Consider the following 72,089-nt stretch of genomic DNA (forward strand, 5'->3'; position numbering starts at 1 on the left):
AGGGCTTTCTCCACAGGGTGGGGCCTGCTCTGCCTGTGAGCAGGACATCCCACACGTACTGGGGATTGAATGTCCCTCCCACAAGTAACAACCAGTCAGAGGCTGGAGTCTGTGGATAAAAATCCCATCTTGACACACGCCTTGGCGGAACGCTTCCGAGGCACGCTGCACGGCTCCTCTAATGGGCCCCTGTGGGAACAAGCTCCGCTGCCCAGAGGCAAACTCCCTCACCAGCCCCCCTTTCTGGAGCTCCTCCCCTCTCTGTGTCAGTCTCCTGCTCTCTTACTGCATTCCATCGAATTCTGGTTTTAAGTGCATGGAACCCGGGGACACTAAGGTATTCCCTCTTGGCATCAATGAATGTAGGAAGTAATGTTAATAATTAAATTAATATTACTAATTATTTACACTAAATATTAAAGTAAACACGTGATTTTTTGAGGATTACTATGAGCCAAATGCTTCATTCTGGAATGCATTAGGGAAATAGAACCTCACTTGGTTTCCACTGGGAGAGCTGGGGGATCAAAGGTCAGGGAGCTACAGCTAGAGCCTGTGAGTCCAGGAATGCAACCGGAAATACTCCGAACCTTATCAGTCATCTGCCCAGAAATCAGCTTGCAAGTGCAGCTAGTGAATAAAAGCTTCTGTTTTATTCCCACCTTTCAAATTTTATGCAGATTCAAATTTAGAACTGTAAGCAGAAAAGGGTTCTGGAAAGTTGGATTCCAGCTCTGAGGCCTAAACTGCAGATGGGCATATAGAAAAGGAGGCAGCCACGCACAGATTGTAGCAGAGGATTCAGCCCATGCAGACACGTGCTCTCCAGAATGCCCTGAGAGGTCAGAGCCGAGGGTGGGCAATGCGGGACGCACGCTGACAAGCTATTGCTACCCAATTTCTTCTTCTCCGGACTCCATGAGGACCACCACACACATCATTTGACATAACAGAATTAAGGAGAGAAGTTGCAGTCAACCAGTTAAATCAGAGACTTTTATAACAACAGGCCAGTGCCAAACATGCATACCAGTCACCTTGACTTCTCCAATGTCCCTACCAAGGGTTCTCGACCAAGTATCGACAAAACATCTTTGCATTTACAACACACCTACTAATTCTTAAACCCTTTGCACTCCACTGCCCCACTGTGGCACCATCACCACTAATGCCTGCGTTCTGCTCCTTCTCCGGGTTCTCTATTTAAGTTAAACCAGGATAATATTAAACACTTATGCATCTAGTTTAAAGGCTGGCTGGACAAGCTTTATGCCAAGGAGCCCAACTTCAATGAGAGGAAACAGCAACTTTCTGTATTACTAGAGAAACAGATCATTGCTTCTGACCGTGTAAAACCTCTGACTTCCTCTTAGTTTCATCCTTGAGACACACGCCACCACAGGTCACCCTCTGTTCATGCCCTCTTCTCTCCCTGTGGTTTTCCTTCCATGCACTTTCTTGGTTCCCCTCCCAGCCCTGGCCTTTCTCTCTGCCTTCGCTGGCCCCTTTTTCTTCTCATTTGGCTGCTTTTTTGAAAGCTTCACTCAAACTTTTCTGCTTTTATCTCTGTGGTGGTTCTTAGCACTTGAGGGCACAGCAGATCACCTTGAGAGTCTAGTAACCCAGGAACATGCACATAATATGTATGGGGACAGTTGTTAATTTTTTCCTTTGGCCTCACTGAGTTTACAACTTTGCCTTAGTCTTCCCTGGCCTGAATAGTAAGCGTCCTCCAATCAGAGCTTAGATTTCTTGCCTCTGTCAGTTTTTTTTTTTTTTGATCTGGACACTGGGTGGAGAACAAGACAACTGCCAGTGGCCAGACCCAGCAGAGTGAGGTAAGAGCATGGAGGCCGTGATGGATGGTGGGCTCAGAGGCCGGATGGAGGCTGAGAGGGTAGAAACAATAAGAAACCAGAAGTCAAGTCAGCAAGGACAGAATGGGCACTGCTCCCTGGGCTCGTGCCTGGGCCAGAAGATAGGACCCTGAGGCAGGCAGATAGTCACCTCCCTCCGAATTCAGCATCCATGGCCATCATAAGACACGGCACATAGCCCAGTAGGCATAACCCTGCCTAACAGTAGATGCCTGCTGGAACAATTCGAGTGCCCACCTGAGGCCTCAACCCCTTTCCTCACCCCCTACACACACTGGCAGGCATCCCTACACTAAGGCCCGCGGGCCGCATGTGGCCCCCTGAGGCCATTTACCCGGCCCCCTGCTGCACTTCCAGAAGGGCCACCTCTTTCATTGGTGGTCAGTGAGAGGAGCACTGTATGTGGCGGCCCTCCAACGGTCTGAGGGACAGTGAACTGGCCCCTTGTGTAAAAAGTTTGGGGACCCTTGCGTGTAGAGAAACAGGAGGAGAAGGAGTCTCACAGAAAGCCTGAGTTTTGTATTCCAAGGGAGCCAGGAGAATTCTGGAAGTAACTCTTTACATTGGTTTAAACTAAATTGGACATTTAAACAGTATTTTTTTCCCACACTTCCTTGCATATGAATATTCAGGAGAGATAAACTAATTAGTAATGGACTACTTTAATTTATTACATTTCTTTTTTTGGCACAACCAATTTAGAATGTGAGTTGCATTTTTTTTTTCACCAGAATACATGCATTTGCATTGCTTTCCAAGAACTTTTAGCATCTCTGAGGGTGAAGAATTTTACTCTATATTCCTGCCTTTCAAAATACAATTCACTTGTGGTTCTGCTTCTTTGAAAATCTGTATTTTCAGCCTGTGTGTATAATGTATATATGTCAACCACTAGCAAGACATGTTAACGTAGAGGTTCCATAAGCAATCTGAAGCTCAGTGACTGTCCGGGGCAACTAGCTTGTCCCCTGAAGTCAGCTCCCATCTCACTGTCATGACCACAGCATTTCTGTGTCCCAGCATTTCCTGCTCACAGAATCAAAGGTACCTTTATCTTCTCCCTTTCACATTTATTTCCAAGAGTATTAGATATTCTTGCTTTGAAGTGATCTGTGTTGTACCCCTATCTCTCCATTCCCCTTTTTACGTTATTATTGCACGTCAAGACACTCGAAATCAAGATATAAGCTTTTCCTTGTGACCTAGCCTCTGGGCCCTTTAGTACATTGTCAATACTCTCGATGATTCTTTTAAAAAAAAAATTAAGTCTTTATTTATTTCATTAGAGATAAGAGAGATAAAAGGGGAGAGGAACAGAAAGCATCAACTCCCATATGTGCCTTGATCAGGGAAGCCACAGTTTCGAATTGACGACCTCAACATTCCAGGTCAATGCTTTATCCACTGCACCACCACAGGTCAAGACTTCATGATTTTTTTATTTTTTATTTATTTTTATTTTTTTTTATTTTTTTATTTTATTTTTTTAATTTTTTTTATATTTCTGAAGCTGGAAACAGGGAGAGACAGACAGACTCCCGCATGCGCCCGACCGGGATCCACCCGGTACGCCCACCATGGGGCGACGCTCTGCCCACCAGGGGGCGATGCTCTGCCCATCCTGGGCGTCGCCATGTTGCGACCAGAGCCACTCTAGCGCCTGGGGCGGAGGCCACAGAGCCATCCCCAGCGCCCGGGCCATCTTTGCTCCAATGGAGCCTTGGCTGCGGGAGGGGAAGAGAGAGACAGAGAGGAAGGCGCGGCGGAGGGGTGGAGAAGCAAATGGGTGCTTCTCCTGTGTGCCCTGGCCGGGAATCGAACCCGGGTCCTCCGCACGCTAGGCCGACGCTCTACCGCTGTTCATGATTTTTTTAAAAGGTGTAATTTCTTCTTCTTTTTTCCCCCCAGTTAGAGGAGGGGAGGCAGTCACAGACTCCTGCATCCTCCCTGACCAAGATCTACCCGGCAAACCCACTAGGGGGTGATATTCTGCCCATCTGGGGTGTTGCTCTGTTGCTTAGCAACTGAGCTCTTCTTAGTGCCTGAGGTGAGGCCATCCTCAGCACCCAGGGCCAACTCACTCCAATCGAATCATGGCAGCAGGAGGGGGGGAGAGAGAGAGAAAGAAAGAGAAGAGTGAGGAGGAAGTGGAGCAGCAGATGGGTGTTTCTTCTGTGGGCCCTGACCAGGAATTGAACCCAAGGCATCCACATAACCAGGTCAATGCTCTACCACTAAGCCAACTGGCCAGGGCCTAAGTCTTTTCTTGACCTGGATCATTCTTGAACTTCAGGTCTACATGACCAATTGCTTGCTGAATCCTCTATGTGAGGAGACTGAGATTTGATAAGGAAAGAGAAATTGGATCCCAGGAAACAGGGAAGGATAGGGCACCTGAAGAAAGAACAGTGTGAGGGGGGAGTTAGAGGAAGACAGTTAGAGCCTGGGAGTCTTGCTGAAGGCCTAGGATGACCCTGATTTGGGTCCAAATTTCTCCCTACTGGTTCTTAGCTTGAATAGTTTAGAAACAATTCCTGAAATCTTTCCAGAGATGAAATGGGTACACTACTGAGGTGTCCAGTGAAGTTTCATTTTTAGGAAAAGTAGGGGAGTCAGTATCTGAACCAAGAAGAGATGACTATCGCCTATCTCCTGGTCACACCTGATGGGCCATCTCTTTAAGGTGGGTTACTGAGGTTACTAGGAGCATCCCCACATGGACAGTGACTCAGAGGAAAAAGGGTTAGTTTAATCTCAGCCTGGACTTTGGAATGTCTTTTCATGAAGACTTGTTTATAACATCCCACTCATTCCTCCAGGCCTAGATAAATACCATCTCTTCTGAGAAGTCCTCCCTAACTCCTTCAATCCCTAGTCCATATTAGCAATGTTTTATTTATACATGTTAACGGTTATCTTTTCTACTATAGAACAAAATTCTTGGGGACCCAGACGGAGTCTAGTTAATTCTTTTATACTGAGTTCCTGGCACTATATACTATGGCTATAGTCATGCCGAATATGTATTGGATGAAGGAATGAATTTATGGCGTTTTTGTTAGCTATTGTGTAATATGTCTTTTATCTTACTTGAAAACATTCACTGTCTTTTGTTTTTCTCTCTCCCTCCTTGTACTTTCAACATTTTTGTATCTGTGCTCATTGTCAGCTTTTGGAAATATTTAATCGGTTGAGTTAGAATCTGAAGGTAGTTTATAAAAAAGACGAGTTTTGATTTTAAGTATGTAACTGATATCACATGAGGTGATGATATTACCATGAAAAAGAAAGATGCTGCTATTCAAGTGTAATTTTTAATGGATTGGAAAGGTTTATGATGTTGATATATCTCCCATGATTTAAAAGAAATACTATTTCTTAGTTATCAGGAAGGCAAACATGTGCTCAGTTGATGCCTGAATGGTAACAAATCCTAGGTCGGTGGAAATTATGTTAATGTAGTTCTATCAAATTCAAGGGACTCAAGCAGTGTGTAGTTAATTCTGGTTATCAGAAAAATATTTTTAAAATGACATTAATTTGTATTAACTTCACTATTTGTAAAAGCTTCAGGAATAGCCAAACTGTCACCTCTTTATATTCTTTGTGTTTTGAAACATTATTTTGATTTCAACAAGTTAAATACTCTTCAACAAGAGCATGATATTAAGCTGGTGTGCATGCCATATTGTTCAATCTGTATGTTTTAGTCAGGGTCCTTTTCTCCTATTTTTCAGAGATTGTAATTTAAGAAACAATAGGTAGCCCTATTAAGTCTGACTGAAAAGTTGAATTTTAAAAACAAGCAAACAGACAAAACACTAAATTAGCTGGTTGCTACAGAATCCTCTCTTTTTTATTCATGTTCAGTTTTTTACTTTTTAAAATGTTCCACCACTTTGTGAACCACATAGTCTTAGCAATCACTTATTTAGCCAATAGTATGACTCCAGAACAACCTATTTCTGTTTCTTTCTATTTGAAAAGTGAATGATTTCAGTGCACTTTTATTTCAAAGTCTGAAATAACAAAATTAAGAGGCAGACGACAATGCTTTACTAGTAATTTGATGTGTCAGGGTATTTAAGCTTCTGAGCCTTAGGTTTATCATTGAGTAAGTGGGTGTAATAATGCGTACTGTGCAAGCACGTTGTGGATAACAGATATGGGAGGCTGTGCCTAGTTTCTGGCCTAGGCTATTTTTAATACAACCAATGATGTTGAGTCTACAAATAGTGAAGTTAACTCTACCTCCAAAATTAGCTAACATTTCAGCATAATTTAAAAATGATTAGGCCTTTAATTATTTTCAATAGCAATGTAATAATTTTTCCTTAATTATTATTATTTTTTACAGGAACAGAGAGAAAGAGAGTCAGAGGGAGAGATAGATAGAGACAGACAGACAGGAACGGAGAGAGATGAGAAGCATCAGTCATCAGTTTCTCGTTGCGACACCTTAGTTGTTCATTGACTGCTTTCTCATATGTGCCTTGACCACGGGCCTTCAGCAGACTGAGTGACCAGCAACTTTGGGTCCAAGCTGGTGAGCTTTTTGCTCCAGCCAGATAAGCCCGTGCTCAAGCTGGCAACCTCGGGGTCTTGAACCTGGGTCCTCTGCATCCCAGTCCAATGTTCTATCCACTGCGCCACCACCTGGTCAGGCCTTAATTTTCTCACGGAGTATTTTCAAGGGAGGTTGGGAATTGAGGTAGGAATAATATAGGGAGAGAAATGAGGCAATTATACAGAGCCTGTCACTCAGTTGGAATTCTGCACCTAACCATGGCTCATTCAGATAAGAGTTGGAAGACATTCTTTCAAAAAGGATCATGAATTCTTAAAAATACAGTAAATTTTTACTGTAACAGTGTTGTGATTTAACTTAGAAATTAACTTTGTGTTCTCTATGAGACTGATTAGAGAGCATCACGATTGTCATCATCATCATCATCGCCATCACCATCATCTTCATCATCACCATCATCTTCATCATCACTCTTATTGCTCTTACTACTTATAACTAATATTAATTGAAACCTTACCTAGAGAGTGCTTAAAGTATCCCAGGTGCTGGCTAAGCATTTTGCTGGCATTATCTCATCTAATCCACTCAGCCCATGCTATTATTATTTATTTTCTCTTATTGACGAGGACAGGAGGGGGCTTAAGTAATTTGCCCAGGGCCTCACCATGAGTGACAGACAGACCCTGGACTGAAGCCTAGAATTGTCTGAATAAAGATTGTGTGCTCACTTAGACTTTGTGTTAAAATAGTTCAGCAACAAGTATCCCCATCCCTGTGCCATTTATGGATTGATCAGGAGCTCTGGTTCGGTTAACAGCTCCGATGCTTTGACATGCAGCTGAAGATAGGATGCAGATGGGGGCTGGTAGTACAGCCCACAGCTAGATTAACGTTAGGAATAAAACCACCCAACAAACAAAACACACTGGGCCCTGGCCAGTTGGCTCAGTGGTAGAGCGTCGGCCTGGCGTGTGGAGGACCTGGGTTCGATTCCCAGCCAGGGCACACAGGAGAAGCGCCCATTTGCTTCTCCACTCCCCCCTTCCTCTCTGTCTCTCTCTTCCCCTCCTGCAGCCAAGGCTCCATTGGAGCAAAGATGGCCCGAGCACTGGGGATGGCTCCTTGGCCTCTGCCCCAGGCACTAGAGTGGCTCTGGTCGAGGCAGAGCGACGCCCCGGAGGGGCAGAGCATCGCCCCCTGGTGGGCAGAGCGTCGTGCTGGGTGGATCCCGGTTGGGCGCATGTGGGAGTCTGACTGTCTCTCCCCGTTTCTAGCTTCAGAAAAAAAGAAGAAAAAAACAAAACAAAACACACTGGGTGAGTGATTTTTATTTCACAATTACTAGTTCCATTTTATTGAGTAAACAAATGTTTCTAGGTTGTTACAAGAAAAAAAAAGAATATTCTAGATGTAGGTTGATTGAAATTAGTTGATATATTGCAGTATTTCAAAATGGCTTTTCAAAGCAAGTCAACTGAAGACTCTCAGTTCTCATTAAATGAGCATATGACAAATTGCTGTCTAGTTGAAATCACAGTTTTAAAATATTTTATTATTCTGCATATATCTTATAAGAATAACTATATGTCACAAAAAGCAACTTTAAGAAGTTCTATGTTTGTAAAGAGTTTTGTTTGCCTTCTTTTAAACTGAAAGAATGAAGAAAACACATCTTGAAGTACTCCTGTTGCACATTTTTTGGTAACTTTAACTTGAGTAAGAATTATAAAACATGGAGAAAAAAGTCTTTAAAAACACATGTTTGATGAACATTTCTTTGATAATATTAACTGTAATTATAAATTACATATATCTAGATACCCACATTTTTATATTTCTAACAGCAAGTATATTTCTTGAATATAATTGATGATGTTGTTTTTGGAGTTATATCATTTATTTAGTTTCTTAATATAGAAATTCAGATGGTTTCAAACACCAGTGGCTGACAGATCGTAGGAAAGAATTAGTTTACTAGAATGTTAACTAGATGTTATTATAAGACACACATTCTCAGGAACGGTAACATTAGCAGACAGTCAAGAATAGTCTGTTGCACGTTATGTTCCGGCATTTAACACTCCACTGCCAAAGACGATCACATGGAGCAGGTTCCTCTGCAGAAAAATGCCTTGAAGCATGAATAATTTTTTGAAGAGTAGACTCCCTAATGCAGCAACCATAGCAAAAAACACACAAAAACCCAAAACTATAAACCAAGATTTTTACACCAAACAAACACAGCTGTACTTTTGTTGCTCTTCAGAGTCATTTTTAAATCAAGTAAGTTATTTTGTTTCAGGGAAACTCCGCTGACCCCGCCATATACGGAATTTTTCGGTGAGTGCCCATCTTGAGTTCTGCTCTCCAAGACAGTGAGACAGGTTAAAAGTCTGAAGACAAAGCCTCCAGGGTAACTAACTTTCTGAATAAGCTTTGTTTAAATTTCTTTTTTATGAAAGACTGTATCCACTAGAATGACGTGACAGCTTTTTAAAAGAATTTTGTTCACTGGTGTAGTGCCCGAACCTAAGGTACTCAACACTTAGTAGGTTCTTACAATTTTTTTTTAAGTACAAGTAGAATATATTAAAATGGAGGTTTCGTTAAGGAAAGAGCTTGGTCTTAAGGCCATGGGCGTAAAAACACGTCCTGAACATTTTTCCTAGAACTTTGTACAAACCAGGGCCTTATCCACGTAGCAAGTTATCTGACCCAGAACATCTCACTCCACTCTCTATGTGACTTGCTTACATCATGAGCAATGATATCAGGTGGAAAATGTGAAAGACCCAATTAATCCACTTCAGGAAAGAAATAAAAAGCTTTTCCCATCTCAATCCGTCACTTAGTAAAGTAACATCACTGGGACCAGGAACATCTCACCTCACAGCTCCCGTGCACGTAAACCTTATCCCGCCACGTCTGGTGTATTCTGGGACAGGGTATGAAACCTTGCTTTGTAATAACATCTGCTGAATACACTGCTAGAATTTAAGAGAAATTCTGTAGAATTTGACAAAGATCCAAGAAACATCTACCCTAACCCAGGATTTGAGGCAGAGACCTCCTTTTACCAGAGCCAGTCCAGTTCAGAGGTAACTTCCTTCAAGAGCTTTCTCTGATTCTTTTTTATTTTTTTAATTTGTGTGTGTGTGTGTGTGTGTGTGTGTGTGTGTGTGTGTGTGTGTGTGAGACAGAGACAGAGAGAGAGAGACAGGTAGGGACAGACAGACAGGAAGGGAGAGAGATGAGAAGTATCAATTCTTCATTGTGGCACCTTAGTTGTTCATTGATTGCTTTCTCATATATGCTTTGACCGGGGGGCTACAGCAGAGTGAGTGACCCCTTGCTCCAGCCAGTGACCTTGGGTTCAAGCTGGTGAGTTTTGCTCAAACCAGATGAGCCTGTGCTCAAGCCGACAACCTCAGGGCTTTGAATCTGGGTCCTTCACGTCCCAGTCCAATGCTCTAGCCACTGCGCCACTGCCTGGTCAGGTTCCCTGATTCTTCAAAGCTGGCTTAGTCACCTTCCTCTCTGATCCTGTAATACCTTCAGCCTCTTTTAGAGCACCAAATTGAACTGAAATGATGAATGAAAAACTGTCTCTCCCACTAAAGCTTCCTAAGGGATCATGTCTTACTCCTCCTTAGTATTTGTCATTGTGAGAGGCACAGTGCCCGGAATATAGTAGGTGCCCATCAATGCTTGCTGTCTCCCTCCTCCCGCTGCATGCTCTGCAATCATAATCTTGAATGGCTGTATGTGAAAGTGGGTACTGTTGCTAGAAATGTCCCTCTAATACAAGCGAAGGCACTATGTGAAAACTGTAATTGGATATTCTATCTAATAGCGGACGTCATTTCTGCTCTAAGAAACCGTTGTTTACAATATCATGATGCACTAAAATTAGGATCTTCGTTCCAGGTTACAAAAACCCAAGTAGGACTAGCTTAAGCCAAATGAGGAGTTTATTATAGAGATAACATGTCTCGGAGACCACAGACAAAAACAGCATGAGGCTAACCATTGAAAATACATGTACAAGGGACACAGACTGTCAGGAAGCTGGAGTCTCATCTCTGTTTTCTCTGATCAGCTGTCTCTGACTTTTTGATCTACCCAGGGAAAAACATGATTGCCCATAGCTTTAACATGCACTTTTTCATACTCCAAAACCCAAAGGAGACTGACTTCAGTTCAAGTTCCCAATCCTCCGGAGAATGACTCCAATTGGCCCAATTTCATTAAGTACTCACCTTAGACCAGCTAAATGCAATGGAAAGTCAGGCTCAAAAACATGGCTAGGCTGCTGGGCAGACAATCCAATAGGCATGTCCACCACACTTCTAAATTCTTTTGTTTCTAAGGAAAACATCTGTTGGTCAGAACGGACTATTTTAAATGTATTAATGGCAGTCCCTATAAAATACAAAGTTTTTTCAAAGCACTAATATTCGAATATATTTCTTTTTAATAATACATAGTAGTAATAGAAAATTCCCAGGTAGGTATGTGTTTGCTTTATTTTAAAAATAAATTAATTTTATTATTTGATAATATTGACAGTTTATTTATCCAAGGTCATTTACTATATGCAAAATACTTGTAAAGACATTTTTGAAAAGATATAAAAATCCTTGGAGTTCTTTCTCGACATCCAATTTTCAAGAGGCATCATTAACATTTAGAACCAAAACAAAATTCCCCAGCCTGAATTCTCTTGAGAGATTCCATTGGTCAACCAACATCAGTTCAGGAAAAAAGAAACATTTACACCTTGTTTTTGTTTTTAAATGCTCAACAAGCATTTCTTTCAAGCATTCTTAGTATCAAAGAAAACTGAGAAAGAGAAAGGCTAGAAAATGAGTCCAGGCCCTGGCTGGTTGGCTCAGTGGTAGAGTGTCGGCCTGGCGTGCGGAAGTCCTGGGTTCGATTCCCGGCCAGGGCACACAGGAGAGGTGCCCATCTGCTTCTCCACCCCTCCCCCTCTACTTCCTCTCTGTCTCTCTCTTCCCCTCCCGCAGCGAGGCTCCATTGGAGCAAAATGGCCCGGGCGCTGGGGATGGCTCCATGGCCTCTACCTCAGGCAGTAGAGTGGCTCTGGTTGCAATAGAGCGACGCCCCGGATGGGCATAGCATCTCCCCCTGGTGGGCGTGCCAGGTGGATCCCGGTAGGGCGCATGCAGGAGTCTGTCTGACTGCCTCCCAGTTTCTGGCTTCAGAAGAATACAAAAAAAAAAAAAAAAAAAAAGAAAGAAAGAAAGAAAATGAGTCCAGGGGGAGACTTGAAATGAAAACATATGAATTAGTTGTATATAATCCTATTGTCAGAATGGCTACTAAGTCAGGTGAAAAAAAAAAGATTTAGAAAATTATCAGTTGTTTTACTTAGCTCTCCTTGAGATGGGAGCTATATCTGTTACATAGGTGGCCAGCCTCAGTCTCACTCAAAACATGACGCATGATAAAAGGTGATATACAACTTCACCTCTTGTCCAAATACTTTGCTTTGTGTATGGAGTCTGCACTGTAAGGTAAAATTGACAATCCTGGAAAAGAAGCTGCTTGGCTGAGAGCTGCAATATCCGAAGTGCAGCACTTTGGAGACATCTCCATCTGCTTTTGTAGAAGGTCTACCCAGTCACTGTGAAAAGTTCCATATCTTACGGATATTGGCTAAGTGTAGATTTTGCCTTGTCAGTTTTTAAAGAGTCCTTATTATACATATATACTAAGGAGTTAAAGGAGCATTTGGCAAGATGGTCTCAAAAAATAGACATATAGACATGATTTTATTGCAACAATATTCTCTTGAGAGCAACCACAGGTACTGCTTAGCAGAAGAACAAAACTGAGGATATGGTCACAATCAGTTTCTGCCTGGGCTCTGCTATGCTGTCGCCGACCATTATGCTGGGATCAACAGCACCTTCCAGTGTTACTGCTGATACTTTAATGAGCATGAACAATTACTGGGGCTTAAAGACTGGCAGGATGCAGGGCAAATCTGTTTGCTTTACTAATATAAAAATGTATGTGTGTCTCTGAACATTTATAAAAAAGCAAAGAAACATAATAAAAGTCAATGTACAGAGAACATGGTAGTAACAGAAATATATATACATTCATGACTCTGCATTCTGAGTTTTTTGCAGGAAAATGGGCCCAGTATCTAGAGCCATGGCAAAACTCAGTTCAGCAGAAAGACATTGGGTTATAAAAATGAGTTACATTGTACCAACTCTGTTGAACAAAAATAATTGTTCAGAGCATATATGTTGAATTGGGTAAATCCTGGTTCCAGTTTAAGCTCTGACAATTCTTAACTCAGGAAGTCGAGGATTGATTATTTAACTTCTTTAAGTCTGTTTCTATAAATGGGAAGTGAGGATCATAATTGATATTACAGAAGTTCTTGAAAAGGTTAAAGGAAATAATATATCCAACACATGGTAACTGTTGGATAAATGGTAGATGGTATCATTAATGCAATTTCTAAGATCTAAACTCCTTCCTACTGTTCTTTTTTGTTTAATAATCCTGGTGATGAAAATTCAGTGGAAGTTTATTAATATTTCCCTTCTTAACTGGGTGCTTCCCCCCCCCATTTACTAAACAATAATAAAATTTATTATCATTATTGTTATATTATTATAAAAACAATAGTAAACAACACAAACTGTTACAAACAAAAGTAAATACATTATTTAAAATTCATTTTGTAAGCTGTTTTCCTGAGACACATTCTGTTCATTTTCAATTAGGCAAGGCATTTTGTAGCTTGCCACCACCAGCCTGGAGTTACCTTCATAGACTGTAAGAAAAAGAAAAAAAAAAGACCAAGTTATTATTTAAAAGAAATGTACTATGTATATATTTAAAAAAAAAATCTAGAGCCAATATTTTTAGTTTCAATTTATTAGCGTTAACCTGGTGATAAGTGAAGAAAACATTATAATTTTTTTCTTTGTTTTTTTGTTTGTTTGTTTTTAGTGAGAAGAGGGGAGGCAGAGACAGACTCCCACATGCACCCCTACTGGGATTCACCCATCAAGCCCACTAGAGAGTGATGCTCTTCCCATTTGGGGCCATTGTTGCTGAAGCCATTTTTTAGTGCCTGAGGCAGAGGCCATGGAGCCATCCTCAGTACCTGGGGCCAACTTGCTCGAGCTAATGGAGCCATAGCTGTAGGAGGGGAAGAGACAGAGAGAAAGGAGAGAGAGAGAGAGAGAGAGAGAGAGAGAGAGAGAGAGAGAGAGAGAGAAGGGAATGGGTGGAGAAACAGATGGCCGCTTTTCCTGTGTGTCCTGACTGGGAATTGAACCCGGGACATCCACATGCTGGGCCAATGCTCTACCACTGAGACAACTGACCATGGCCCTATAAGTTCTTGAGAAGCATTTATTGATCTTCTGGGAGTTTCTGGGAAAGTAAGTTCTTTGCAATGCTGGGAGAGTTATGGAAAGTCACTGTGTCTCTCTTGCTGAATATGAGAATGAGGAACCATATGACCTTGATTGCTACTAACTTTAGAGTCAAACAGTGAGTAGAAAGACAGAAATGTTTCCCTGCACGGGAGCCTCTGATTCAACCAAGGGTACAGACTGCCTTCCTTCTGGCTTGCCAGTTCATGTGCACCATACGTTCCCTTCCTTTCAAACCTGTTTGATTGTGTTCGATGCTATCACAGCCAAACTGACTCTGCTGACTACTGGATATGTTCAGTTTGCCCTTTTCTGCCCTGCTGTGCTCTCCAAGGGGCTGCCTCTATAGATTGCATCACAAGGGTTCCCTTGCCTTCCTGGTTCTTCTTGGGTTTGGTTAATAGAAGGTACCTGCTGAAGATCTGAAGGCAGAAGGACAGAAGGTTTGGGGTATTTTTCTCCATTTCTTGCTTCCCTCCTTGTTTAGGTTCTAGCAGTAGTTATTTCCTTCCACAGAAACAGCTCCTGCATGATGGGTCTGCCAGCAGCGCACAAGGGAACACAGCCCCAGCCCTCATGGATATGAGTGGGACACACTCTCTTGCCATGGTTAGACTCCAAGAGCCTCCACATTCAACCCCACTCCACCCCTGCCCCAGTCCCTTCATCAAAATCTCTGTATTGGATTATCTCAGAAGATTTGTGATTCCTGCTGTGATACTAACTGATACAGCATTCAAAGAGCATAGAACAGTGTTGGCATATGGTAAATGCTTGATAAATGAAGCCATTAATAAAACATTACTATTGTTATTTTCTTTCGATGAGAGACGTCTAAATTCAAATACCTGTTCCTTATGCCCAAAACTTAGGAGAAAAAATATAAAATAACTACATAACCATGCATATTTAGAAAACCAGATATAGATCTGGCTATACTAGGAAAAGGATCTAAAAGTCCTCTATTCCACATGAGTGTATCTCTGTGATAACATGCCAAAGAAAGATATAAAAAAAATTTTTATTTGACTTTGGAGTCTATGAAAAAAAGTCTATTTATTTTTAGATATTCTTAAACATAATCAAACTCCAATTAATGATTTACTAGATGCAATTAAACCCCATTTCCCAGGTAAATGTCACCTGCATGGTTTCCCATCAACCAAACTTATCACACTCACCATTAAGCAATGCTAGTCTCTTGAATATCTTCGTTTACAGGAGTTATGTCTTTACCAAGATTTGCCATATCTTCTTTCTTTTTCCTTCGAAGAGGACTTTGAAAATGGTGTTAGAAATTAGCATGGGCCTGTTAGTTCATGCGAAGACAAAATTAATCATCAAAAGAGCAGCCTATGATTTTATTTCTAGACTATTAAGAGTGCATAGGTTCTTTCTTTCTTAAATATTTGAGGCTTTCTCTTAAACTCTCTCTTTCTCTTGATTCCTTTGATAGCCACAATAAGCAACAGTGGGATAAGGCAGAGCTATGTCTAAATAGAAAGAATATGGTATCTGAGTGTTGATGGAAGTTGGTTAGCACAAGAGCATTTTCCAGAACTAGTCATCTTACAAACTAGACTGATAGAATGTTACTTAGTGTGTAAACGAGATTTAGTACACAGTGGAAACAGACATAAGAAAACCGAGAGCACTTCTGGACACGTTAATCAAGCTGCCAAATATAATAAGAAAGCTGGATTTTAGCCCTATTTTCTTAAAGTATAATTCAAAATTACTGTAATAAAATAGGCCATTTCCCAGCTCTGTCTAACTGTTGTTTTGCCCCAAACCTGGCTTTATAAAAATTCCTTTATGCATAAATTAGGTATAAATTTCAATTTTATAGCTAACAGTAATCCTACAGATTATTTAATTTAATCTTTTCATTTTACATAAAATAAAATTAAAGAGAATGAAAATGTTAAGAGACTTGTTCAAGGTCTCAAAGATAGACAGTGGCCGAGTGGGAACAGAAATCAAAGGCTCCCAGGAACACTGCTTGTGTTTTTCATCCCTGAGGGCTGTAAAGGAAAGAGTCACGGGAGACCCTCATGGTCTGTCCCACAGACCAGAAGTAACAGCATCAGTTTGGGAGGCTGCACTAGCTCCTCAAGACAGGAAGACAGCCCGGGACGACTCTTTAGCATACTCCTGGGCGTTCTAGTCTCATGTGCTCTTGGATGGGTTTCCAAAGTTGCTACCTTAAGTTTTGTACCAAGCCACTCTCTCTTGCAGACAAAAAGCAAGGTGTTTTCTTGAGTCTCAAAATTGTGGTATATAATGAATAGTAGAAGAGAAGAACAAAAGTATACTATCTTTTGTAAATTAAATTCATTATTTTGATGTGGCCACAAAAAAAATGTTTTATTTGTTCATTTTTACCTTTCAAAATTAGTTTGGCATGGGACAGCTTGAGATAAGTTTTATTTAGCCCTCTAACAGGCTCACATAAAATATGACCAACTTTAGGACTAAATGATGGTTTTCTTTAAATTGGGAGATTTATACAAATTTGATTTTTCAATTCTAATAATTCTACTTAGTCATATGATCAATATTATGTGTCATGTGTTTATATATAAATAAATAACTTCAATATAAATGGCTGCAAACCTGGAAAAGTGATTTATTCAAATCAAAGCATAAAAGAAAAGAGAGAAGTTAGGAAGGCGGGAAGGAAGGAAAGGAGAAAGGAGTTAGGCAGTAAGATACAGTTTCTCAGATTAACTGAAAATTAAATGAAAAAATACTTACTGACAGCATGCGCAGACACCAATCACCAAAATGATCAATGTCACCATAACTGCGGTCAGACAAATCACCAACACCTGCCCCGTGTCCCCTCTTAGGTAGAAGAAGTCAACTCTCTCACATCTTGCCCCAGCATAGCCGTCTTCACAGCTATAAAAATAAAACATACAAGGTAAAAAACACAGGACTTTTAGGAATCTCTACTATTTTTTTTATGAAGAAACTAACACTGATTTCATTACCTCCTTTTGTTTTCTTTTGTTTGATTTGATTTTTTTTTTTTTTTAGTTTTGTAAGAAAAGTTTAATTGCCAGGTTGTACTATAGTTTGTGTCTGACATGAGCCAATGCAGTTAATTTTCTTGAGGCATATAGTTTAGTAAGGAGATCCCTTAACAATAATATTGCATAGGACACAATGCTACAAAATTAAACAAACAAACATACGAAAACAAGCTCAGTCACAACCATGAATTGAAAGAGGAAGCTTGATGCTAGCACAGGAGAAAGACACCTAATGCCATCTATTGTAAAAGGAGCCCAGAACCTATGAAAGAAACTGCTTCTTGCAAGAGAGCTAGGTTTCTTCACTGAGAGGATAAAATAATGGAAAGAAAGCTTTGAAATATCTTGAAATATAAAAAATCTCTTGTCATAGGCCAGGAACACAGGGAAAAAAATTGCTTTTAATTGCATCTGTGGGATAAAGTATTTTTAAAGAGTCTGTTTTTTAAGGTCATAATTCAAATCTTACAAATATAGTCTCTTCTAATTAGCTTAAAAGTTTCTCTAACAAATTTATTAAGTGTGATATTTTTAAACAATAACTTTGTCCATAAAACATACAGCATTTACTTGAGCTCTTTTAGAATGTTTTCTTAATTATAAGGTCTGGGTTCCATGGCTTAACCACAGTTCAGTCGAATTTCTCAGTAATCAGCTCTTCTCGCAAGTTATAACCCAATGAGCCATTGTGAGAAGGTGAAACCTAAATCAGTTATAATGGCCATCATGTTATTTCATTTCTCATCAAGCCAATAATAACCAACATGTTGATGGTCATTTCAGTGGAAGAGAATGAGGCAAAGGGGACAAGTTCCTGTTAGATGTATGTTAAATGCTGAATAAGTGAGTTTTTATTTAATAATTAAAAATCACATAGAGTTTAAAATAAATTTTAAAGATGTCCATGACCATTGAAGACTCTGCAACATCAGATTTGAAATCACTGTTCTGAAATAATCAACAGACACCTATCTAAGAGGTTTATAAGTGTTAATTCAATTGATTTTTAAAACAACCACTGAGGCAGGCCCAGTGATTAACCCATTTTACAGATGGAGAAACTGAGCTATAGAGAAATTGAGTGAACGGGGCTGGGATACAAAGGCAGGAGATTGCCTCCCAAGTTCAAACCCCAACCCATATGTAACTCCACTTAAATGAAGTGTGCTGTATAAATCAATAAAAAGTATGTGTCTGGAAACAAGTCATCGCCATTCCAAGAAAATACCCCAGAGCCTAATAGAGGACTGGGGTTATTTGAAACACATTCTGGTATTTACACAAAGACAGGAATCCACAAACGCCTGTGATCCCAAGCAAAGGACATGTTTCTGGTTCCCAGGTAGCGTGGCCGTCACAGACTGGGAGGACAGTGCTGCCTGAATCCTTGCTGCACCAGGTCACCTAAAAGGTCAGGCCTAAGTTCAGTGTCTCCCACTCATTTCATGGTGCAATTTAAGGACCATTTACTCTCTGCCTAGTACCATAATTAGTATTTTTACTTAAAGTTTTATTTTGCTTAATTTTCAATACTTCAGAAGAAGAGATTATTATCCTGTTTTACAGATGACAAAACTGAAGCTCAGGAAAGGTGACTGACCCTCTGGGGAAAAAACAACCTGCTTATTCTTGGTGGAAACAAAATCTTAACTTAGGGCTATCTGACTCCCAGACCAGTCCTGTGCCTGCACTTGCCCACTTCCCACTGACTCAGTCTCATTCCACCACGAAGAGGGCAGCTCTAGCTCAGAGTAAGGCCTTGGCTTGGACACTGAGCACTGCATTAGATTCTGGACCGGGATAGGGGGACTCAGCCATTTACTCACCAGTCGTTTCATGAGCTCCTAGTGAATTCTAGACATGGGGGCTGGCACAGGAACACAAAACGAATAGGCCACGAACCCTGACTTCTAGATGCTAACAGTCACAGAAGTGACACTTAGAGAAACCCACATTTATGTTCCAGGAGAAAAGAGTTTTCATAGAGTGAGACTAGATGGCAAATAAAGGATGTCTGGCCCACACCTGAATGTGTGTCTGAGAAAAAGGATATTCATGCAGGTGTCCAGGGAGAGCTGGTGTTTGAGTTGCATGTAAATCACCAGTGAGAATAAAGTTTGTTGACCATGAGAAGAGCTTGTGTGGTAAACCAGGCAAAGGAGTGTAGAATTGTAGAGGAACATTGACTCCATAATGGAGATGTGGTTAGAAAGTTAATCTAGGATCAGAGGACGTGGAGGCCAAGGAAAGGAGTTTTCACTCAGACAGAAGTGGGCAGGTGTGTACTGATGTTGGGGAGGTAGATTACACACTGCGCTTTTCTTTTTAGAAGGAAGCAATATTAAAGAACAATAAATATACAGATACAGGGATCAGTTAGAAATACGAACTTGGGTTAAGGGGATTTATATTCTTGAAACTCAATATATTCTTTTAAACCAGTGAGCAATTAAATAAAAAAAAAAAATTAGCTCTATTTTTCCCAACATAGAGGCACATTTTCCTTATTTCCTTACATTAACAATGATTATTCCCCTCTAACTATAATTCTTGCATATTAATTTTTTAATTAAATTGAAATAGAATTAAATGTTAAGAAGTTCATGAATCAAACATTTCACAAAATTAGGGACTGGAAACACTGTTCAGAGGTTGTTATTTAATAAACTGCATGCTGGGGAAAATGCAAAGCATATAAATATTCTATGAAATTTAGGTTAAAATTATACTTAAATGAATCACGTTGTTCCTCTTATAAGGTCTCAGAGCACTTTAGAGGGACATCTCTTTACAGAAAACTGAATATTTAATTTATGCAAACAATGTTACTTGTGCCTGAGTAAAATTAATCTTGGACTCTTGATCTACTAATAGTTGAAAAGCTAATTTTTCTGCCAATTCCTTATCATACTAACCAAGCCTTGAAAATCTCTACTTATAAGTAAGACTGGTTTCCTTGAACTTATTTGACACTTGCAATATTAACTTTTAATTTGGCCAAAATTCTTTTACATTTAAAGAATTACAAACCATATAAAAATGCCAAAAAAATTTGTTTCCATTCAAAATATATGGGAGATAAATTGAGCTTTTAAAAGTACCCTCGTGTGAAGCTAATGTAACCACTCTACCATGGAAACAAGATGGGTTAAGAGTAAAGGTTTAAGCTCTGGTCGATTGGCTCAGTACTAGAGCATCAGCCCAGTGAGTGGAAGTCCCGGGTTCGATTCTTTGCCAGGGCACACAGGAGAAGTGCCCATCTGCTTCTGTACCCTTCCCCCTCTCCTTTCTCTCTATCTCTCTCTCTTCCCCTCCTGCAGCTGAGGCTCCATTGGAACAATGTTGGCCTGGGCCCTGAGTATAGCTCTATAGCCTCTGCCTCAGGTGCTAGAATGGCTCCGGTTGTTACTGAGCAACATCCCAAGACAGGCAGAGCATCACCCCCTGGTGGGCATGCAGTGTGGATCCTAGTCAGGTTCATGTGAGAATCTGTCTCTCTGCCTCCCCACTTCTCACTTCAGAAAAATACAAAAAAAGAAAAGAGTAAAGGTTTACATGATGATGACAGCACCATAGAAAGGTTATGTGCATATCACGATGTACTAGCAATTGAAGAGAAGCACGCAGGAGGGTGTCACCAAAACGGAGGCAAATTCAACAGAGATCTAAACTTGGATTGCTGGATTCAAAGTCCCTAGTGCCAAGCATTACAACATGGAGCCACAAAAGCAACCAAATGCCCATCAGTAGACAAGTGGATAAAAAAGTGTGGTACATATCTACAATGGAATATTACTTGAGCATAAAAAGAATGAAATTTTACCATTTCCAACAGCATGGATGAATCTAGAAATGATTATTCTAAGTGAAATAAGTCAGTCAGAGAAAGACAAGTACCATATGATTTCACTTGTTTGTGAAACTAAAGAACAATGTAAGCGACCAAACAAAACAGAAATAGACTCATAGAATCAGAAAACAAACTAATGGTTGCCAGAGGGGAAGGGGTTGGGAGACGGGGTTGGGGGGTGGGGGGTGGGGGGAGACGAAGGGATTGAGAAGTACAGACTTGTAGTTGCAGAATAGCCATGGGGATGTAAAGTACAGCATAGTGAATATAGTCATAACATTGTGATAACTATGTATGGTGCAGGCGGGTACTTGGTATTGAGAGAACACTTCGTAAAGTATATGATTATCTAAGTACTATGCTCTACACCTGAAACGAATACAAAGTATGTACAATATTAAATGTAATCTGTAATTTAAAAAATAATATTAAAACTCTATATAGAAAGAAAACAAAATAAAGCATTCCTAACACTGGGCAGAAGCAGTCTTGCTTGTCTAAGGCAGTGGAATACAAAGTATGTACAATATTAAATGTAATCTGTAATTTAAAAAATAATATTAAAACTCTATATAGAAAGAAAACAAAATAAAAGCATTCCTAACACTGGGCAGAAGCAGTCTTGCTTGTCTAAGGCAGTGAAGGTCACAGCCCTGCCTGCTAGCAAATCTGGACACTCCAATGTGAGTCAGTTTCCCCATAAGTAACTGTGAAGGGGGCCCCTAAACAAGTGGCTGGGTGGGGCCAGGGGAGCTATGTCCTGACTATGGTTTGATTAGCTTGGACTTTCCAGTCCTGTTGAGCCCCAGGCGAGCACCCTTCTGCACCCCTTTGCTTGCAGGCTCAGGACACTCCACTTACAGGCAGGAGGGCGTCTGCAGGGACCCCACAAAACGACATTTCCCATTGATGCAGTAATGCTCGTATTTCTCGGGGCATGGAGAGAAGTAGTCATTCCACTTTGACTGTGTCGTGGTAGCTAAAAAAAAAAAAATAAGAAAAAGTTCAATAGGTCAACTCACTTTAAAAACCCATTTGTAAGTAGTATTATGTTCTTATCTTACTGCCAGGTTTTCTGTAGAATATACTATAATCTCCCATTTTTTCCTCTTTCCTCACCAGAATAAAAGTCACACTTCTGTGGCTCCACAATAGCTCTGGAGATTAGGTAACAGGGATTGTGAAGGGAACATTTTGTATTTTAATTAGATTGTTGTCCAACCTAACTCTCAAAAACGTTGGTGTTCTTTAAATAGCTGAGCATAGCTGTGATGAGAAGGTTATTCTTTTCATATAGATTATTAGAGTCATGAGGCTGATGCATTGAAGAGAAAAATATGTTTTTCCTTTCCTTTTGTTCTCTTTTAAAAATTGTTTTAACTTAAACACTTCCATAGTACTTCCTGGATACCAGATGTTGGTCTGTTTACTTTGTTTATATTATTAACTCACTTAATTCTCATAATAGCCTTGTGAAATAAGCTCCATCTTGAGCTCCTGCTTATTAAAGAACAAATCTCCTATTTATGAATGAGAGGCAAAGGCCCCTTCCAGCATCCACAGTTGATATAAGACAAGCATGAAATGCACTCAGCACATTGTCAAGCCAGCTATTCGAAGATGCCTGTCCTTAGCTCTCCACTAAGAAGCACCCAGAAGTCATGCTTCTCTGAATGAAAGATTCTCTTTCTCACTTGACTTCTAGAGGTTTTCTCTAGTTCTGAAGTTGGACAAAAGTCCTGGAAGCTTCCTATTGACCATTTTGTCTTACCTCTTAGGGTAGTGACTGCCTAATTTTTCAACTGGGGACAGTCAAATGTGACAATTTTCTCAATATAAAATGTTTCAATCAGTAACAATTGTCAAGAGGAAAAGCACAGAAATACTAATGAGCTGTTCCCTGTGCTGATTCACAATAGACATGTGCCCACACCCAGAGAAAACAACTAACTAGCAGCACAAGCCCAGGGTGGACTTTCCATGACCAGCGGCTCGCAGGACTCAGATACCCATGGAGCCAGAAAGACCACAGTGCTCACTTCAGGAGGGCATTTTACACTAGGTGTGGTGTGGCACCTGGCACCCCAATGACATCAAGCAATCCTTTTATTAATAGCAACGACTACTAAACTTCTTCCTTCATATTATGTAATGAGAACATATAATTGCTCGGGGCCACCAGCGAGAGGAATCTCAGGCGCCCTGGATGATCTATACTCGGCCAGGGCCTGATGCCTGCTCACAGTGTGAGGGGCGGCAGAGTGCGGCTGAGGAACTGGCTGACCGGGTTTTGGTTGGTGACTTAATTATAGCCGTGCTCACTGCTGGTCCGTGCCAGGTATTTCTGCTATGCATGCCAATCATGGGAATCTTATTAAAATCTGCCAGAAATGACTGCAAAGAGCCTCAAAGGCAAAGATCTGTGTGTTTTGGCAAATAATCAGTCAACTTTCACTCATCAAATACTTTCTATCTCCAGAATCCTGTAGAAGGCATTAAAATAATCAAAGAACAATGGATATCCTCTCTCTCTCTCTAAATCAGCAGAATAGAATAAACTCAAGAAAATAATGAGCAACCAAACAGCAAAAACAACTATAGTAACTGTGTAAACAGTTTGTCCACTGGAAACAGCAGATAGAACCCAGGACTGCGAGGAGGAAATAGTGTTTCATTTTCAGCTCTTCCTTTCATTTGCCACATGGGTCTGGCAAAGTGAAGTAAGCTGCCTGAGCCTCAGTTTCCTCATCTGCAAACTGTAGATGCGAACATCCGCCTTGTTCAGAGCTCCAAAATATAATGCACGCGGAAATCATAGCACGGTGCCCGGACAGTGAAGTCCTCAGTAAATGAGTTGATCCTAGAATCATGGAAATCTGGGCAATTCTAAGAGAAATCTTGTGTGAATACAAAGATGTTTGATTAATTAAGGAAAAATATCTGGAAATGTAGATTTTTTTTTTCTCTTTAATTAGGAGGAGGTGAGAAAGCAATTGAGATTTGGAGAATGTCAGGAACACAATCTCAGGGGCAGGAATATGCAAACCTAATTCAGGGGCAAATTGAATGGGAACAATGGAAGTGACTTGAAGGGGAGGAGCCAAGGATGGCTGTGAATGGAGTCAGAGACTCCAGTTGTCAGGAGGCTGAAGTGTTGACCCTTGAAACCCAAGGCACAAGACAGCTGAATAAGTTCCTTATGGATTCAATTCAATGGTACATGTGCAAACTGAACTGGGAAGCATTTTATACATGTGTTAGGTAAGAGAGTGTCCACTGAGGAGGAAGATGCAGGACAAGGAGAAAAGTGGGACACACCTGAACCCTGCAGGTACAGGCGATGTGGGCCTGGGGCAGGGGCGTGCGGGGCAGGGGCCTGCGGAGCAAGGAGAAGATAAGAAGCAATAGGAGCCTGACCTGTGGTGGCGCAGTGGATAAAAGCATCGACCTGGAACGCTGAGGTCACCAGTTCAAAACCCTGGGCTTGCCTGGTCAAGGCACATATGGGAGTTGATGCTTCCAGCTCCTCCCTCCCCCTTCTCTCTCTCTCTTTCTCTCTCTCTCTCACTCTCTCTCCTCTCTAAAAATTAATAAAGAAAAAAATATATATTTTAAAAAAAGAAGCAATAGGACTTAGTGACAGATTCGCTGTATTTCAGAGAGGTCTCTTTTACATTGCAAAACATACCAGACTTTACATAGAATCTGTATGGTTCTGTGTTCTGATCTTGACTGTCACCTTTAGTTGTTGTTCCCATTTAAACAAAGCCAGCAGTCTCAGAAACAGCCCACTGACCATGATCCCCAAAACCGCCTTTATTAACAGCTGCTGCTGGACACAGTATTTGCTCAGCTTGGTTCATCCGACAACATGCACCTGTGCCGGGGCAATGTTGCCAGGCCCTGTTCTGACAGCTCGCAGAGCTCTCTTCTTTGTCAAGTTAGCATGCTTTTAAAAATTCACGGCTTTATTTGGATTTAAAAGCCTTTCCATGCCATTAAATAGAAAATATCCAGTGATTTCTTAATAGAATTTTAAAACCTGGAAGAAAGGTACATCACGCATACTGCCCCGCCCCTTCCAAAAAAAGCCAGGATGATCTAGTTTTTCTCTCCCACGGAAATTCTAAGCTTATAAGCATTGCCCCTTTGGAATTGCATCTACAATTTTATTTACTTTCATTTAAAGGTCATGAAATTCACATTATTTGAAAGTTGAACAACTGTGAAATTTAACATTTTCTGCCTCTCATGAGATCTGATGATTTAGGGTGGGGAATGACATTTTATACCATTCCATTCAGGGATGTGTCCCAACAAGAAGGAAAAGTTAATCCTATGACAAAAGTAAGATTAGTCCCATGTATTGAGTTTCTCTGTTGAGAATCGAGTGGCATGGTCTGGACAATGTAACAGTCCTGAAAATTCTGCTGGTTCTGGGGTGTGGAATTAACTGATCTTTTATCCCCCACCTTCCTCTTTTCCAACACACATGGCCCCAAACCAAGACATTCCTCTGGGAGTGAGCCTGCCACAAAATTGCACTGGAAAACTCCCTCCTCTGGCGGGCCAGGTCACGGCAGTCTCACCAGTGCACGGGCACCACAGGTAATCTATCTCAGTCTCTTCCTGAGACACCATGTTCCAAAGATTCTAAGTAAGAAAACGCAAGGCTTGCTGCAGGTCAGTGTATATTAAAATGTGATGCTAAGAGTTAGCAAAAGGGATCAGAAGTAAAACTTTCTTTGATCATATGGACAGATGAGCAAGAAGTGGCTCTTCCTTGGGTGATAGTGATAGACAAGACATGATGGTTTCTCTTGAGCCAAACTCAGCAGGAGGACACAGCAAACACCCAAATCACTTTGTTTAAATATGGATTTTCCCTCAAGTTGATGAATGGTTTGATTAACAGCATTCTTCCCTGGTCCTTCTGTACATGATTCTTATTCTCAAGTCAAAACAGGCTTTGTGATGTCTTTGTGATGAAAACTCTTCAGATTTGAAACACTAGGTCTATTATTCATAAAACCTTCACTTATTTATTTGAATCATGCTCATTACAAATGTATTTAGTAGGTTTGTAAGTGATTCATATCAGCAGTTCTTCAGCAAACAGCACTAAGGATAATGCACAATTATTGCAATGTTTTTTTAAACTTTATTACCATGTTTATAATCTCATAGTATATCTGACCCCAAGTTAGATACATAGTTAAATCTCCATGTAAGAGAATTAAAAGGAAGTGCTCAATGTTGAGATATATGTCCCACAAGTGTTAACAAAGAGAGTGGAAGGCACACAAACACCTATAAATGCATCTTCCCACACAGACACTCGACTGAAAAGGGAAACCCCTAGAGCACAGGATAGTTTAAGTGGCCCCCACAGGGTTTGGAGAAGTTTCTCCGTAGCCCTGAAGTAGAGCCCTTGCTTCCAGCCATCTTCCCAGTAGCGATTTCCTCCTTTTAAAACCTTGTTACGCCAAAAGGTAAGAAATAAAGTTTTATATTTTTAAAGTTATTTTCCCTTCTTGCCTTGCTAATAAACTCCCTGAGACCAGGGAATCTAGATTCACAATGCCCCTGGAGAAGCGCAGCATTTGACATTTAGTGTAATTGAGGAATCCCATTTGTCTTGATCCAATGCCATTTCCTGTAGAAATGGGAAAGGGCTGGCTGCTCCAGAACAAGAAGCCTAGATCTCACAGATGCTCTTGTTACCCCTCCTGTGCTACTGGAATATGCTTGTGCAGGAGGCTCATTAATCCCACTGTATGTCTTTTACCTGAGGGATCTGCCAACCATTTCTGACCTGACAGGAGTGGGCTGTCACTTAGAGCTACCTTTTTTTTCACTCTATACCTTTCAAGAAAAAGAAAAAAGAAAGAAAGTGAAAGAAGGATCCCATGTTGAAGTGTGAATGTATTTGCATATACCTGAAATTATTCATAGCTGGGTAGTGGCAAACAAAGAGCAATGGACAGGAGGATTTTTTTCTTTTTTTTTTGAGTGTAGAGTATGCAGTTTTTAGGGCTATGATGTCTCCTTTGCTCATTTTCCTTTGCTGGTTCTTTCTCAGCTCCCCAAACTCCAAATTTTGCATGGCATTGGGGTTCAATGCTTTTCCACCCCTTCTCTTCTCTCCACTGCCTCCCTCAGTGTTTCTTGGCATTAACATATTTATAGTAACAATTTCCAAATGTATGTTTTCATCCTAGATCTCTTTCCTCAGTGTCATCTGTCCAACTACCATCTCCACTTGGCTATCCAAGGCCATTTCAGTTTAACACTTCCAAAATGGAACATCTGACTTTCTCCCTTAAATCAGGTCTTTCCTCATGTCATTAGTTATTCACATGCTTTCTGTAATTCAGGTCAGAAATTTTGCGGTCATCTTGCCTTTTTCTTTTTTACTCTACATCCAATTCTTCAGAAAATTCTATTGGTTGTATTTAAAATATGCAGAATTATCCATCTCCAATACCCTGGTCTAAGCCCATCATCATGTCTGGTCTGGAAGTCACCTCTGTGGTAACCACTGCTAAGTAGTCCCCCTGATTTTTCCCCTAACTCTCTGGTCTGCACACACAGAAACCATATGGATGCTGTTAAAAGTCACTCAGAGTGAAAGTCGAAGGCTTTCATCTCCTTGCAGAGTCTCTACAGTACACCACTCATTACTTCTTTTTCCTCATAACCTCTCTGATGTCATCTTTGACTATTTTGTTCATTACTGCATTCTTGGCACCTGGAACAGAGCCTCCTGCACAAGAGGTGTTCATAAATATTGGTGGAATGCATAAACTCCTCACTCAAAACAGAAAGTGACAAACTAAAAATGAAATGCTTTGTCTCTGGAGTTATTTAAAGATAAAATCATGAAGTCATTTAGAAGCAGGAACAACTTCTAAAGCTCATCTAATTCACTTCATTGTACAGTTTAAAAACTGAGTCTTTGAAAGCTTAAATGACTTGTCCAAGGTCACATGATCAATCAATAGAGACAATATGCTTTTTGTTCACATTAGTTCTTTTTTCAAGAACTTTTGGTCAATATTTGAACTTTATTTTCAAGCAATTATTTTTCAAAATTCCCTTATTTATATATTCAGCAGTCTGATCTTCCCATATGATGCTAGCTAGCAGTTAGCACGGTGATTAAGATCACATATTCTAGAGCCAGTCTTTCTAAATTCATGCTAAGTGGGGGGGGGGTAGGGGACAAAGTTTTGCCCCTCACCAAAAAAATATAGGTCTTTTGGGATATTGATTTGAAGCTGGTAATAAAGGAAAAAATAACTCAGAAAGAACATTTGACCCTCTCCCTGTATTACCTAAAAGACATTTAGATAGAGCACATGCTGCAGGAAGGGAGATACAGATCATAACAGAACCACAGTTTAGTGTGAACTGCTAGGATGTGGCAGGCAGGGCGGAACCCACCGAAGCCTGTTGGATCAAAGTCCTGGCTGTGTCGGTTGTGAAAGACGGCCCAGCAAGCACTTATTTACCAAAGATTTGTTGTTCCATCTCCACGTGAGTCGCTTTCTGCCCTCTGAAGTGTCAGACCTCAACATTTCCCCTCCCCTCAGCTCCAGATTGGCATGTAGGCCTCAGCTGTCCAGTGGGTCATTGAGTCCCAGGTTCTTATTGCACTCACACATGTAGCTACTATTAAATTTCGCTATTTTCTCCTGTTAATCTGTCTCATCTAAATTTCATTATTAGCTCATACAGAAGAATTTAAGAAGGTCAGGGTTGGGGTGGGGATTAATTTTTTGACCTCTGTAGAGGCTACTCTGCTTACTGTGTGACATAAACAAACTAAACATCTTTTGCACTGTAAAGAAAGAATCAACAGACTAAAGAGGTAATCAACAGTTACTATGACAAATAATATGTAGTTTCTTCAAATAATTAAAAATACATCAAACATATTGATCCACCAATCCCACTTTTGGATATAAATGCTAAAGAATTAAAATCAGTATCTCACAGTAATATCTGCCTCCTATGTTAATTGCAGCACTGTCCAGTCACAGAAGGACAAATATAACCTGATTCCACTAATGTGCGGTTTCTCAGTAACCACCTCCATGGGAGCAGAGGAAAATGGTGGTTGCCAGGGGATGGAGGGAGGGAGAAATGAAGAATTTTTGTTCAATGGTTATAAAATTTTAGTTACACAAGATGACTAATTTATAGAATTCTGCTCTACAACATTATGCGGATAATAAACAGTACTATATTGTACATTTAAAATTTTGTTAAAGGGTAGATATCATGTTAAATGTTTTTACTACAATAAAGAAAATTAAAAAAACATTTAGGATATGATGAGGCAGATTGTTTAACACTGTCAATCATCAAATTATGGAATAATTCCCCCAAAGAAAACATGTTAATGCCATCATTTAAACCATTTGAGTCTTTAACTCAATATAACCTCCATTTAGGGACTGATTTTCATGAACTTTATTAAGAGTGATACTGAGATGAGGGAGGCATATGATGCACTTTACTTGTAGCAAAGTATTTTACATAATTCAGTTCAGGCTGATAAGGCTAATTGTATTACCTTGGCGAAGCCATTAAATTTCTTTGACTTTTTAGTTTACATATTTAAAAAAATAAAAAAAGGTGAAAGGATTAAGCAAACAAACATACAAAAAATCCAAACAATAAAACAAAACAAACAAACCCTTATAAACACATGGACACAAACAACAGTATGGTGATTACCAGGAAGGAAAGGGGGTGGAGGAAGATAGGAGAGGGGATGGGAGTAATAAGTGGTGGTGGTGGGGAGCTTGGCTCGGGAAGTGAGCCCATTATAAGGTGTATGGATGATGTGTAATGGAATTGTGAACCTGAAAACTATGACTTTGTTGGCCAATGTCACTCCAATAAATTCAATAAAAAAGGAAAAAAAATAAATGATGGTTTTGGAGGAATAAAATAAACCATTTGAAATCTAACTAAAGAAAAACACACAGGCACATAAAGTTGGCCTTGTTCTTCTCCTTGCATGGGTGAAAAGACCCACACAAACATGAGCTAAGACACCCACAGCCTATGAGCACTCTCCCAGGGGTCCCCAAACTTTTTACACAGGGGGCCAGTTCACTGTCCCTCAGACCGTTGGAGGGCTGCCACATACAGTGCTCCTTTCACTGACCACCAATGAAAGAGGTGCCCTTTCTGGAAGTGTGGTGGGGGCCGGATAAATGGCCTCAGGGGGCCTCATGCAGCCCCGGGGCCCTGTAGTTTGGGGATGCCTGCTAGACCACCCACTGGTATGAAGGAAGAAAGAGAAAGATGGGCCGGAATTGATGATTCACATCAGAACAACTTGCTCAGCATTTTCCTGGCTCAGTTACAACTTCTCCAGGGTATTAGGAAAGGAGCCCCAAGCCACCATAGCCCCAACTCAAAAAATCTTCTACAGAATACAGGAGGCTTTACACTCTACCCTACATTTGGAATTGGCCTGTGTTTTGTTTTATTTATTTTATTTATTTGGGGGGGGGGTAGACAGGAACAGACAGACCAAAAGGGAGAGAGATGAGAAGCAACAACTCATAGTTACGGCTCCTTAGTTGTTCATTTATTGCTTTCTCATATGTGTCTTCACTGGGGGGAGCGGCTTCAGCTGAGCTACTGACCCCTAACTCAAGCCAGTGACTTTGGGCTTCAAGCCAATGACCTTTGGGTTAAAGTCAGTGACTATGGGGTCATGTCTATGATCCCACACTCAAGCCGGTGACCCTGTGTTCAAGCTGGTGAGCCCGTGCTCAAGCCAGCAACCTTGGGGTTTTGAACCTGGGTCTTCAGCATCCCAGGTAAATGCTCTATCTACTGCATGACTGGCTGGTCAGGCCTGTTTTGTTTTAAATCAGAAACAACAAATGTAGAAGACCAGACCACACAATCTATAAAGGATAGACATAACTTTAGATCAGGGGTCAGCAAATTATGGCTGATGGGCCAAATGTGTCCCACAGTCTGTTACTCTAAATAAAATCTTATCAGAAGACATCCAAGGCCAAAGTTTTCATAGTATCAGTGGCTACTTTCACAGTAAAATGGCAGAGTTGAGTAGCTGCAACAAAGACTCATGGCCTAAGATAATATTACCTGGCCTTTTATAGGCTGACCTATGCCTTAGACCAGTAGTCCCCAACCTTTTTGGGGCCATGGACCAATTTAATGTCAGAAAATATTTTCATGGACTGCCTTTAAGGTGGGACGGATAAATGCACAAAATAGAATTATGTGACCGGCGTAAAAACTGTGGTATTTTTAAATATAATTGTCGAACTTACGAGACAAGTGTCAAGAGTGAGTCTTAGACGGATATAACAGAGGAAATATGGTCATTTTTAAAAAATAAAACATCATTCAGACTTAAATATAAATAAAACGGAAATAATGTAAGTTATTTATTCTTTCTCTGTGGACCAGTACCAAATGGCCCACGGACCGGTACCGGTCTGCAGCCTGGGGGTTGGGGTTCACTGCCTTAGACTAATAATTTTAAGAATAGTAATTCAAGTATCTCTAAGGTAAAATACATAAAAATGACTGCCTTCTTTTCATCTTTTAAATTGTGGAATAGAAAAAAAAATTAATATAAATAGAATATGCCAACTCTCTACGAATCTAGTCTATGATAGCACATGCTAGAGTCTAGAGCACCCATCAATGACACTACAGTACTGTCATGATTAAGAATGAAAGCACTAGAGTCAGAAAGACCTGAGTGTGAATCCCGGATTTGCTCCTTGCCTGCTGTGTAATCTTTAGCGGGTTACCTAATCTTTCTTTCTAGGCTTCATTTTGAAATAAAGTCAGAAATATTACCCAACTCCTAGGGCCTTTGAGAAGAGTGAATAAATGTAAAGCCCTTAGCACAGTACTTGGCACATTAGTATGTGTTAAACAAAAAACTACCTAGTTTTATGACTATTACATTATCAAAAAAATTAAATTAGGGAAACACCTTTCCAAGATTGAAGATGAAGTTTATGACACGCACATGCATGGCTTGTTAAGCATTACCTGCACAGTTGTCTCTGGCATCCCCACAGAGAAGGCCGTCATGTTCAGGACTTCTGGTTGAATTCCCGTCTGCCACAGCACAGTGGAGGGTCACTAGACCTTCATGTTCAAAACAGAATCAAAACAAACATGAAAACTTGAAAATTTTCCTCAATTTTGAAATACACTATCAAAATTACGACCCATTTATAAAAATAAAACTGTGACTCCCATTTCCAACCCGTTCTCCCACAGTGAAGGGTGTGTACACAGGCCAGTATGTCTCATAAAAAAAAGCTCAGTGCTGAAGACAGAATTTTCAAGCCCGCATAATTATGCACCTTAAGTGAGGAAACCATAATTTGAGATGAAACCTTATTATACAAACATAAAATAGAGTTCTCAGCCACTGGAGGAATATATTAATGAATTTCCAGAGAGATGGAATGATGGGCCTATATGGCAACGTACTTTCTCCATTCCACACAGACCCAATGTTACTCAGGGATTAACTCTGGAGGGTCCTTTTTCCTGGAAAGATGTAACCTAGATATTCAATTCATGGGAACCATTTTAACACTTCAAGTTCCTCCACTACTTATCTCTGTCTCTGAGAAAGACAGGCCTCTTAGAAAGGAATAGGGGAGAGAGAAACACAGCATGTGGTTGGAACAGTTTAGAAAATAATGTGAAGTTTTTGCCTGGACCTGATTCAAGTGAGCCAGAAGGCTCCTGGAGTCCGAGGCATTCTTTTTAAAGGGCCCACACACAGACTTACTCAGACTCACTTCCTCTGAGCTCCAGTGCTTGAAAGGAACCAGGGACAAACAGAGAGAAACTGAATTGTCTGTTATCAGGGCAGGAGTTGAGGGGTCAGCTTTCTGTTAGAGAAACGTGCTGTCAGAAGCCAGTTTTTCTTTTTTGAGCTCTCTACCCACAAAAATCATGAGTGGGCTCCATAACTGGGTCTCCATCAACTTGGCTAACACTGTTCCCCCTGCCATGATGATTCCCAGAGATCCCACCCCACACAATTTGCAGGCCCACCCAAGGTTTCCAGTGGCTTTTCCCTATGAATGACCCATCTTGGCTCAAGCTTCAGACTTTCCAACAGTCTCTCAAACAAGCAACATCTGGCCCTGGCATGCTCCATACTTCTCACTAAGTGGCCTCAGGCCTGACACTAATGGAAACTGGCCTTGATTCACAACTTGACCTCTCCTGGGCAGCTCTAAGCCCAGCACAAGTAGCAGCCACCTGAAGATAACTTTGTAGCTCATGTTGAGTGGCTCCAAGCAGAACACAAGCAGTGGTTGACCTTGGCCTGTACCTTCTGGGAGGCCCCAGAGCAAGTGGACAGCTTCAGACGACATTGAACCACCACCTAACGACCTCTACAAGTGACACACTCAAGAGGTGGATTCAATGGCCATTAGAGCTTCACGGAAGTAAGTCTTGTTTTGTGGGGTGGACCCATGCACAGCTGAACCTCCGTAGTGATCACAGCCATGTTGATTAGCCTGGGGGTAAATTTCTTCCACTGATGGGCCAACAGCAATCAAGGCTCAACTATAACAGAAAAATGTACATAACCCACACAAAAAAATCTACCTCGAGTGCCCAGCACAGGTGGATGAGGAGGCTGTACCACTGGATCCTACAGGGCACCTTCTACCTTAGGCCACTCTACCAAGCCAGGGAGACACAGCAGTGCTACCTAATAAATAGAAAGAAACACAGGGAGGCTGCCAAAATGAGGAGACAGAAGAACTTGTTACAAATGAAAGAACAGAACAAAACTCCATAAAAAGAACTAAACCCAATGAGAACAAGAAATCTACCAGATGCAGAGTTAAAAACACTGTTACAAGGATGCTTAATGAACTTAGGGGGAAGAGTAGATGAACTCAGAACTTCAACAGCATAAAAAAATACATGGACACCACAGAAAAAGAACCAGTCATAGATAAAGAACACACTAATTGAAATGAGGAATAATTTACAGGGAATCAACAGTAGAGGAGATGAAGCTGTGAATCAAAGCAGTGATTTGGAACATCAGATAAGCAGATAAGAAACATAAAAACATCCAAACAGAACAACAACAAAAAGAATTTTAAAAAATTACATTAGTGTATAGAGCTTCTGGGACAACTTCAAGTGTACCAGCATTTGCATGGTGCGGGGTGCTAGAAGGAAAAAAGAGAGAGCAAGAAATTGAAAACCTGTTTTTAAAAAAATGACAGAAAACTTCCTCAACTTGGTGAAGGAAATAAACCTACCAGTTTAGAAAGCATAAAGAGTCCCAAACAAGATGAACACAAAAAGACCCACACCAAGACACATAATAATTAAAATGTCAAATGTTAAAGACAAAGAAAGAATCTTAAAAGCAACAAAGATAAGCAGTTACCAACAAGGGAGTTCCCATCAGACTATCAGCTGATTTTTCAACAGAAACTTTGCAGGATAGAAGGAATTGGCAAGGATTACTGAAAGTGATGGAAAGCAAGAACCTATAACCAGGACTACTCTGTTCAGCAAAGTTATCATTCAGAATCAAAGGACAGATAAAGAGCTTCCCAGAACTCCTTTTACTAAAGGAGTTCATCACCACCAAACTAGTATTATATGAAATGTTAAAGGGTCTTCTTTAAAAAGTTAAAAAATATGAACAATAAAGCAGCAATGAATACATATCTATCAACAATTAAATCTAAAAAAACAAAATAAATGAACAAGCAGAACAGAAACAGACTCATAGATACAGGGAACATTTGAATGATTGCCAGATAGGAGGGTGGGTTAAGGGGAGTGGGTGAAAAAAGGGAAAAGATTAAGAAGTACAAATTGGTAGCAACAGAAGAGTCATGGGAATGTAAAATACAGCACAGAGAATATAGTCAATAATATTTTAATAACTATGTGTAGTGTCAGATGATCACTTAGTAAGTAAGTTATATAATGTCTAATCACTGGGGTGTACCTGAAACTAATATTGTATGTCAACTATAATTGAAAAACAAAAAATGATTTTTTAAAAAAAGAAGTTGGAGAGGAGAGGGGAGGAATGAGAGGAGAGATAAGATGGCTTGGGAGTTATCTGGTCCTGAGTTCCTGATTTGTTTTAGCCACTTTGCAGCCATGTGTATTAGTAAATGTCATAACCTCTTAGTTTGTCTTTGGCAAAGTAAAGCTAATGATTTTTTCTTTTTCAAAATACTGTTGTGAAGATACAGTCAATAAGCATGCAAAGCACTAATAGTGCTGGCATATAATCAATGCTCATTTAAATGGCTCATTATTATGTATGTAACTGGCAGTAATAGAATAACTTGCTTACTGGTCATGTTGACTTTGATATATCTACCCAATGGCTTAACTATCTACATTCTGTGATTCAGTTCATGAACAAACATTGATGAGAAGACAGATCAATAGGACATGCTCTACCTTCAAATTGCTCCAAAGCTACAAAGGCAAGTATTCAGCCAATCACATAACCTTAATACAAGTGATAGTATTGTACCAGAGACATAGTATCTAGCAAGTTCAGAGGTCGCTAGAGTTTTTAAGAAGCCTTCGAAAGAGAGATTCTTTTCAGTCTATCAAATTAAAAAAAGATGTTTTATTTGTTTTGAAAAATGGTACAGGAACTGTGAAAAGAAATGGAGACGTAAATCCAATGGGTGGGAGTAAATTCGCACTCCCTTTTAGAGGACAGTTTAGCACTGTATGTGCTAAAAGCAAAAGATGCAGAAATGCACAAATGCTTAAATCCAGTAATTTTTGTCTAGTAGTTTTTCTTAACAAAATAATTCAAGATACATAAAAATACTTAGCTGCAAAAATTTCCTATATTATGTGGGTTATAGAGGAACTTAATTGGTAAAGTTTAAACTTGGTAAGTCAAGAAATAGCATCACCAGTGAATTATTTAGCAAGACAGAGTTGAATATAGAAGAAACACCTAAAAGAGTCGAACATGGTTGCATTGAGGGAGGTAGAGAGGGCGGGAAGGCTTGGAGCAGTGATCTGCTATTTGCTGGTATAAAGTTTTTAGTACTATATAATTTTAAAATATCTATGTGTATTTATTACACTATTAAAAGTAAAGCTAATTTTTTTTTCCCGAAGTTAGAAGTGGGGAGGTAGTCAGAGACTTCCGCATGTGCCCAACTGGGGTCGATGCTCTGCCTGTCAGGGCTGTTACTCCCTTGTGGCTGGAGCCATTCTAGCACCTGAGGCAGAGGCCACGGAGCCATCCTCAGTGCCCTGTCGAACCTTGCTCCAATGGAGCCTTGGCTGCAAGAGGGGAAAAGAGAGATAGAGAGAAAAGAGAGGGGGAGGAGTGGAGAAGCAGATGGGTGCTTCTCCTGGTGTCCTGACCAGGAATCAAACCCTGGACTCCTACACGCCCGGCTGACACCCTACCACTGAGCCAAAAATCAAGCTAATTTTTAAGAAACGGATAAACTTGTAATTAACCAAGACATTCTAAACAAAAGGGACAACTAGGAAAAAAAGAATTGGCAAAAATAACACAACCTGTCCAGCCTGTATGGAGGAGGGTGGGGAGTGCGATGGAAGAGGAAGTTGGAGGGCCAGGAGGAAACACATGGAAGAGGAACCGAGGTAATTAGTTTGAACTCTGTTATGCACCTAACATGGGTCATTGAAAAGTTATAAGTGAGAAATAACATAATCATTTTTCTTTCTTGCAGTTTGAAACGGTTACTTTCATACCAATACAAGTGATTCAGACCCTGAGTGACCCTTTGTCTCTTCTGCCATGTGAGCACACAGAGAGAAGGTATCTACACATGGAGAAGCAGGTCTTCTCCAGGTGCAGAATCGGCCCGTGCCTTCCTTCTGAAATTCACAGCCTCCAGAACTGTGACAAATAAATGTTTGTGGTTTACCCAGTCTGTGGTATTTTGTTATAGTGGCCAAGAGTGGCTGAGACAGGATTAGAGAGAGAGATTCAGCTTTGGACACTCTGAGACTTGACACGACTGTGGCTTATTGAGGAGATAGTAAATGGATATTGGACCTGGAATGCTGGAGGGAAGTCAACGCTGCAGGTTTTACATTTGGGAGTGAGTCACAGGAAATAAACTGGTAGCTCATGCCGTGTAAGTGTGTATCCCAGAAAAAGCCATGTGAAAAGAAAAAGATGATTAGGGACAGAATCCTGAAGAATACCAATGTGCTAGAGAAACAGAAAGAGAAATGTCCTTAAGTGACTGAGAAGGAGCAGCCACAGGGGTGAGAAAAAGTTTTTCTACAAAAATTTAATCAAAATAAACTGATGAAGAATTCAAGAACTGAATTAAAGAACTGAAATACACTCATTGGATATGCAGCCAAAAAGCACTAATAATGTGTTGCTAGAGAAATATTAGTGGTGTGAGAAGGAAGCAAATGATTGCATATTATACTTCAAAGATGTTGAACTGAAAAACAGGAGTGAAAACATTAGTCAATATGCACAGAAAAAAAAAGTATTTTGTTTATGTTTCAAATGTGAGAGAAAATTGACACAAAGAAGCCAAAAGTATAGAATAAAAGCAAAGGATGAATATTCAATAGATGCAGAAAACCTTGGAAAATTTACCCAAAAGGTAGGGCCTCTTTTCTTAATTACAGCAGTCCCTCCTTCTCCATGGGAAACTCTCCAAGACGCTCTGTGGATGCCGGAAAACTTGGATAGTATTGAATCCTGCATTTTTTGTTTATTATCCATATATAGATAAAGTTTAATTTATAAATTAGACAAAGTAACAGATTAAAAACTATAATTAATAATAAAATAGAAGTTACAACAATATACTGTAATAAAAGTTACATGGTATTAGTAAGTAAAATAAGGGTTCCTTGAACACAAGCACTGTGGTATCATGACAGTCAATTTAATAATTGTGAGAGCTACTAAGTGACTAATGAGTGGGGAGTGTATACAGTGTGGACATGCTGGACAAAGGGATGATCCCTTCTCCAGGCAGGACAAAGCAGGATGACCCGAGATGTCATCATGCTACTCAGAATGGTAAGCAATTTAAAATTTATAAATTATTTATTTCTGGAATTTTTTATTTAATATTTTTGAGCTATATTTGACTTCAAGGTAACTAAAACAATGGGAAACAAAACCTCAAACAAGGGGGGACTATTGTATAATCCTTTTCAGTCAAAGCTAACAATTCTGGCAAATATAACTTTATTTTGAGTGAATGAAAAGTCTTTTAAGAATAAGAGCTTAAATATATTTTATATTCTGTATATATCATCTTATTGTTCAAGGAAATCCAAGTTCTGGTGTAAAATGAATGAGAAACATCCAATAAGTTTCTCAGTTTACACATTTTAAATATTCTGAGTTGGCTAATTCTTTGTTGCAGAAGGCTGTGCATAGTAGAATTATTAGTAGTATCCCTGGGTTTTACCCTCTAAACACTAGTAACATCCCACCACCACCCTTCCCTTTATTCCTAAATTATCACAACCAAAAATGTCTCCAGACATTGCCTAATGTCCCTGGGAGGAAAATTTTTGTGGTTGAGAACAATTGTAATTCTTTCCAAACTGTTTCTGTATATTTTATCCAACATACAGTTTTTTATTTTAAATCTGCTTTAAGTCAATTATACATCCTCAAAATCTCAAATTTTGACTTAAAAAACTTCTTAGGGAAAGTACCATTATATTTTGAAAAGATCATCAGACTCATTCTTTAATTCATTATGTAATTTTGAATTAATTAACAAACTATCCTGACCTTTTCCTCAAGAAAAATTAGAATCATAGGTTCCCTGTTCATCCCATCATTTAGTTAATAAAAATCAAATCAAATATACAATTAAAGAATTTGTAAAGGAACACACATTATATACAATGTATGTAATAAAGGAATATACATTATTATAATATATGCATGTTTATTATTATAGCATAATAACATATAATAACATATAACATATAATAACAACATATAATATATATAATATAATAAAACTCATTATCTTTATCAAAGAAATTATAGGTTGTTTTTTAGAGAAAATGTGCTTAGATGTGAAAAACATTATATTTTTATTCAAGAGAGTCACACTAATTATATAATTCAGAATTAGTAAGAATATTAAAGGCATTAAGATCTTTTACCCATCAACTCTCAACTTTTCTAAAATAATCTCTTTAAAATTTCAATACAGATACTTCATGAGCTTCTAAGGCATTCAGTTTCTATGACCATTCATTCATTCATTCATTCTATCAATCACAGTCATTTATTAATTCAAAAATTTATTAAGGCCTTTGGCTGGTTAGCTCAGTCAGTTAGAGCATCATCCTGAAACAACAAGGTTGCAGGTTCGATCTCTGGTCAAGGCACACAAGGGAAGCAGACACTGAGTGCACAACTAAGTGGAACATCAATGAGTGCTTCCCTCTCTCTTGCCCTCTCTTGCTCCCTTTTTTTCTCTCTCTAAAAGCAATAAAAAAATTATTAAGCATCTAATTCTAAAGCTCTACAAATGCATTTTGATGGTGAGCTGGTTTTAGTCTTTCTATAATTGTACTCTGTTCAATAGAATCACTTAGAATAAGTTTAATAGCTCTTTTTGCATGACAGATCTTGTATATATGTATATACAAAATTTATATATATCTTATGTGAGGCAGGGAGACAGAGACAAACAACAGATTCCTGCAGGTGCCCTGACTGGGATTCCCCAGGACAAACCCCATCTGGGACTGATACTCTGTTGCTCAGCAACTGAGCCATTAGCACCTGAAGTGAGGCCATGGAGCCATTGCAGCAGCGCCTGCCTGCCTGGGCCAATTTGCTCATTCAGCCACGGCTGCTGGAGGGGACGAGAGAGAAGGGGAGGGTGAGAATTAAGGATAGAGAAGCAGATTGTAGCTTTTCCTGAGTGTCCTGACCAAAAATTGAACGCTGGACTTCCACATGCAGGCCCAACACTCTTACCACTGAGCCGACCAGCCTGGGCCAGATTCTTGTATATGTATTTAAAGCCTGCTATCAAGATTTCCTAAAATAATTTCTCTTTTTCAGGTTAAACATTCTGGTTTCTTCAACTGTATTTGACCTGACATCTTCAAAACCCTCATAAGCCTTGTCATTATCTCCTAAATTCAAGGTCAGAATTATGTGCCATTTCACATGGTTTGGCAAGGACATAATAGAGTGGGGACCTCACATTGTGGGCATCATGTTTCTGATAATGAAGCCACATAAAATTAGCTTTTCTCTTTTGGTTGTCCCAATTAAATACTGGGGGTTATTTGACTTACATTAAAATGAAGACACTATTTTTTTTGTACTGGGAAGCAGTGTATTGATGAGTTTATTAGTTCTGGTATTGTTCTATTTTGCTTCATTTTTATTTTTTACCTAAAAACATTTTTACACTTAATCCTTTTTTAATGTTATTGTAGTAAGCCTGGCCAGGTAGCTCAGTTAGTTACAGCATTATCTCAATATGCTAAGGTTGTGAGTTCAGTTCCTGGTCAGGACACATATAAGAGTCAATCAGTGAATGTATAAATAAGTGGAACAACAACTCAATGTCTCTGTCTCTTTCTCAAATCAATAAAAACAAAAATTAAAAAAATGTTACTGTGTTAGATTTCCCTTGTCATTCAAATATTTCACAATCTTTATTTTGTTTTGTTTTTTTTTTGTATTTTTCTGAAGTGAGAAGCAGGGAGGCAGACAGGCAGACTCCTGCATGCACCTGACCAGACTCCACCCAGCATGCCCACTAGGGGGCGATGCTCTGCCCATCTGAGGTGTTGCTCTGATGTGACCGGAGCTATTCTAGCATCTGAGCCAGAAGCCATGGAGCCATCCTCAGCACCCAGGCCAACTTTGCTCCAATGGAACCTTGGCTGCAGGAGGGGAAGAGGGAGACATAGAGAAAGGAGAGGGGAAAGGGTGGAGAAGCAGATGTGCACTTTTCTTGTGTGCCCTGGCTGTGAATCAAACCTTGGACTTCTACACATCTGGCTGATGCTCTACTGCTGAGCCAAGAGGCCAGGACCCACAATCTTTGTTTTCTTATTCTTTCATTCAATCATTCCTCTCTGCTTCACATGACTTGAAGAATTTCTCAGCTACATTAAAGCAAAGAAACAAAATAAAACAATATAATGTTATATTAGCTTACTTGCTAAAAGATTGAAAATTGAGTCCTAATTTTCAAGGCTAGTTTTTAAATACCAATTCAGTTCATAAAATTAAAGACAAAAAGGAAAATAAACCCATTTTTCCTTTAATGAGTCAAAGCTCCATTTACTTTTATGCTTTATGAGATTTTCAAATTAAAAATTATGGAATGTATTAAAAGTATTATCCCTGTCAGCCAGAGTGGGGAATGAGTCATTGGGGACAATACAAACATTGAATGAGACACAGCATGACAAGGAGCATGACCCACTGTTTCAAAGTTGCTGCTAATGCTGAAGTAAGTCACACACCAGCTGGATCAACTATTTAAAAAGATCAAATGTGAACAACCTAAACAGTCATGTATGTTGTATTTGCCTCATCTCTGAGCTGAATTTTCCATTTTTAGAGCCAAAAGCATTTTATACAAGGTTTGGCAAATGTAGGCTTATAGTTATTTGTATAGAAAATAATACATTAATTAATAAATAATGATACAAAAATAAACTCTGTACTTCACATACAACTGTAAACCAATTTCCCCCTACCCTATGTTTTAAAAATAAATATAATATTATCACAAAATTTCCATTACACTATATTCTTATGATTTAAGACATCTGTTTAGATTAGATATGTTTAGATATGATTTATTGGATACAAACAGGCCTGTTTGTATCCAATAAATCAAGTGATTCTTATGACATCACATCGTTCTTATTTTAAGATTTGAACCTCACTCCATTCCCCATTAGAAAATCTAACTGTAAATCAAAGGAGAATTTATTAATCTATGAACATAAACAGAAGTTGGGAGAGTATTTCAGAGTCAAATAAATTTTTATTTATTTTAGAAGGAAGCAGTGTAGATTAATGGTACAAAGACAGGTTTAGAGACAAATGAAGATAAATTTGAATCCGGGATGTACCTTTTAATCACTAGCTTTGTGATTATGATGAAGTAGTTCAACATAGAACTTTAGGGTTTCTACCTATAAACTGAGGCTCACAATATATAACTTACATGGTAAAGATTTACCTATGCTTAAAAAAAATTAAAAAAATAAATTATGAATTATTAACCTTGGTAATGTCTGACACAAAATAGCAAGTATAAGAGACCTGAAGTAAAAAAATAAAAAGAATTTGAATTGCTCTGGTAAAACAAGTTCTCATGCTTATAAGTGGCTCTTGACAAATATCTACATAGAGGGTCTGATTTGACTTGTATATAAAATATGTTTTTGGAACAAACTACAAAAGATAAATACACAGACATTACAGTGCATACTAAGCAGTGTGCTTACATATATGTACTTAGTGAGGCAAAGGTCTTTGTTGGTCTTTCCACATGCTTGTTACTTTTCGTTGTTTTTTTTTTTTTTTTAAGAGTTTTGAAGTGAATACTCCTCAACTGATTAACAGAAATATAGTGTGGTTCTTTGTATTCTCAGTACAATTCTGCCAATGACTCAGCCTACTGTTTATGTCAAATGAGATTTCTGATTCAGTCATCACTTAGTTGGCTAGGTGACTCAGTGGTCCAAATACAGCAGATAAAGTCAGACCTTATGATACTATTTAAAGACCAAGTAGATTATAAATCATATTTCTGATTTTGGAAAAATAAAGTTAACAAGGTTCTTAAAAGTTTAAATCAACCTTCAGAATAAAAACCAGGAGCATCTGGGGAATTTTCTCATTGTATCTTCATGGTCCAGAATAAAAAAGGAGCCTTGAGTACGTAGACCATACACAGAGCATTTTCGAAGTCCAAAAAGAGATCACCTCTAACATGAAGTTGACAAAATATCAGAGGGTAGAAATGGTGTTTGACACTGGGTTTGTGGTTGGCTGAGACAGAAACTGTGAAATAGATGAAGTTTGACATTGGTCTTTTTCTCCATCTTTTTCTGTTATCTTTTTTGTTGTCATTTTTGCCCTCCTATAAACAGTATCCTCATATTATTTCAATATTCTCCCAAATAGAAAATGATTCTTTAATATATTTTCTTTTCTAATTGTATTTGATTTCAAAGCAGACCTGCAAAGGAAAGAAATAACTCAAAAGAAATACACTGGAATCAAGTGTCCCAATCTGAGTTTTCTAGAAAGCAGAGTCCAAGGTACAGATTAAAAGAATTATCACTTTATTTGGGAGGTACTAGTTCTGGGCTGTGGGAATGATAAAATAGAAAATGATGTAAAAAGAAAGAGGCAAAGAAATGCAATATGCATACCCAACTTGCTGAGTATAGCTCCAAGGTGAACCACAGAGACAGAAACATGCTCAGACAGCAAGTTCACTCATACAGGGGCTATGTAAAGCATTCAGAAAGGAACTATGTCTTGAATGAGTTCATGGAGAAAGACTGAAAGAAGAATCTGTCCCAATCACTTTCATCATCTATTTCCTACTGGACAAAATGTTCCTCACTAGGTGCTAACTCCTTCAATCTTTGGACCTTCAGTGGGTGAGAAGCCAGAACTCATCCTGGGACATGATGTTGTATCCAAGTCCAAAAAGAGGGGTGATCTGGTGTAAGTGGGGAGCTGAGCAAGAGAAAATGAAGGTAGTTGAAGGGGTCTTAAGTAGTGCACTTTGTTCATGTCCCAATACAGTGGGGATTTGGGAAAGCAGGTTATCTAATGGAGAGCTGTTTCAGGACAAAGTAATTTTTCTAAGGTCTCTCAAATCACAGCACCTAGAGAATTGCTTATTTTGTAAAACTGAGAGATAAGCTTCTTAATTTTCAAGGCTGGGAAGGGAAGCATAGACATGGGCAGAGAAATAAGAAGAGGGTCTTTATAAATAGTTTATGTCCATTCAACATTAAGAAAGTAAAATACCAACTCATTTCTCCTCCAAAGTCAAATGCTATTCCAAATAGCAGATACAATGTCTTGCTGTTTAAGAATAGCTAAGAATGGTGGATAACACTTTTTCTTAACTCATAAAAGTAATCTTAACTCCCGCAGTCATATTTTTAAAGCTCAGAGGAGGTAATTTAACAACCTGTCACATTAACTCATATATCTGAAAACTGTCAACACCACAATAATGCCTTTGCCAGTAAATCAACTTCTTTATTTTTTTTACCATGATTGTTATTAAATCTGTGACAACAATGACTAAATTAAATGGGACCCTATAATAACCTAGAGCTAGTTTCTTAGAAATCATCAGTCGTCAAAACGACGTTTCGATTCCTATTCCATTATTAGACCAGATTAACCGGACATTGTAATACTTTAAATGAAAAGCTCAAGGGTTCACTGAATTTCCATCATAGTTACAGAAGAGAAGGCAAAAAGAACGAAGGGAAAAAAGAACAATTTCTTCTCAGGGAGGATTATCCAAGTGCAAAGTGAAGAGGAATAGTGGTGTTGGCCTTTGGATTTAGAGATAACACAGCCTTTGATCCATGAGGAAACAGTCATCAGCTTTAATAATGGTAAAGAAAAGATCGTAAGTTTGGAGTAGTTGCATAACCAACCTGAAAAAAAAAAACCCTGCAGAATTTAGGTCCTTAAACTGAGTTAAGGGAAGTCCACCCAACTTAACATTAATACATTATTATCTATGTTGATAAAATCATTTTTCAGGGAGCAGATAAAAATAAATATATAATAAATAAATAAAAAATCACCAGGTAGTATATTTTAAGTGACAGGTATACAAAAATAAACTCTATTGGAATTCCAAAAAGAAGCAATGTATTAAGTGTAGAGATCATAAAGAAAAGTTTCATGGAAGTTGAGAACTAAACAGAACGAAAGGCAATGACATAGACATGAGCTTGGTATGTTCTGGAAACAGTGAGTAAAGCTATCCAGCTGGAATGAAAAATTATGCAAAGTAAAATTCAGAAACAAGGGCCTTCTTGATGTGTATGGTAAGGATGTAAAATAATTTAATTAGTTTCCTTGTATGGCCTATGAAAGTAAGACTCATTATGAAATGGTCACACCATTTTTTTCAGTTGAAGTTTTGCAATGTCTATTTACCATATCCTGAAAGATAGATTACCAATTGAGGGTATGACTAAACTAGAAAATCATGCAAAAATATATATATTTTTTTCCACAGAGACAGAGAGAGAGAGTCAGAGAGAGGGATACAATAGGGACAGACAGACAGGAACAGAGAGAGATGAGAAGCATCAATCATTAGTTTTTTGTTGTGACATCTTAGTTGTTCATTGATTACTTTCTCACGGGCCTTCAGCAGGCTGAGGAACCCCTTGCTCGAACCAGCGACCTTGGGTCCAAGCTGGTGAGCTTTGCTCAAACCAAATGAGCCTGCGCTCTAGCTGGCGATCTCGGGGTCTTGAACCTGTATCCTTTGCAACCCAGTCCAGTACTCTATCCACTGTGCCACCACCTGGTCAGGTGCAAAAATATTTAATAGTGGTGAGTGCTTTTGAATAAAAATTAGTAAGAAAAAATGGGATATGTTTCCTTTTTATGCTTTTGCAAAAGCAAATGAGAAGTACAGATTACACTGGGGAATAATTTTTTTTCATTTTCTGTTGCATGAGGTTTCAGAACTGTTTCTATATATTTCTGCATTGCTGATTCCAAATCTGAAATCCATTTTTTAGTGCATGCTCTAACTTTTATGCAATCTTAATTTCTTTTTGTTACAGTTAATGGCATGCATTGGTTTTTAAATTGGAGTTAAAGGGCAACGACTCTTGGATTGAACATAACCACAATTAATGTTTTATAAACATCACTTTTACATAATTGTAGTTGTTTTTAAATATAAAAAATTATTATCTGATAAAAACACCCTTTTATTTTGTTTTAAGATCGAATTATGGCTTCTTTGAGTAGGTGTAAATGTAAGAATAGTCCTAACACCTTCTGTTATATATGTGGCTGTTACACACTTCAACGTCAAAGGTGCAATATCTCATCATTTGTGACACGTGCAAATATTGCCTATTTTCAAGTTCCCCTTGGCAATCAAGACAAGAACTGTGCTCCTCATATTGTGTGTCATAATTGTGAGGAAATGCTTCGTGACTGGACAAAAGGAAAACACAAAGGAATGCCATTTGGTATTTCCATGGTTTGGCGTGAACCTAAGGACCACAGCAGTGACTGTTATTTCTGTCTGATCCATACAAAGGGCATCGGCAAGAAAAAATGACATATGATTGCATATTCTAATATTCCTTCAGCAATACGACCTATCCCACACTCTGAGACACTCCCGGTTCCAGTTTTCAATGGTTTTATTTCTTCTAAAAATGAAGAAAGTGAACATGGTGATCAAGTGTATTTTGCTAAGATGCATGAAGAAATGGTTGTAGAATCTGAAGGGTCTTCTTCTGATGCCAAGCAGTCATTAACCCCTCAGCAGTTTAGCCAACCCGAATAGAATGACTTAGTAAGAGATTTGGGCCTATCAAAGAAAGCAGCTGAGTTATTAGTCTCCAGGTTTCAAGAAAAGAATGTACTTCACTGGTCAGCTAAAGTATCTCATTTCAGGAAGCATGAACAAATTTTTGTGGGCTATTTTTCCGAAGACAAACACTTTGTTTACTGTCATGATATCAGTAGTCTTCTCAGTCAGCTAGGTGTTACCACTTCTAGTCCAACAGAATGGCGGCTATTTCTTGACAGCTCTAAATGGAGCCTGAAATGTGTTCTCCTACACAATGGTAGGAGGTACCATTTATCTTAAAATGGTAAATTTCCTGTTAGGACAACAGAGAGGTTTCACAAAGTATCCTTGCTTTCTGTGTTTGTGGGACAGCCGAGCTTGAAAGAAACACTAGACACAGGAGTGACCAAAACGTGGAGCTTTGGTAGTAAGGATGCAAAATATTGTGAATGAACCTGTAGTTAATTGAGACAGGATCATTTTCCCCCCACTTCACATCAAACTCGGCTTAATGAAGCAGTTTGTTCAGGCTTTGAATAGAGAAAGTGAATGCTTTCAACATATTATTTCTGCTTTTCCTGCCTTGTCTTTCAAGAAGATAAAAGCAGATGTATTCGCTGGACCTCAAATTTGAACCCTCATACATGACAAAGAATTTGCCATGAAGATGAATAAGGAGGAGAAAGCAGCATGGCAGTCTTTAGTTGCAGTTACAAAGAACTTCCTTGGCAACAAAAAAGCAGAAAACTATGAACTTCTGGCTCAAAGGATGCTGTTGGCTTTCTGCAACGTTGGATGTAACATGAGCATTAAGATCACTTCCTGAAGAGTCATCTTGATAAGTTTCCCAAAAATCTTGGAGCTGTTAGTGATGAGCAGACTACTGCTGGAGCATCAAATGAGATTTCCCTCAACAAGTACACAAACGCAAGAGCTAAAAGTGCAAATTTTTGCCTGAATAGAATTTAAATAATTTTGCGCAAATTTTATGATTAAAATAAGTGTTTTAATATGTTCTATTTTGAAATTGTAGACAAATTCTGATGCAATCATATCTTTAGTGTATTAGTGTATTTATTGCATTATATAAATTATTATATTTTCACAAAGATGATGCCCAAGAAGACATTCTACTTCATTATGTTAAACTAAATGTTGAAAATTTTACAATAAGATGAAAACCTAAAATCTTGAATTGCAAAAAAACTGTAGCTTACAGAGAAAAAACTAATGTCAGATTTGAGATCAGCACACTTGAATTAGGTAAGAACAAGTGTTTTTGTGGATGCAACAAAAATTTTGTTCCTCAGTGTTATTATTCTTGTGTGTAGTTTTATCTCAAATCTAAATCATACTTCCAGTCACTCTTTTTACCTTCCATTACAAGATAACTGTCATTTATCTAAAAATAATTAAAGAATTTTCTCACAGTTCTTTTTATTATGTGATGGCAATCTTAGAAATATGTCTTCTGAGATATTTGAAATTTTGTCAATATAATTTATCAGTTGTAGTTATGCTGAGGGTTTTTTTTCTTCACAACTGGATCTCAGTGGATAATTATTATCCTAGTAAGTAGTAAAATATGTGTAAAGGATGCAGCATTTTTAAGAGAGAACCTCAACCTGGGGAATAGAATTTTCTTTACCCCAAGATGAGGCTCATGAGAAGGCACGGCCACACTGCCTGACCAGTCAGTGGCATAGTGGATAGAGCATCAGACTGGGGTGCAGAGGACCCAGGTTTGAAACTACAAGGCTGCTGGTTTGAGCACAGGCTCACTGGCTTGAGCTGTGGGGTTGCTCCATGGTCGCTGGCTTGAGCAAGGGGTCACTTGCTCTGCTATAGCCCCCCCCCCCATCAAGGCACATAATTAGAAAGCAATCAATGAACAACTAAGGAGCCGCAACAAAGAATTGATGCTTTTTCATCTGTCTCCTCTTCCTGTCTGTCTGTCCCTCTGTGTCACACACACACACACACACACACACACACACAAACACACACACATGCATGGTCACTGAATCAAGTTTTGAGGGGAAAATCTCAAGTAATTTTCTTTTTATTTTTTTCTTTCTTTTTATTTTTTAAAAATTCATCACTATTGGTTTCCCAAGTCCCTACATGCCCTGTTTTTTTTTTTTATTTCCCTTCCCAAAGACAATTTCTTAGTTTGAAATTCTACTTACCAACCTCCAAAACATTCCCAAAATTCAGTAACATCACCCTGAGTTCCCGGGAAATAAAAACCCTTGGTAGTCATTTGATCCACCTCCTACCTCACCTAGGAAGCACCTGTGCACAACTTCCTGTAAGTGCCATCCAGACCTCAAACATGTCCAGGCATGGGAAGCTCACCACGTCCCAAGTCAGTGGACTCCATTTTTTCAAAGCTCTACTTGGAAGATAATTCCTCCTAAATTAAGGTGAGAGTTGTCTTTCTGTAATTAACACAAGTTGTGCCCTCTGAATTAAACAGAGAAAACCTGTATTGAGACAACTTTTCAACTATTTGATGTTGGCTCTCATAAATAAAAACTTTCTTGTTTCTACCCACCACTCCAACTTCTATCCTCTTGAGTCGTGTGTGTGTGTGTGTGTGTGTGTGTGTGTGTGTCTTCTCCAGTTACCACCAATCTCTTGTCTTTTAAGAACACCGATGATTTCCTCATAGCCCACATAGCAGTGGCTTCTTCTTGAGCCTCAGCTGCCTCCATTTCCATAGTATTTGATATGGTTGACCTTCCCAAATCTCCCACCTACAAACTACCTTCCCTCTTGGCTTCCTGACTTCCTGAATTGTGTTTCCCTTTTCACTCAACTGTGCCAGCTTTTTTTTTCTGACTCCCCACATCGTAAATATGGGTGCCATCAACATGAGGCTCTGTCCTTTCTTTTCCATTCTTTTTTTTTACTGTGGTAAAATACATATAGCATACAATCTGGCTATCTTAACCATTTTTTAAAAGCACAGTTCAGTAATATCATTCATACTGTTGTACAACGATCACCATTATTCATCTCCAGGACTCTTTTCATCTTGCAACACTGAATCTCTAGACCCACTCAACAATTACTCCCCAATCCTTCCTCTCCCAGACCCTGGTAACCACCCTTCTACTTTCTGTCTCTATGATTTTGCTTATGCTATTCAATCTCACAAAATACTCATGGACTCAGTATTTGAACAAATATTTCTTGAAGATGTATTGTGTGCTAGGCAAGATGTTAGATCCTGAAATTATAATCAGATAAATTATTTATTTAAATTTTCAATCCTATTTTCTAACTAGGTGGTTGTCCAAACTGGCTAGTCATTAGAATCTCCTGTAGAACCTTTTTTGTTTTTAAGTAATAAACTTTATTTTAAAAGACAGGTTTTCCTCACTATCTAAAAGTAGAATATTCTTATGAAAACCTTTTTAAATCTCAAATGGCATCAGGTAAAGAAGCAATTACCTTAGAACAAACACAACTTGCTAATGGATACACAGAATAAATTGAGATAAAGCACAGATGCTCACAAACCAGTCAAAAGCTATAGGGCTTGATGCTGAGATGCTGAGTGTGGCTCCCGGGGATGGAGCTTGGTGGCACTCTCACCACTCAGGGTGCTCACTGTCTCTACAATGGCTGGCTGCAAAACAGACACTGAATGCAATTTTCGCTTTTCACCTTTTATCACAAAAGCGAAGATCTTCTGATTTCTTTTACTTAACAAGAACAGGTACTCATTGTAAAGTGGAGTAGTGTGAAGTGAACTTTTGAAAAATGAGGGATACCTGTAATTTTAGATTTACAGAAAATTGCTAAGTACAGAGCATTACCGTACATCCTCACTCAATTCTGTGTCCTCTGATGTTATCACCTTGCATTGTGGTACATTTATCAAAACTAGGAATTAACACTCATGCATTATTATTGACTAAAATCAAGGCTTTATTCTGATTTAACCAACTTTCTATTAATATCCTTTTTCTGTGTTAAGATTCTTAGTGTCTTCTGGTCTGTGATGGGTTCTTAGTCTTTTCTTGTTTTTTTATGACTTCATTGACAATTTTTTTTTTATTATTCACTGAGAGACAGGGAGGCAGACAGATTCTCACATGCACCCTGACCAAGATCCACCCAACAAGCCCCCCCCAAAGGGTGATGCTCTGCCCATCTGGGGTGTTGCTCCATTGTTTGGTGATCGAGCTCTTCTTAGCACCTGAGGTGGAGGCCATGTCACCATCCTCAGTGCCCAGGGCCAATTCACTTCAATTGAGTCATGGCTACAAGAGGGGAAGAGAAAAGATGGGGAGAGAAAGAGAGAGAGAGAGAGAGAAGCAAGAGGGGGAGGGGTGGAGAAGTGGATGGGTGCTTCTCCTGTGTGCCCTGACAGAGAATTGAACCTGGGACATCCACACACCAGTCCAAAAACTCTACCACTGAGTCAACTGGCCAGGGCTTCATTGACAAATTTTATGAGTATTGGTCAGATGTTTTGTAGAATAGTCTTCAATTTTAGGTTTGTCTGATGTTTTTATAATAATTGGACCAATATTTTGGGTTTTAGAGTGAATGCTACATAGAAATGTTCCTCTCATCACATTATATGAGGATATGTGATACCTACATGGTATTGCTGGTGATGTTAACCCTGGCCAATTGGTAAGGTAGTGTTTGCCAGGTTTTTGTACTTTAAAGTTATCATTTTACTTCTTTTTATACTTTATTCTTTGGAAGCAAGTAACTAGGTCCAGTCTACACTTAAAAGGCTCAAGAAACTAAGTTCTACCTCCTAGAGGGGCAGTATCTACATGTATTATTTGCAGTTACTCTATAAGAAAAATTTTTTCTCCTCCTGGAAAGTCTTTAAACTGTTATCTTCATTGGAACATGTTAACCAGATTTTAGGAGGTCTGGGGAGAGGCCTGATAACCTGTACTTTTTATATTTCTTAGAACAATCTGATTTGGGTTCCACTGCTCTAATTTGAAGCTAACTTCTATATTTCCAAACGTTCACAGGACATTTGAATATCTCCAAAACAGTTCACATTCCCACAGAAAGGAAGTTCTCGTTTACATATGGTACCATAAACTCCTTGTCTCTCTCGGGTTAGTGGTCTCAGTGATAGTTTTATTCCTTCTTTCCTTTTCCTTACTTACCTACATGTGACTTGTCATTATATTCTATAAAGTCATGTTTAGAAATAGTTATTGAGTTTATTTCTTCTCTTCATTGCCTAGTCCAGACTTTCCAGGCTAGTTAATAGCAGCTGTCTCTTTTCTTGTCTCTTATTATATTAGTCTCTCTTTTTCTGATCTACTGTGCACACTAAAACCAATATTTAAAGGACTGCATGCTCTATATTAATCATTTCCCTATCAAAAAATACCACAAGCTACCTATTATCCATTAGTGTTGTACTTCCAGGAAAGCGGCCCTCTGACATGGCATACTAAGTTAAGTAAAGCTAAATGAATTAATAAACACATGGTTTTCCAAAGAAAGAAATGTTATGTTGGTAACTGACCCTGTTATCCAACCAACTCAGGCATGTTGAAATAAGACTTAATGCAAACATTATTAAACTTTTTGTCACTGTTTCAGAATCAATGCTTCTAGTCCATAGACCAGGTAAAAAATATACTACATATCCTCAAAAAAATGTAAAGAATAAATATAAGTATTTCCTGGCTATTTGACTTAGCCTTGTTTATAATCAAAGTAGGTTATTACCTAATTGATGTGAATTGATTACATACCTCATCTCTCTTCAACCATCTAAAGAATTCTCTCCTTATTTCTTTAAATCTAGCAATTAGAAATTCATTTGAACCACCAGGATTTCTTTTTCAAGATATAGACATGCCTGGGAAAGCTAGCAATCATTAGCAGTACAAAGCATACCCATTTTGGTCACATTGCTTTCCTCTCAAATTATTATTATGGAGCACTCTTTTTTTCTTCTTTTTTTTTTTGTATTTTTCTGAAGTTGGAAACAGGGAGGCAGTCAGACAGACTGCATGCGCCCAACCGTGATCCACCCGGCATGCCCATCTGGGGCATGGATCTGTTGCAACCAGAGCCATTCTAGTGCCTGAGGCAGAGGCCACAGAGCCATCTTCAGCGCCTGGGCCATCTTTGCTCCAATGGAGCCTTGGCTGCGGGAGGGGAAGAGAGAGACGGAGAGGAAGGAGAGGGGGAAGGGGGAAGAAGCAGATGGGCACTTCTCCTGTGTGCCCTGGCCGGGAATCAAACCCAGGACTCCTGCACACCAGGCCAATGCTCTACCACTGAACCAACTGGCCAGGGAGTTTGGAGCACTCTTGACCAACTGAACTATGGGTTCTTTATGGATCCAGGGCTTGTCAGAGCAATTCTGGAAGTGTATCATGATCATGGCTTAAGGCTAAACTGCATGCAACCTGGATTCCTGCTTGTCGGGAGTCTCCTGGGAAGACATTGATCCTAATGAGGATGCATGGATCAGCGAGGTGACACTGGGTACAGCTTGGTTCCTGTCCCTCTGACTGTCCCCTGGCCCAGCCTCTTAGTGACATTCATGTCTATGTCCTGGCATGACCTGACTAGAAAGAAAGGGTGAGAACAAAACAAGATGAGTTTCCACTAGGCTGTCTGTGGACTTAAGGAGCCCAGGAGTACCGGGGTGAGCAGTCTCCCCAGAGACGAGGCTTGGGTCACTGGGATAGACGTTGTGCTCTCTTTTCTCTGCACCTTCAATTCTGGCAGACATTGGCAGGCCAAGCATCAGCGGGGGTACCACAAAGTATACCTGCAGTACTGGGGTCTTCTAGAATTATTTGGGAATTTCCACACAACAATGGGAACAGAACAATGGCAAAAACTGATCTGTAACAGTTGATAACACGCAAGTGTAGCCTGTGAAACCTGAGGTTTTTTAAAAGAAACACAGAGAACAAAAAACAAAAAACTTCCAATGTTCTTTTAAGCCAAAGCAGAACTAAAGAGGCAAATCCTCAAATCTCTCAGTGTTTGGGGCTTCAGTTACTTCAAATTTATCATGGGAATTTTACCTGCTGCAACCACCTGCTTTTAACTTGAAAGCTAGATATTACTCCACAAATACAGTCATGTTTCAAGCAAAACTTAAAACCAACTTACAAATATTAATGTTTTGTATTTTAATAAGGAAAACATATTTTTTTACCTTAAAGCTCACTCATTTTTTGAAAAGAAACATTTTTTTCCCTTTTTTCACCGGTGTAGTGTTTGTGTTATATAGCAAGTAGATGAGAGGGAGAAACTAAAAAACAGAATTAGAGAGAATAATACCATTTCTTTAAGATAAAAAACCCACTTTAAAGAAAGTGACTCCCCTTTCACCACATTTCTTAAAGAGTCAAGCATCCGTGCTTCTCTCTGTGATGATAATGTTTGCATGAAACAATGATCTCATCACAAAGTAAATGGTAGTTAAATACTGCTGTAAAAAGATTTTCTCTTAAATTTCCCAATGAAAATGTTGGTTAAAGATCAGTACAGGCCCTGGCCGGTTGGCTCAGTGGTAGAGCATCGGCTTGGCGTGCAGGAGTCCCGGGTTCAATTCCCGGCCAGGGCACACAGGAGAAGCGTCCATCTGCTTCTCCACCCCTCCCCCTCTCCTTCCTCTCTATCTCTCTCTTCCCCACCCGCAGCCGAGGCTCCAGTGGAGCAAAGTTGGCCCCGGGTGCTGAGGATGGCTCCATGGCCTCTGCCTCAGGCGCTAGAATATCTCTGGTCGCAACAGAGCAGTGCCTCAGATGGGCAGAGCATCGCCCCCTGGTGGGCATGCCGGGTGGATCCCAGTCGGACGCATGTGGGAGTCTGTCTGACTGCCTCCCCGATTCCAACTTCAGAAAAAAAAAAAAAGATCAGTACAATGTCCAGGTGGTAAAAGCCCTGGTCTCATCTAAAGCAATCCCTTTATTTTACAAGTGAGAAAAACGAGGCCCAGAAATTTACAACTCGCAGGCATCTCAGTCACAGATCGACAGAGTTGGAACCAGGTCTCATGTCTGCTCAGTGCCAGTTCTCAAGGCACTTGTCACTGTCACACACACACACATGCATGCACACAAACATGCCTGTGTACTAGTTAGTCATACAGCAATTACATTGCTTTCGGAAAGTAAGTAAAATAACATGTGACTTAAATTAGGAATGGGACCTACATGTAAAGTGTGCATGAGAGAAGGGGACCACTTTAGGGAAACACTGATGCCAACAAATCACACCCTTTGGCATTTTGCAAGGACTGGATCTTTAGGAGATCTAAAGACTGAATTCAACTCCTTAAGCCAAACATCCAACAGGGAAGTTGTACATTAGGTTACCCTGGGTATACTGGGGCACTAGATTAGAGGTTGTTTTTTCATTTCTGCTCTTTGACAAGTTTTGAGAAAGAAATAAAGCACTGAGTGAAAGTAAAGGCAGAAGAGTGTCCATTAAACTAGAATAATTATTTCTATCATAACATTTCTGCTGATATGTCACCCTAATTTTGGTCTGAATTAGCTCATACCTGGATCATAGCTCCTGTCTCCTCACTCCCACACTGAACTCCTCTGACAAATTTACCCTCTTAAATCTTTGTTTGCTTTATATCACTCCTGTAGTCAAGATCTGTGATGGTGTGTGTTTAACTGTCTATTGATTCATATCCAAATATTTATTTTAATGTGGCTTTTTTCTTTTTTTGCTCTTCATAATCTGTCTGCCTCTCACAAATTCTACTTTCTAGTTGGCTAGCTGGCTGTCTCTCCAGGAAAGCCATCTTATTTTTTATCACTGACCCTTCACTAAAAGCCATTTCTCTTGTCTATTGTTGGACTCTCTTCCCTATTGTTTCAAATCCTGCCCACTCTTCAAGGCACCCACTCGCGTCTTCCATGCAGCTATTCTCCACTGCCCCATGCCACACTGGTGGAGCTTTGGTAGGAAGTAGGTTTCTCTTTCCTGGGTTCATGAATTTTTCTCTTTTTGTGTTTTATCTGTTAGTCTTGTATTTCCAATTTCAATATAATATCTTTTAGGGCAAAAATCACATCACGTCTTAGAAGTTATGTCTTAGGAATTTCTTGAGCCCTTACCCAACCGCCATTCCCCTATACTCTAGCATCTTGCTGACGGTGGCGTACTTTCAGTAAATACTTTGAGCATTAGGCAGTCCAGATGAGGTAAGGAGAAAATGACTCCTTCGCCCAGTACTGGTGAAGCACCAGAACTAGTTCTGGGCTGAACTCTCAGCCCCATTGCTCTTCTTGAGTTGCCACATCACTCCACCATCAATTGTTCCTGACTTCTTCCTCCTCTGCAGGGTTTGTTATATCAGTCTCTTCTCTCTAGCCATGGTCCTAAGTCTGTTCCACTTTCAACCAATGCCATACCTTTTTTTTTTTTTTTTTACAGAGACAGAGTCAGAGAGAGGGATAGACAGACAGGAACAGAAAGAGAGATGAGAAGCATCAATCATCAGTTTTTCATTGTGACACCTTAGTTGTTCATTGATTGCTTTCTCATATGTGCCTTGACCGCGGGCCTTCAGCAGATCGAGTAACCCCTTGCTAGAGCCAGGGGCCTTGGGTTCAAGCTGGTGAGCTTTGCTCAAACCAGATGAGCCTGCACTCAAGCTGGCGACCTCAGGGTCTCGAACCTGGGTCTTCCGCATCCCAGTCCGACGCTCTATCCACTGCGCCACTGTCTGGTCAGGCCAATGCCATACCTTTGAAGCCATCTCTCTAACTCAAAAAACACAGCCAGATGAAAGTTTCCATTTAGATTCCATTCTTTTCCCTCCATTAAAGAAATCCCAGCCCTTCTGAAGCTTGAAGCTGTAGACACTTTGGCAATGAAGACTCTCTCTTACATTAATGTCCGAAGCTCAGGTGTCCCTGCCCCTAATCCCATCTAAGCCAACAAAACATTGCTAGTTTGACCTCTCTTCACTCTCCTCAAAATGACCATGGTGTAGACAGGTTGCTTTGAAGTGGTAGCATTTTCCTCCTACCTTATCACACTGGAAGGGAAAGGGAGCATGGCTTCCAGCTGCATAAGCCTCCCCCAGCACCTGAAGTTTCAGGTCTCTCTCTGCCATCACTGACTCCCAAGGAGGGGAGGAGAGCCTCAGGTTCCAGAGACCCTGCTACTCCTTCCACTCGCCACTCTTCCGTCATACCAGGTGACCACACCCAGTGGCCTTTAATTTAACAACCCAGATTGAAACTTTGAAGTGAAAAAAAGTTTTCCCTCCTGCAATTTCTCTTTGAATTACTAAAAAATATACAGTCACATGCCACCTAAGGAGGTTCGATCAATGGTGGCCCATATGACTGTAATGAAGCTGAAGAATTCCTATCACCCAGTGACTTCATAGTTAGCATAATGTTGCAGAGCCACACATTACTCATGTGTTTGTGATGATGTTGGTGGAGACGAACTCGTTGTGTTGCTGGTCTTATAATAGCATGGCACATATAATTTTGTACAGTACAGAACACTTGAAAAGAAGTGACTGTTACTAGTTTATGGTATTACCTATATTATATTACATATTACTTATATTATTTCAGAGTGTAGTCTTTCTATTTATTAAAAAAGTTTGCTGTAAAACAGCGTGCTCTCTTACGCTGGCAGCAGCCTCACACAGGTGTTCACCAAGTGTCTTGATTGCATGATTTTCTCTTGCACTTGATTTAACCTCCTGTTGTTTTGAACAATAACATGCTGTATATAGGCTTGGAGCCTAGGAGCAATAGGCTATTCCATACAACCAAGGTGTTCGTAGGCTACACCATCTAGGTTTGTTAAGTGTGTTCTATGATGTTTGTGCAATGACCAAATCCCCTAATAACTCTTTCTCAGAATGCACATCCTGGTCTAAGCAGCACATGCCTATACTCCGAGTGAAACATCTGTATTTCATGGATCGCGCCATGGAAACATTGTCATTTCCTTTTCCTTTGCTTTCTTATGAGCAACGGGAGATTCAGGTTTCACAAGTTGTCTTTTTTCCTGCAACACCTCCCAACTGCCTGCAAGAAAAGGTGTGATACTTTGTCCCGGCCACGGCCAGCTTGAATCTCTCCAGGGGCGTCCCTCTCTTACCTCTGGCATAAGCTCTAGGCAAAGAACCCTCTTCACCTTGCCCGCACTCGTAAACCAAGAAATTCCTTTTCCAACTACTTCCAGTCTCGCTGGCCCAGTCTCCCAAGCCTTTGCTTTTCATCCCACCAGTTCCCAGTCGCCTGCTCAGCGCCCCCATGGAGCCCCCAAAGCCTTACGGACACCGGTCCGGCGACCTGGGTCCTCCGCTCTGCGCCCACATCTGCAGCACCAGCCGCAGGGCCCCAGGACCCCTTCCGCCGTCGGGCCACCCCGCGCGCCTGGGGACAGCCGCAACAGGTGCCAGCTGCCAGACCCTGAACACCGGCCTCTCCCAGTGGTCCAGCCTCTCTGACCCGCCCCTGTCTCCCCTGCGCACCCTCGAGTCCAGATGCCAGCGTGGATCAGAGTTCGCCCTTCCTGCGCCTCCAGCCCAGCCTTTCTTCCTGGGTTTCCAGTGCCCAGCGCGGCCACTTACCCAGGGCCAGGAGCAGTGGCAAGGAACTGGTGCCGCTGCCCGGGGCGGTCCGGTCCATCCAACCCGCGCTGCGGGGCAGGGCAGCCCCTAGACGAGCCTCCGGCCCCCGCTGCGCCCCTTTCCCAGGCCGCGGCGTCCTAGGGGTGTCTGGAAACTAGTCCCGGAGCCAGGAGGAAACGAAACTACACTTCAGGCTGGAACCCTGGCTACAGGGCAGGCAAACACCCAGGGCGGTGGCAGCCGGCTCCCTGAGTGTCGCTGGGAGGAGGGAGCCTCCTATTTATTCTGCTCTTTAGGCACACACCCCGCCGGCGAGGCGCGGGATGTGGTAGTGGTAGTCTCCAGGTTGTTCCCATCCAAATTACCCCACACCCACACTCAAGTTCATATCGGGGCTGCCTCGGGCCGGCTCAGCCACTCCACCTGCTGGGTCGCACCTGACGGTTCAGGTCCCTCCGCCTTGGGGAGTAAACAGCTCGGGAGGGAGCCGGGGAGAATGCACCCGAGAGGTGTCAGATGTGCCCGGCTGTGCCAGCGGGCAACCTGATGAGAAGTCCTTGCTAAAGGCCCAGAGCAAGCTGAGGGAGAACCCGCTGCAGGAGAAACGTGCTCTGGAATTCTAACTTCCCCTGTGTCAGCCAATTGCTGGTCTCTTGGCGGGACCAGAGCCAAGAAGCACTGTGGTTAACCTCAGGCATTTGACAATTCACAAGCCTCCCATTTACACGTATCATTTGTTGGATATATGGGAGTTTGGACTCAACAAGAGCTATGTTAGAAGTTTTATTTATATGTTTATTTATCCATTTACTCGTTTGTTCGTTGTATTTTCATTTATTTATTTAATTCACTTACCCTATTGTCTCTGTAGAAATAAGGAGAACGCTTTTTGCCTCTTTATTTCATCACACCTCCTCTTTTATGGAGAAGTGGAATCTGTCTGATCTAGGCCTGTTCTGGAAAACTAAGGCAAAGACAGAGAGAGCAGCATCCAGTGTTACCTTATGTGATTAGTATATTGCCTACAAACTAACTGAAGGGTATGGCTGTTTCCAGTCTGACCTATATTCCTCTTGCCAGATGAGTGTGTGCAATCATGCCCTCTCACTAGAGAAGTTGTATTTCTTTAACATCCAAAAGGCCAATCAACGTTCATTTATATATAAAATGCAGTTCACAAGTCTGTTCCTTCATCCTCATTATTTAAATTAAATAAATTACGATACATCTTTTTTTCCACATCATTTTAGTGCTCCAAATAACCCTTATACCCAGAGGAATAAACATCAGCTGTTAATTTTCAGAATTCCATGCTAGCACTCACATGACAGCTCATGGAGCATTGATAGAGAGAACCTGCATGGGGTTTAGAGAAGTCCAAGGTTGTGGGACAGACCATTACAGTGGAGGAGGAGCACAAGAGGCCAAGCATTTGGCACTGTCTGATCCCTCCCTTTTCCGTTTTGAAATTCTCTCCTTCCCTGAGGATCAGGGTCCTGTGGTAAGGCATCTTTCCCACTGAGATGACACCCTAGCCAGCAACAGTCTTGTTATCCTCCAAAAGAACATTACTATTTTATTATTCTTTTCCATTCATACTAATAAAATATAAAGCACACATAAACAAAAATACTAAATCTTTGATCAGTATTGTAAAGTGCCAGGACTTGGTGTGTAAATATTCATTGCTCATGCCATTCAAATGGTAAATTAAATTTTTCAGGCCACGAGAGTATGAAATAGTGTAATTTTATATAATAAACGGGTCAGATAAATTAATAACATTCCCTAAGGGCTTTATTTACTACCAGAAATAAAATAAGTACCCTAGAGAATATGTCTTCCAAATTTCCCGACATAGGAGGTTCAATCTCTTCAAGGTCAAACAATATCCCTTCCTTCCTTCTTTCCTTCCTTTCCTTCCTTCCTTCCTTCCTTCCTTCCTTCCTTCCTTCCTTCCTTCCTTCCTTCCTTCTTCTCTCTCCTGTTTCTCCTTTTTCTTCTTCCTCTCTCTCTCTCTCTCTTCATGTATTCATAGGGGAAGTTAAATCTAGAATCAAACCATAAACTTTGGAAGTGTAGAAGGTAAGAATTGACCTTCCTGCGGCCTCATTGATGTAATGAGGTGTGTCTCAATGCTTTAGATTGTAAGTTGAGCTGTTGCTAAGAGCAGAGTAGATCAAAGCTACTCTGAAGTCACAAGGAAGACCTAGGGATTGGTTGAATGGTATCTTGCTTGTTCCAGTCTTAAGCAGGTAAAACCAGCCCTCCCAAATCTGGTATGAAGCTTAAGAGAATTCCTCTGAAGGGCCTGTGAGCATTAATCTTTTCTGTTCCTACACAGAGCAGTCTTCAGCAGGAACACTCTTTCTCGCCCCACCCCTCTGGATAGGACAATATAAGTTAGTAGTCATTTGTGGGGCACAACAAAAACAGACACTGAGGCAGTGGTAGAAAAGATATTTTTAATGTAATTATTCTAGGCCAGCCTCTATTCTCCAAATGATCACTTTAAGGTGTTTGATAGTATAGGAAGATTTCTTCTTGGTAATTTACATTATTTAATTCAATAAGAATGGGTGAATGGAAAGAAATATGAATGATGAAGGACTTCTAAAATTCAATGTTTTAAAAGTAATGATAAACATATGCATTATAAATTATTAAAAATTAGCCTGACCAGGCGGTGGCGCAGTGGATAGAGCATTGGACTGGGATGTAAAAGACCCAGGTTCGAGACCCCAAGGTCGCCAGCTTGAGCACGGGCTCATCTGGTTTGAGCAAAGCTCACCAGCTTGGACCCAAGGTTGCTGGCTTAAGCAAGGGGTTACTCGGTCTGCTGAAGGCCCACAGTTAAGGCACATATGAGAAAGCAATCAATGAACAACTAAGGTTTCGCAACAAAAATGTAGAGTAAACAAAAAACTAATGATTGATGCTTCTCATCTCTCTCGTTCCTGTCTGTCCCTATCTATCCCTCTCTCTGACTTTCTCTCTGTCTCTGTAAAAAAAAAAAAAAATTAAAAATTAGTAGTGTAGTATATGTAGAGAGCTTTCAAATATTCTATTTGAAACTATTGAATTAGTCTCTAAGGAAAACCAGTGAAAAATCACTGCTTCAAAGCTGTATTCAGGATATTTTGTTTTACAATCTAGTGTTTTTTGGGGGGAAGAGAATTATTGGGGTTTTTTTCTTACCTATTTTATTGTACCTTCTTTTCCAGTCTTTAAGGGATCCATTTTTTTATATGAATGTCCCAATCTGTTTGGTATGCTATCTTTTTAAGTGGCAGCTCAATTCAAGTTTAATAAAGTTCAGATATAATGTTTTCTGTAATATTATATCTATTAGTTTCAATTCATCATTATGCTCTTTTTCTTTGACCACAGTCATACATACTCCAAAATGATAACTTCTGAGTTTTGTTTCTTTTAAGATCTGAGCTTTGGTGCTGGCCCTAGTTGTACACTAAGCAGAAAAGCATCTAAGTGGCATAATTATTATGCTGTAATATGACAAGGCCCTAAACCTTCTCACCTAATGACCCTGCCACTCTGGTTTCCTTCCCTCCTACATGGTTCCAGGTCCCCATCAATGAAGACAACCTTTTGGGTGGGACAACAGAGGAGAAATACTATGTAAAATTAGTTTTGGAGTTTGTTCAGTCTGTTCAAATTGGACCTGTGCCACAGAAAGCCCGGCTACAAACTACTCACTTCTATGAACCTTAGTTGTCTTATCTGTAAAATGGGATGAGAATGATTTGCATAGCTTTAATGATTTACAATGCTATATATATCTAAGAAAATATATATTATATTCAGTGCATTATAATTATTTTTATTATTATAACAAGGGAGACTAGCTAGAGGTTTTTGCCATGGAGAATACTTCCAGCCTAGAGAGAATGTTGGGCTTAGACCAGAGTAATGGGAATGAAGGGATAATTCTGCATATGTTTTAAATACAACCAATTGGATTTTCTGATGAATTGGATGTAGAGTAAAAGAGAAAAAGGCAAGGTACCCCGATATTTTAGACCTGCATTACAAAAAGTATATAGATACCATTTACTGATGTGAGAAAAAAAACCTGGTTTGAAGGAGGAAGTCAGGTGTTTCATTATGGAAGTCTTAAACCGAAATGCCATTGGACATCCAAGTGGAGATGGTAGTAGGACATATGGCGCTGAGGAAAGAGATCTGGGATGGAAACATAAGTTTGGAAATTGTTACCATAAATGTGTTTCATGCCAAACAACACCGAGGGAGAAAGTGGAGAGAAGAGAAGGGATGAGAAAACATTGAGACCCAATACCTTGCAAATGTGGAGTTTGGGGAGCTGAGAAAGAAACAGCAAAGGGGAATGAGCAAAGGAGGCATTAGAGGCCTAAAACTTGCATGTCTTCCCCCTTGAAAACCAAAAAGAAATACACATTTTCCTTCTGTGCATTGTTCTTTGTTTGCCATTGCTTGGCTATGAATAATTTTAAATATATGCAAATACACTCACACTTCAACACTGGATTCTTTTCTTTCTTTCTTTTTAAAATTTTTCCTTGAAAGGTATAAAGTAAAGAAAAAAAAAAGCAGCTCTAAGTGACAGCCCACTCCTGTCAGGTCAGAAATGGTTGGCACATCCCTCAGGTAAAAGACATACAGTGGGATAATGAGCCCCCTGTACAAGCATATTCCGGTAGCACAGGAGGGGTAACAAGTGCATCTGTGAGATCTAGGCTTCTTGTTCTGGAGCAGCCAGCCCTTTCCCATTTCTACAGGAAATGGCATTGGATCAAGACAAATGGGATTCCTCAATTACACTAAATGTCAAATGTTGCGCTTCTCCAAGGGCATTGTGAATCTAGACTCCCTGGTCTCAGGGAGTTCATTAGCAAGGCAAGAAGGGAAAATAACTTTAAAAATATAAAACTTTCTTACCTTTTGGCTTAACAAGGTTTTAAAATGAAGAAATCACTACTGGGAAGATGGCTGGAAGCAAGGGCTCTACTTCAGGGCTAAGGAGAAACTTCTCCAAACCCTGCGGGGGCCACTTAAACCCCTGTGCTCTAGGGGTTTCCCTTTTCAGTCCGGTGTCTGTGTGGGAAGATGCATTTATAGGTGTTTGTGTGCCTTCCACTCTCTTTGTTAACACTAGTGGGACATATATCTCAACATTGAGCACTTCCTTTTAATTCTCTTACACAGAGATTTTACTATATATCTAACTTGGGGGAGATATACTATGAGATTATAAACATGGTAATAAAGTTTCAAGAAGCATTGCAATAATTGTACATTACCCTTAGTACTGTTTGCTGAAGAACTGCTGATATGAATCACTTACAAACTTACTAAATACATTTGTAATGAGCAGCTGTTTTCTGAAAAACTGGTGATATGAATCACTTACAAACTTACTAAATACATTTGTAATGAGCATGATTCAAATAAGTAAGTGAAGGTTTTATGAATAATAGACCTAGTGTTTCAAATCTAAAGAGTTTTCATCACAAAGACATCACAAAGCCTGTTTTGACTTGAGAATAAGAATCATGTACAGAAGGACCAGGGAAGAATGCTGTTAATCAAACCATTCATCAACTTGAGGGAAAATCCATATTTAAACAAAGTGATTTGGGTGTTTGCTGTGTCCTTCTGCTGAGTTTGGCTCAAGAGAAACCATCATGTCTCATCTATCACTATCACCCAAGGAAGATCCACTTCTTGCTCATCTGCCCAAATGATCAAAGGAAAGTTTTACTTCTGATCCCTTTTGCTAACTCTTAGTATCACATTTTAACATACACTGACCTGCAGCAAGCCTTGTGTTTTTTTACTTAGAATCTTTGGAACATGGTGTCTCAGGAAGAGACTGGGATAGATTACCTGTGGTGCCCATGCACTGGTGAGACTGCCGTGACCTGGCCCGCCAGAGGAGGGAGTTTTCCAATGCAATTTTGTGGCAGAGACCCAGTCCCAGAGGAATGTCTTGGTTTGGGGCCGTGTGTGTGGGGAAAGAGGAAGGTGGGAGATAAAAGATCAATTAATTCAACACCCCAGTATCAGCAGAATTTTCGGGTCTGTTACATTTTCCAGATTAAGCCACTCGATTTCTCAACAGAGAAACCAAATACATGGGACTAATTTTACTTTTGTCATAGGATTAACTTTTCCTATTCATTGGAACACATCCCTGAATGGACTGGTATAAAATGCCATCCCTCACCTGAAGTCATCAAATCTCATGAGACGCAGAAAATTTAGTTTCACAATTTCAGCTTTCAAATAATGTGAACTTCATGAACTTAAGATGAAAGTAAATGGAATTGGTAGAGAAAAGAGTTGTGTTAGGCTTGCTTGCTTGCACATTGCATGATTAGTACACTGAATGAACGTAGACCGACAAATTTATTTGCCAAAATCCACAGATATCTGCCTTTGAGCTTCTTTGCCTACCCACCCTTATGAGGGGTCGTTTTTGCTGTTCATTTGCCTGCTGCCATGAGAAGTATATAGTTTTCCCCTGCCTGTTTGCCTGTCTGCCTTTGAGAGTCTCATTCAACGTGACAGCACAATGCTTTCAGATCTGCAGTTCCTCTGATGTCTGCCTGAACCCAATGTGGACCTGTCTGACCTTGGACGCCTGCATTACAGACTTGTAGATGCATTTCCAAAGGGGCAATGCCGATAAGTCTCTAATTTCCATGGGAGAAAGAAGGATCTTTCTGGCTTTTGTGACTGTGTGTATGGAGGGGGAGCTGTATGTGATTTACTTTTCCTCCAGGTTTTAAAGTTCCATCGAGAAATCACCGGATATTTTCTACTTGATGGCATGGAAGGGTTTTAAATCCAAATAATGCTGCAAATATTGAAAAGCAGCATGCTAAACTAGCAAAGAAGAGAGCTCCGCGAGGTGTCGGAACAGGACCTGGCAACGTTGTCCCAGCACAGGTGCGTGCTGTTGGATGAACCGAGCTGAGTAAATCACTGTGTCCAGCAGCTGCTGGTCAAGGGACTCTTTGAGATCATGCAGTGGTTTTTATGAGAAGGCTGGCTGTGTTTACAGAGGCACAGGTCATATGTAAAGTCTGGTGTGTTTTGCAAAGTAGAAAAGATCTCTCTGAGACACAGCGGATCTGTTACTAAGTCCTATAGCTTCTTCTCTTCTCCTTGTCCCGCAAGCCCCTGCCCCACAGGTCCCTGGCCCGCAGGTCCCTGTCCCCAGGCCCACATCGCCTGTGCCTGCAGGGCTCAGGTGTGCCTCAGTTTTCTCCTCGTCCTGGCATCTTCCTCCTCTGATCTATTCTCTTATATAATACATGTATAAAATGCTTCCTAAATCAGTATTTATATGTATCATTTAATTTAGTTCATAAGAAACTTCTTCATCTCCCTCCTGCATTAAATTTCTATGAAAACACTTCAGCCTCCTGACAACTGGAGGTCTCTGACTCCATTCACAGCCATCCTTGGCTCCTCCCCTTCAAGTCACTTCCATTGTTCCCATTCAATCTGCCCCTGAATTAGGTTTGCATATTCCTGCCCCTGAGATTGTGTTCCTGACATTCTCCAAATCTCAACTGCTTTCTCACCTCCTCCTAATTAAAGAGAAAAAAAATCTACATTTCCAGATATTTTTCCTTAATTAATCAAACATCTTTGTATTCACACAAGATTTCTCTTAGAATTGCCCAGATTTCCATGATTCTAGGATCAACTCATTTACTGAGGACTTCACTGTCCGGGCACCGTGCTATGATTTCCGCGTGCATTATATTTTGGAGCTCTGAACAAGGCGGATGTTCGCATCTACAGTTTGCAGATGAGGAAACTGAGGCTCAGGCAGCTTACTTCACTTTGCCAGACCCATGTGGCAAATGAAAGGAAGAGCTGAAAATGAAACACTATTTCCTCCTCGCAGTCCTGGGTTCTATCTGCTGTTTCCAGTGGACAAACTGTTTACACAATTACTATAGTTGTTTTTGCTGTTTGGTTGCTCATTATTTTCTTGAGTTTATTCTATTCTGCTGATTTAGAGAGAGAGGATATCCTTTGTTCTTTGATGATTTTAATGCCTACTACCAGGCTCTGGAGATAGAAAGTACTTGACGAATAAAAGTTGACTGATTATTTGCCAAAGTACACAGATCTTTGCCTTTGAGGCTCTTTGCAGTCATTTCTGGCAGATTTTAATAAGATTCCCATGATTGGCATGCGTGGCAGAAATACCTGGCACAGACCAGCAGTGAGCACGGCTATAATTAAGTCACCAACCAAAACCCGGTCAGCCAGTTCCTCAGCCGCACTCTGCCGCCCCTCACACTGTGAGCAGGCATCAGGCCCTGGCCAAGTATAGATCATCCAGGGCGCCTGAGATTCCTCTCGCTGGTGGCCCCGAGCAATTATATGTTCTCATTACATAATATGAAGGAAGAAGTTTAGTAGTCGTTGCTATTAATAAAAGGATTGCTTGATGTCATTGGGGTGCCAGGTGCCACACCACACCTAGTGTAAAATGCCCTCCTGAAGTGAGCACTGTGGTCTTTCTGGCTCCATGGGTATCTGAGTCCTGCGAGCCGCTGGTCATGGAAAATCCGCCCTGGGCTTGTGCTGCTAGTTAGTTGTTTTCTCTGCGAGTGGGCACATGTCTGTTGTGAATCAGCACAGGGAACAGCTCATTAGTATTTCTGTGCTTTTCCTCTTGACAATTGTTACTGATTGAAACTTTTATTGAAACTTTTTATAATGAGAAAATTGTCACATTTTACTGCCCTCAGTTGAAAAATTAGGCAGTCATACCCTAAAAGGTAAGACTAGAAGGTCAACGCAGTGCATAGTTGAAATGTTGGAAAGGGAGTCCAGAATTTTCCTCCTTCAGGGCATGAGAAACCTTCTGTGGGTCAAGTGAAAGGGAAAATTGTTCATTCTGGAAGCATAACTTCTGGGTGCCTCAGACTGAGGGCAGATGACAGGCAAAAGGCTGGCTGGACAAAGTGGCAGTGTGGAGTGGTCAAGAGCATGGACCCTGGGGCAAGACCGCCTGGGTCACATTGCTGCCTTCGGTTACTAGCTCTGTGATTCTGGGGGTGCTCTTAGCATTGATGTGTTGTGCTTTGCTTATCCATAAATAGGAAAGTAGAGTGACGATTACATCACCAGGTTGTTATGAGCATAAAATGAGTTAATATAAACAAAGTATACAGATGAACAGCTGGCATTCAGTAAGTGATATGTAAGTGTTTAAGTTTAAAAAAAAATAAGAAATAAAAAGAGAAAACAAAGCATTCTTATCTTTTTATTTCCTTCAGTTCATGGCTGTGATAATCTTCACAAAAATAATAGCCTCTTCTCTCTTATTCTAGTTATGCTTTATACCTAACACCAGTGTTTCTGAGAGTAGGCTGGACAACAATCTAACTAGAATATAAAATATCCCTACCAGCATCCCTGTTACCCAGTCTCGAGAGCTTTTGCGGGCCCATGAAAGTGTGACTTTTATCCCGGTGTGGAGAGAAGGGAAAGGAAAGGCGGTTCTGCATTCGACACACACTGGCAGCAAAGCCGGGAATATGAATCTCCTTACTAGGTGTCTGTTTAAAGTGAGATGACATTGAATTTTTCCTCATTATTAAGCTGCCATCACACAATCAAAGTAGAGCAACCATACTCTTTATGCCCCAAGAAAGACGAGCATTACTGCATCAATGGGAGATGTTGTTTTGTGGGGTCCCTGCAGATGCCTTCCTGCCTCTAGTGGAGTGCCTTGAGCCTGCAAGCAAAGGGGTGCAGAAGGGTGTTTGCTTGGGGATCAACAGGACTGGAAAGGCTTAGCTAATCCAGCCATAGTCAGGACATCGCTCCCCTGGCCCCACCCAGCCACTTGTTTAGAGGCCTCTTGTAGTATTCCAGCCTGCTGGGAACTACCAGTGTCCTGTGGAAAAAACCTAGTCAAGACACAAACTGATGTCAAGAGGAAGAGGGGGAGACCTGCCAAGGGAAGCAAAGAAGACCTCCTGAATTTCCTTCTCCCTTAGCTTTTATTGATCAGAAGTAGAACAGAGGTAACAGGATTGATTACAAGAGAGGGAGGCCAGATGATAAGGGGAAAGAATAACTAATTGCAATTTGGTGACATGGAGAAAGGGCTTATTTAGGTAAGTACATTCTTTTGCTTTTGCTAATTAACAAGCACAAAGGAAGGGGCAATCTAGAACCGCTAGGCTAGTGATAGTCAACCTGGTCCCTACGGCCCACTAGTGGGCATTCCAGCTTTCATGGTGGGTGGTAGCGGAGCAACCAAAGTATAAATAGAAAGATTTAACTATAGTAAGTTGTTTTATAGAGATTTATTCTACCAAACTTAGTGAAAATTTGACATAAAGTACTTGGTAAATAATTATTATTATATGCTTTAACTTGCTATAACTCTGCTTTATAAATTTTATAAAGTAAAGTTACTTCCCCACTTTATCAATCACCATTACTGTGGAACCAGTGGGCGGTTAGAAAATTTTACTACTAACAGAGATACAAAAGTGGGCGGTAGGTATAAAAAGATTGACTACCCCTGAGCTAGGCTAATTTTCTAAAGCTCATTCTCATGCATTCCTTTGTGTCTGCACAAAGGTCACTCACTCACACAGCTTCTGGTGTTTGCATCCAAGAGACATTCACTCAGGGCTTTTAACTAAAGTTCCTTAATCCAAGTCATAGAAGGTTCAAGGTTAGATGAGTGATTTTTCTAGAGCCCCTTTCACAGCTAGCTTCTAATGGGGAAACTGACTCACATTGGAGTGTCCAGATTTTCTAGCAGGCAGGGCTGTGACCTCCACTGCCTTAGACAAGCAAGACTGCTTCTGCCCAGTGTTAGAAATGCTTTTAATAGCTCAGTTCACCTCCCTTGTGTTTTGAGTGGAAACAAAATCTGCTTGCATTAGTTATATGATTTGTCATTAATTTAAATATAAAGAAGTTTCTGTCAAATTAAAAGTTACTTTTGCAGGTTTTAGTTAAGTGCAAGGAAATCAGTCTTATTTAAAAATAGAGATTTGCAAAGCTTGTTTAGTACTGCAGAAAATTAGGGGAAACAATCTCTTTCTAACTGTTAGTAGACTGAGCCCAAGTTTAATTTTTCTCAGGCACAAGTAACATGTCTGCATAATTTAAACATTCAGTTTTCTGTAAAGAGATGTCCTTCTAAAGTGCTTTAAGACCTTACCTCATAGAAGAGCAAGGTGATTTTTTTGAGTATAATTTTAACTTAAATTTCCTAGAATGCTTATATACTTTGCATTTCTCCCAGCATGCAGTTTGTTAAATAAATACCTCCAAACAGTGATTCCAATCCCTAATTTTGTGGAATGTTTGATTCATGAACTTAACAATTAACTTTATTTAAATTTAATTTAAAAATAAATATGCAAGGATTATAGTTAGAGGAGAATAAGCATTATTAATGTACGGAAATAAGAAAAACATGCATCTGTGTGTATTGGAAAAGATAGAAATAATATTTAAAAAATTTCATTTAATTGCTCACTGGTTTGGGAAAATATATTCCATTTTAAAAATATAAGTCCTCTTAACCCAAATTTATTTTTCTGACTGCTCTTTGTATCTTTATATTAATTGTTCTTTAAAATTGCTTCCTTCTAATTTTTTAAATTTTTTTTATTTATTCATTTTGAGAGGAGAGAGAGAGAAAGAGAGAACGGGGGGGGGGAGCAGGAAGCTTCAACTCCCATCTGTGCCTTAGACGAGGCCAAGTGCAGGATATTGAACCGGCGACCTCAGCATTCCAGGCCCATGCTTTATCCACTGCGCCACCACAGGTCAGGCAAATTGCTTCCTTGTAAAAAGAAAACCGCAGTGTGTAATCTACCTCCCGAACATCAGTACACACCTGCCCACTTCTGTCTGAGTGAAAACTCCTTTCCTTGGCCTCCACGTCCTCTGATCCTAGTTTAACTTTCTAACCACATCTCCATTATGGAGTCAATGTTCCTCTACAATTCTACACTCCTTTGCCTGGTTTACCACACAAGCTCTTCTCATGGTCAACAAACTTTATTCTCACTGGTGATTTACATGCAACTCAAACACCAGCTCATCCTGGACACCCACATGAACGTCCCTTTTCTCAGACACACATTCGGCTGTGGGCCAGACATCCTTTATTTGCCATCTAGTCCTGCTCTATGACAACTTTTTTCTCCTGGAACATAAATGCGGGTTTCTCTAAGTGTCACTTCTGTGACTGTTAGCATCTAGAAGTCAGGGTTCGTGGCCTATTCGTTTTGTGTTCCTATGCCAGCCCCCATGTCTAGAATTCACTAGGAGCTCATGAAACGACTGGTGAGTAAATGGCTGAGTCCCCCTATCCCGGTCCATCTAATGCAGTGCTCAGTGTCCAAGCCAAGGCCTTACTCTGAGCTAGAGCTGCCCTCTTCATGGTGGAATGAGACCGAGTCAGTGGGAGGTGGACAAGTGCAGGCACAGGACTGGTCTGGGAGTCAGATAGCCCTAAGTTAAGATTTTGTTTCCACCAATAATAAACAGGTTGTTTTTCCCCAGAGGGTCAGTCACCTTTCCTGAGCTTCAGTTTTGTCATCTGTAAAGCAGGATAATAATCTCTTCTTCTGAAGTATTGAAAATTAAACAAAATAAAACATTAAGTAAAAATACTAATTATGGTACCAGGCAGAGAGTAAATGGTCCTTAAATTGCACCATGAAATGAGTGGGAGACACTGAACTTAGGCCTGACCTTTTAGGTGACCTGGTGCAGCAAGGATTCAGGCAGCACTGTCCTCCCAGTCTGTGACGGCCACGCTACCTGGGAACCAGAAACATGTCCTTTGCTTGGGATCACAGGCGCTGTGGATTCCTGTCTTTGCATAAATACCAGAATGTGTTGCAAATAACTCCAGTCCTCTATTAGGCTCTGGGGTATTTTCTTGGAATGGCGATGACTTGTTTCCAGACACATACTTTTTATTGATTTATACAGCACACTTCATTTAAGTGGAGTTACACATGGGTTGGGGTTTGAACTTGGGAGGCAACTTCCTGCATTTGTATCCCAGCCCCGTTCACTCAATTTCTCTATAGCTCAGTTTCTCCATCTGTAAAATGGGTTAATCACTGGGCCTGCCTCAGTGGTTGTTTTAAGAATCAATTGAATTAACACTTATAAACCTCTTAGATAGGTGTCTGTTGATTATTTCAGAACAGTGATCCCAAATCTGATGTTGCAGTGTCTTCAATGGTCATGAGCGTCTTTAAAATGTATTTTAAACTCTATGTAATTTTTAATTATTAAATAAAAACTCACTTCTTCAGCACGTAATAAACATCTACCAGGAACCTGTACCTTTGGTCTCATGCTCTCCTACTGAAATATCCATCAGCATGTAGCTTATTGGTTTGATAAGAAGTGAAATAACGTGAGAGCTACTAAAATTGGTATAGGTTTCACCTTCTCACGTGGCTCATTGGATTATAACTTGCAGGAAGAGCTGCTCACTGAGAAATTCAACTGAAGTGTGGTTAAGCCACTGGACCAGACCTTGTAATTAGAAAAGCATTCTAAAATAGCAGACATAAATTAGTACATTGTATGAGCTAAGTTATTGTTTAAAAATTCCATAGTTAGTAAATTTGTTAGCAAAAATTTTAAGCTAAAATAAACTATATTAGCATTATTTTAATTATGACCTAATAAAAAAAACTCATTAAAAAATCTTTATTCTACGTATGCAATCAGAAGTAATTTTCTTCCTTCAGCTTTGGACTTATGTACAAGAGATTTTTGGTATTCCAAGATTTTACTAAGCTCTCCCTGTTACTTTAGTTTTGCAATGGATAATAACTAGTTCTCCTTCAGGAAATGGCTTTCTCTAAATTCTGGGCTCATCTTGTAGTAGATAGCATTAGGTGTCTTTGTACTGCGTCTGCATTGATCCTTGTCTTTCAACTCATGGTTGTGACTGGCTTGTTTTTTGTATCAATGGATCAACTACAATATTGGTATTCAAGCATCTCCTTATTTGTAAAATATAGACTTCCTGGGAATTGACTGCTTGGCTCTTGTCATATATAAACTATAGAAGAGCCTGGCAACTGATCTTTTCTTTAAAAAAAATTTAAAAAGGAT

The 72,089-nt window shown here is 40.0% G+C and overlaps 1 protein-coding gene across 2 annotated transcripts; it reads right to left on the reverse strand.

Annotated features, from left to right (window-relative positions):
* Positions 1-10,358: 10,358 nt before the first annotated feature.
* BTC (betacellulin) lies at positions 10,359-58,429 on the reverse strand. Of its 2 annotated transcripts, none has more exons than XM_066281065.1 (6): positions 57,936-58,429; positions 31,785-31,883; positions 21,582-21,699; positions 16,590-16,736; positions 15,014-15,141; positions 10,359-13,222 (listed from the first exon to the last, which is right to left on the reverse strand). In XM_066281065.1, exons 1-5 carry the CDS (start codon positions 57,991-57,993, stop codon positions 15,057-15,059), a joined length of 507 nt encoding a protein of 168 aa, XP_066137162.1. In that variant the 5' UTR covers positions 57,994-58,429; the 3' UTR covers positions 10,359-13,222; positions 15,014-15,056. The 2 variants fall into 2 exon arrangements, with proteins under 2 accessions (XP_066137162.1, XP_066137161.1); XM_066281064.1 differs by having other exon boundaries at positions 15,014-15,109; positions 57,936-58,423.
* Between the last annotated feature and the right edge of the window lie 13,660 nt (positions 58,430-72,089).

This window comes from Saccopteryx bilineata, chromosome 5 (genome assembly GCF_036850765.1).
Source record: "Saccopteryx bilineata isolate mSacBil1 chromosome 5, mSacBil1_pri_phased_curated, whole genome shotgun sequence".
Classification (NCBI taxonomy): domain Eukaryota; kingdom Metazoa; phylum Chordata; class Mammalia; order Chiroptera; family Emballonuridae; genus Saccopteryx; species Saccopteryx bilineata.

Bases quoted from the DNA above. Each gene is read 5' to 3' on its own strand.
- BTC (XM_066281064.1), bottom strand. From the start codon at position 57,993: ATGGACCGGACCGCCCCGGGCAGCGGCACCAGTTCCTTGCCACTGCTC. The intron at 31,884-57,935 runs GTAAGTGGCCGC...TTGAACATGAAG, and splicing joins GCCACTGCTCCTGGCCCTGG to GTCTAGTGACCCTCCACTGT. The intron at 21,700-31,784 runs GTAATGCTTAAC...TTTTTTTTTTAG, and splicing joins TGCCAGAGACAACTGTGCAG to CTACCACGACACAGTCAAAG.